At 49.2% G+C, this 72089-nt stretch overlaps 2 protein-coding genes across 2 annotated transcripts in view; one reads left to right on the top strand and one right to left on the bottom strand.

The window, feature by feature from the left end:
* Positions 1-38367, top strand: part of enpp6 (ectonucleotide pyrophosphatase/phosphodiesterase 6) — a gene marked incomplete at its 5' end in the record, with an annotated part of 98753 nt that extends 60386 nt beyond the window's left edge. Inside the window, 3 exons of the mRNA XM_079249702.1 lie at positions 37009-37146; positions 37221-37344; positions 38116-38367. Of these exons, the coding sequence (XP_079105828.1) occupies positions 37009-37146; positions 37221-37344; positions 38116-38333 (480 nt within the window). The 3' untranslated portion in view covers positions 38334-38367. The remainder of the gene's footprint in view (positions 1-37008; positions 37147-37220; positions 37345-38115) is intronic.
* A 7691-nt stretch (positions 38368-46058) lies between these two features.
* On the bottom strand, positions 46059-69379 carry ccdc142 (coiled-coil domain containing 142; the record flags this gene model as incomplete). The annotated part of the gene is made up of 8 exons (XM_079249701.1): positions 46059-46188; positions 50595-50763; positions 57066-57166; positions 59107-59217; positions 66158-66335; positions 66477-66591; positions 68748-68900; positions 69050-69379. The coding sequence occupies 8 exons, from the start codon at positions 69377-69379 to the stop codon at positions 46080-46082; spliced, it is 1266 nt and encodes a 421-aa protein (XP_079105827.1). The 3' UTR covers positions 46059-46079.
* Positions 69380-72089: the final 2710 nt, after the last annotated feature.

The raw sequence follows: 72089 nt of genomic DNA, 5'->3' as shown, positions 1-72089 counted from the left end.
GACTGTACCGACATCTTTTAGGCATGCAGCAGTGGGACTGTACCGACATCTTTTAGGCATGAAGCAATGGGACTGTACCGACATCGTTTCGGCATGAAGCGGTGGGACTGTACCGACATCTTTTAGGCATGAAGCGGTGGGGCTGTACCGACATCTTTTAGGCATGAAGCAGTGGGACTGTACCGACATCTTTTAGGCATGAAGCGGTGGGACTGTACCGACATCTTTTAGGCATGAAGCGGTTGGACTGTACCGACATCTTTTAGGCATGAAGCGGTTGGACTGTACCGACATCTTTTAGGCATGAAGCGGTGGGACTGTACCGACATCTTTTAGGCATGAAGCGGTGGGACTGTACCGACATCTTTTAGGCATGAAGCGGTTGGACTGTACCGACATCTTTTAGGCATGAAGCGGTGGGACCGTACCGACATCTTTTAGGCATGAAGCGGTTGGACTGTACCGACATCTTTTAGGCATGAAGCGGTTGGACTGTACCGACATCTTTTAGGCATGCAGTTGTGGGACTGTACCGACATCTTTTAGGCATGCAGCGGTGGGACTGTACCGACATCTTTTAGGCATGAAGCGGTTGGACTGTACCGACATCTTTTAGGCATGAAGCGGTTGGACTGTACCGACATCTTTTAGGCATGCAGTTGTGGGACTGTACCGACATCTTTTAGGCATGCAGCGGTGGGACTGTACCGACATCTTTTAGGCATGCAGCAGTGGGACTGTACCGACATCTTTTAGGCATGAAGCGGTTGGACTGTACCGACATCTTTTAGGCATGAAGCGGTTGGACTGTACCGACATCTTTTAGGCATGCAGTTGTGGGACTGTACCGACATCTTTTAGGCATGCAGCGGTGGGACTGTACCGACATCTTTTAGGCATGAAGCAATGGGACTGTACCGACATCGTTTCGGCATGAAGCGGTGGGACTGTACCGACATCTTTTAGGCATGCAGCAGTGGGACTGTACCGACATCTTTTAGGCATGAAGCAATGGGACTGTACCGACATCGTTTCGGCATGAAGCGGTGGGACTGTACCGACATCTTTTAGGCATGCAGCAGTGGGACTGTACCGACATCTTTTAGGCATGAAGCGGTGGGACTGTACCGACATCGTTTCGGCATGAAGCCGTGGGACTGTACCGACATCTTTTAGGCATGAAGCGGTGGGGCTGTACCGACATCTTTTAGGCATGAAGCAGTGGGACTGTACCGACATCTTTTAGGCATGAAGCGGTGGGACTGTACCGACATCTTTTAGGCATGAAGCGGTTGGACTGTACCGACATCTTTTAGGCATGAAGCGGTTGGACTGTACCGACATCTTTTAGGCATGAAGCGGTGGGACTGTACCGACATCTTTTAGGCATGAAGCGGTGGGACTGTACCGACATCTTTTAGGCATGAAGCAGTGGGACTGTATCGACATCTTTTAGGCATGAAGCGGTGGGACTGTACCGACATCTTTTAGGCATGAAGCGGTGGGACTGTACCGACATCTTTTAGGCATGAAGCGGTTGGACTGTACCGACATCTTTTAGGCATGCAGTTGTGGGACTGTACCGACATCTTTTAGGCATGCAGCGGTGGGACTGTACCGACATCTTTTAGGCATGAAGCGGTGGGACTGTACCGACATCTTTTAGGCATGAAGCAGTGGGACTGTACCGACATCTTTTAGGCACAAAGCAATGGGACTGTACCGACATCGTTTCGGCATGCAGCGGTGGGACTGTACCGACATCTTTTAGGCATGAAGCGGTGGGACTGTACCGACATCTTTTAGGCATGAAGCGGTGGGACTGTACCGACATCTTTTAGGCATGAAGCAGTGGGACTGTACCGACATCTTTTAGGCATGCAGCGGTTGGACTGTACCGACATCTTTTAGGCATGAAGCTATTGGACTGTACCGACATCTTTTAGGCATGAAGCGGTGGGACTGTACCAACATCTTTTAGGCATGAAGCGGTGGGACTGTACCGACATCTTTTAGGCATGAAGCAGTGGGACTGTACCGACATCTTTTGGGCATGAAGCGGTGGGACTGTACCGACATCTTTTAGGCATGCAGCGGTGGGACTGTACCGACATCTTTTAGGCATGCAGCGGTGGGACTGTACCGACATCTTTTAGGCATGAAGCGGTGGGACCGTACCGACATCTTTTAGGCATGAAGCGGTTGGACTGTACCGACATCTTTTAGGCATGAAGCGGTGGGACTGTACCGACATCTTTTAGGCATGAAGCGGTGGGACTGTACCGACATCTTTTAGGCATGCAGCGGTGGGACTGTACCGACATCTTTTAGGCATGAAGCAGTGGGACTGTACCGACATCTTCTAGGCATGAAGCGGTGGGACTGTACCGACATTTTTTAGGCATGCAGCGGTGGGACTGTACCGACATCTTTTAGGCATGCAGCGGTGGGACTGTACCGACATCTTTTAGGCATGCAGCGGTGGGACTGTACCGACATCTTTTAGGCATGAAGCCGTGGGACTGTACCGACATCTTTTAGGCATGCAGCGGTGGGACTGTACCGACATCTTTTAGGCATGCAGCGGTGAGGCACTGTACCGACATCTTTTAGGCATGAAGTGGTGGGACTGTACCGACATCTTTTAGGCATGAAGCGGTGGGACTGTACCGACATTTTTTAGGCATGAAGCGGTGGGACTGTACCGACATCTTTTAGGCATGCAGCGGTGGGACTGTACCGACATCTTTTAGGCATGAAGCGGTTGGACTGTACCGACATCTTTTAGGCATGCAGTTGTGGGACTGTACCGACATCTTTTAGGCATGCAGCGGTGGGACTGTACCGACATCTTTTAGGCATGAAGCGGTGGGACTGTACCGACATCTTTTAGGCATGAAGCGGTGAGGCACTGTACCGACATCTTTTAGGCATGAAGTGGTGGGACTGTACCGACATCTTTTAGGCATGAAGCGGTGGGACTGTACCGACATTTTTTAGGCATGAAGCGGTGGGACTGTACCGACATCTTTTAGGCATGCAGCGGTGGGACTGTACCGACATCTTTTAGGCATGAAGCGGTTGGACTGTACCGACATCTTTTAGGCATGCAGTTGTGGGACTGTACCGACATCTTTTAGGCATGCAGCGGTGGGACTGTACCGACATCTTTTAGGCATGCAGCAGTGGGACTGTACCGACATCTTTTAGGCATGAAGCAATGGGACTGTACCGACATCGTTTCGGCATGAAGCGGTGGGACTGTACCGACATCTTTTAGGCATGAAGCGGTGGGACTGTACCGACATCTTTTAGGCATGAAGCAGTGGGACTGTACCGACATCTTTTAGGCATGAAGCAATGGGACTGTACCGACATCGTTTCGGCATGAAGCGGTGGGACTGTACCGACATCTTTTAGGCATGAAGCGGTGGGACTGTACCGACATCTTTTAGGCATGAAGCAGTGGGACTGTACCGACATCTTTTAGGCATGAAGCAATGGGACTGTACCGACATCGTTTCGGCATGAAGCGGTGGGACTGTACCGACATCTTTTAGGCATGAAGCGGTGGGACTGTACCGACATCTTTTAGGCATGAAGCAGTGGGACTGTACCGACATCTTTTAGGCATGCAGCGGTTGGACTGTACCGACATCTTTTAGGCATGAAGCTATTGGACTGTACCGACATCTTTTGGGCATGAAGCAGTGGCACTGTACCGACATCTTTTAGGCATGAAGCGGTGGGACTGTACCGACATCTTTTAGGCATGCAGCGGTGGGACCGTACCGACATCTTTTAGGCATGCAGCGGTGGGACCGTACCGACATCTTTTAGGCATGAAGCGGTGGGACCGTACCGACATCTTTTAGGCATGAAGCGGTTGGACTGTACCGACATCTTTTAGGCATGAAGCGGTGGGACTGTACCGACATCTTTTAGGCATGAAGCGGTGGGACTGTACCGACATCTTTTAGGCATGCAGCGGTGGGACTGTACCGACATCTTTTAGGCATGAAGCGGTGGGACTGTACCGACATCTTCTAGGCATGAAGCGGTGGGACTGTACCGACATTTTTTAGGCATGCAGCGGTGGGACTGTACCGACATCTTTTAGGCATGCAGCGGTGGGACTGTACCGACATCGTTTCGGCATGCAGCGGTGGGACTGTACCGACATCGTTTCGGCATGCAGCGGTGGGACTGTACCGACATCTTTTAGGCATGCAGCAGTGGGACTGTACCGACATCTTTTAGGCATGAAGCAATGGGACTGTACCGACATCGTTTCGGCATGAAGCGGTGGGACTGTACCGACATCTTTTAGGCATGAAGCGGTGGGGCTGTACCGACATCTTTTAGGCATGAAGCAGTGGGACTGTACCGACATCTTTTAGGCATGAAGCGGTGGGACTGTACCGACATCTTTTAGGCATGAAGCGGTTGGACTGTACCGACATCTTTTAGGCATGAAGCGGTTGGACTGTACCGACATCTTTTAGGCATGAAGCGGTGGGACTGTACCGACATCTTTTAGGCATGAAGCGGTGGGACTGTACCGACATCTTTTAGGCATGAAGCGGTTGGACTGTACCGACATCTTTTAGGCATGAAGCGGTGGGACCGTACCGACATCTTTTAGGCATGAAGCGGTTGGACTGTACCGACATCTTTTAGGCATGAAGCGGTTGGACTGTACCGACATCTTTTAGGCATGCAGTTGTGGGACTGTACCGACATCTTTTAGGCATGCAGCGGTGGGACTGTACCGACATCTTTTAGGCATGAAGCGGTTGGACTGTACCGACATCTTTTAGGCATGAAGCGGTTGGACTGTACCGACATCTTTTAGGCATGCAGTTGTGGGACTGTACCGACATCTTTTAGGCATGCAGCGGTGGGACTGTACCGACATCTTTTAGGCATGCAGCAGTGGGACTGTACCGACATCTTTTAGGCATGAAGCAATGGGACTGTACCGACATCGTTTCGGCATGAAGCGGTGGGACTGTACCGACATCTTTTAGGCATGCAGCAGTGGGACTGTACCGACATCTTTTAGGCATGAAGCAATGGGACTGTACCGACATCGTTTCGGCATGAAGCGGTGGGACTGTACCGACATCTTTTAGGCATGCAGCAGTGGGACTGTACCGACATCTTTTAGGCATGAAGCGGTGGGACTGTACCGACATCGTTTCGGCATGAAGCCGTGGGACTGTACCGACATCTTTTAGGCATGAAGCGGTGGGGCTGTACCGACATCTTTTAGGCATGAAGCAGTGGGACTGTACCGACATCTTTTAGGCATGAAGCGGTGGGACTGTACCGACATCTTTTAGGCATGAAGCGGTTGGACTGTACCGACATCTTTTAGGCATGAAGCGGTTGGACTGTACCGACATCTTTTAGGCATGAAGCGGTGGGACTGTACCGACATCTTTTAGGCATGAAGCGGTGGGACTGTACCGACATCTTTTAGGCATGAAGCAGTGGGACTGTATCGACATCTTTTAGGCATGAAGCGGTGGGACTGTACCGACATCTTTTAGGCATGAAGCGGTGGGACTGTACCGACATCTTTTAGGCATGAAGCGGTTGGACTGTACCGACATCTTTTAGGCATGCAGTTGTGGGACTGTACCGACATCTTTTAGGCATGCAGCGGTGGGACTGTACCGACATCTTTTAGGCATGAAGCGGTGGGACTGTACCGACATCTTTTAGGCATGAAGCAGTGGGACTGTACCGACATCTTTTAGGCACAAAGCAATGGGACTGTACCGACATCGTTTCGGCATGAAGCGGTGGGACTGTACCGACATCTTTTAGGCATGAAGCGGTGGGACTGTACCGACATCTTTTAGGCATGAAGCAGTGGGACTGTACCGACATCTTTTAGGCATGCAGCGGTTGGACTGTACCGACATCTTTTAGGCATGAAGCTATTGGACTGTACCGACATCTTTTAGGCATGAAGCGGTGGGACTGTACCAACATCTTTTAGGCATGAAGCGGTGGGACTGTACAGACATCTTTTAGGCATGAAGCAGTGGGACTGTACCGACATCTTTTGGGCATGAAGCGGTGGGACTGTACCGACATCTTTTAGGCATGCAGCGGTGGGACTGTACCGACATCTTTTAGGCATGCAGCGGTGGGACTGTACCGACATCTTTTAGGCATGAAGCGGTGGGACCGTACCGACATCTTTTAGGCATGAAGCGGTTGGACTGTACCGACATCTTTTAGGCATGAAGCGGTGGGACTGTACCGACATCTTTTAGGCATGAAGCGGTGGGACTGTACCGACATCTTTTAGGCATGCAGCGGTGGGACTGTACCGACATCTTTTAGGCATGAAGCAGTGGGACTGTACCGACATCTTCTAGGCATGAAGCGGTTGGACTGTACCGACATTTTTTAGGCATGCAGCGGTGGGACTGTACCGACATCTTTTAGGCATGCAGCGGTGGGACTGTACCGACATCGTTTCGGCATGCAGCGGTGGGACTGTACCGACATCGTTTCGGCATGCAGCGGTGGGACTGTACCGACATCTTTTAGGCATGCAGCAGTGGGACTGTACCGACATCTTTTAGGCATGAAGCAATGGGACTGTACCGACATCGTTTCGGCATGAAGCGGTGGGACTGTACCGACATCTTTTAGGCATGAAGCGGTGGGGCTGTACCGACATCTTTTAGGCATGAAGCAGTGGGACTGTACCGACATCTTTTAGGCATGAAGCGGTGGGACTGTACCGACATCTTTTAGGCATGAAGCGGTTGGACTGTACCGACATCTTTTAGGCATGAAGCGGTTGGACTGTACCGACATCTTTTAGGCATGAAGCGGTGGGACTGTACCGACATCTTTTAGGCATGAAGCGGTGGGACTGTACCGACATCTTTTAGGCATGAAGCGGTGGGACTGTACCGACATCTTTTAGGCATGAAGCGGTGGGACCGTACCGACATCTTTTAGGCATGAAGCGGTTGGACTGTACCGACATCTTTTAGGCATGAAGCGGTTGGACTGTACCGACATCTTTTAGGCATGCAGTTGTGGGACTGTACCGACATCTTTTAGGCATGCAGCGGTGGGACTGTACCGACATCTTTTAGGCATGAAGCGGTTGGACTGTACCGACATCTTTTAGGCATGAAGCGGTTGGACTGTACCGACATCTTTTAGGCATGCAGTTGTGGGACTGTACCGACATCTTTTAGGCATGCAGCGGTGGGACTGTACCGACATCTTTTAGGCATGCAGCAGTGGGACTGTACCGACATCTTTTAGGCATGAAGCAATGGGACTGTACCGACATCGTTTCGGCATGAAGCGGTGGGACTGTACCGACATCTTTTAGGCATGCAGCAGTGGGACTGTACCGACATCTTTTAGGCATGAAGCAATGGGACTGTACCGACATCGTTTCGGCATGAAGCGGTGGGACTGTACCGACATCTTTTAGGCATGCAGCAGTGGGACTGTACCGACATCTTTTAGGCATGCAGCAGTGGGACTGTACCGACATCTTTTAGGCATGAAGCGGTGGGACTGTACCGACATCGTTTCGGCATGAAGCCGTGGGACTGTACCGACATCTTTTAGGCATGAAGCGGTGGGACTGTACCGACATCTTTTAGGCATGAAGCGGTGGGACTGTACCGACATCTTTTAGGCATGAAGCGGTGGGACCGTACCGACATCTTTTAGGCATGAAGCGGTTGGACTGTACCGACATCTTTTAGGCATGAAGCGGTTGGACTGTACCGACATCTTTTAGGCATGCAGTTGTGGGACTGTACCGACATCTTTTAGGCATGCAGCGGTGGGACTGTACCGACATCTTTTAGGCATGAAGCGGTTGGACTGTACCGACATCTTTTAGGCATGAAGCGGTTGGACTGTACCGACATCTTTTAGGCATGCAGTTGTGGGACTGTACCGACATCTTTTAGGCATGCAGCGGTGGGACTGTACCGACATCTTTTAGGCATGCAGCAGTGGGACTGTACCGACATCTTTTTGGCATGAAGCAATGGGACTGTACCGACATCGTTTCGGCATGAAGCGGTGGGACTGTACCGACATCTTTTAGGCATGCAGCAGTGGGACTGTACCGACATCTTTTAGGCATGAAGCAATGGGACTGTACCGACATCGTTTCGGCATGAAGCGGTGGGACTGTACCGACATCTTTTAGGCATGCAGCAGTGGGACTGTACCGACATCTTTTAGGCATGCAGCAGTGGGACTGTACCGACATCTTTTAGGCATGAAGCGGTGGGACTGTACCGACATCGTTTCGGCATGAAGCCGTGGGACTGTACCGACATCTTTTAGGCATGAAGCGGTGGGGCTGTACCGACATCTTTTAGGCATGAAGCAGTGGGACTGTACCGACATCTTTTAGGCATGAAGCGGTGGGACTGTACCGACATCTTTTAGGCATGAAGCGGTGGGACTGTACCGACATCTTTTAGGCATGAAGCAGTGGGACTGTACCGACATCTTTTAGGCATGAAGCGGTGGGACTGTACCGACATCTTTTAGGCATGAAGCGGTGGGACTGTACCGACATCTTTTAGGCATGAAGCGGTTGGACTGTACCGACATCTTTTAGGCATGCAGTTGTGGGACTGTACCGACATCTTTTAGGCATGCAGCGGTGGGACTGTACCGACATCTTTTAGGCATGCAGCAGTGGGACTGTACCGACATCTTTTAGGCATGAAGCAATGGGACTGTACCGACATCGTTTCGGCATGAAGCGGTGGGACTGTACCGACATCTTTTAGGCATGAAGCGGTGGGACTGTACCGACATCTTTTAGGCATGAAGCAGTGGGACTGTACCGACATCTTTTAGGCATGAAGCAATGGGACTGTACCGACATCGTTTCGGCATGAAGCGGTGGGACTGTACCGACATCTTTTAGGCATGAAGCGGTGGGACTGTACCGACATCTTTTAGGCATGAAGCAGTGGGACTGTACCGACATCTTTTAGGCATGCAGCGGTTGGACTGTACCGACATCTTTTAGGCATGAAGCTATTGGACTGTACCGACATCTTTTAGGCATGAAGCGGTGGGACTGTTCCAACATCTTTTAGGCATGAAGCGGTGGGACTGTACCGACATCTTTTAGGCATGAAGCAGTGGGACTGTACCGACATCTTTTGGGCATGAAGCAGTGGGACTGTACCGACATCTTTTAGGCATGAAGCGGTGGGACTGTACCGACATCTTTTAGGCATGCAGCGGTGGGACTGTACCTACATCTTTTAGGCATGAAGCAGTGGGACTGTACCGACATCTTTTAGGCATGAAGCTATTGGACTGTACCGACATCTTTTAGGCATGAAGCGGTGGGACTGTACCAACATCTTTTAGGCATGAAGCGGTGGGACTGTACCGACATCTTTTAGGCATGAAGCAGTGGGACTGTACTGACATCTTTTGGGCATGAAGCAGTGGGACTGTACCGACATCTTTTAGGCATGAAGCGGTGGGACTGTACCGACATCTTTTAGGCATGAAGCGGTTGGACTGTACCGACATCTTTTAGGCATGAAGCGGTTGGACTGTACCGACATCTTTTAGGCATGAAGCGGTGGGACTGTACCGACATCTTTTAGGCATGAAGCGGTGGGACTGTACCGACATCTTTTAGGCATGAAGCAGTGGGACTGTACCGACATCTTTTAGGCATGAAGCGGTGGGACTGTACCGACATCTTTTAGGCATGAAGCGGTGGGACTGTACCGACATCTTTTAGGCATGAAGCGGTTGGACTGTACCGACATCTTTTAGGCATGAAGCGGTTGGACTGTACCGACATCTTTTAGGCATGCAGTTTTGGGACTGTACCGACATCTTTTAGGCATGCAGCGGTGGGACTGTACCGACATCTTTTAGGCATGCAGCAGTGGGACTGTACCGACATCTTTTAGGCATGCAGCAATGGGACTGTACCGACATCTTTTAGGCATGAAGCGGTTGGACTGTACCGACATCTTTTAGGCATGCAGCGGTGGGACTGTACCGACATCTTTTAGGCATGAAGCAGTGGGACTGTACCGACATCTTTTAGGCATGAAGCGGTGGGACTGTACCGACATCTTTTAGGCATGCAGCAGTGGGACTGTACCGACATCTTTTAGGCATGAAGCGGTGGGACTGTACCAACATCTTTTAGGCATGAAGCGGTTGGACTGTACCGACATCTTTTAGGCATGCAGCGGTGGGACTGTACCGACATCTTTTAGGCATGCAGCAATGGGACTGTACCGACATCTTTTAAGCATGCAGCGGTTGGACTGTACCGACATCTTTTAGGCATGCAGCGGTGGGACTGTACCGACATCTTTTAGGCATGAAGCGGTGGGACTGTACTGACATCTTTTAGGCATGAAGCGGTGGGACTGTACCGACATCTTTTAGGCATGCAGCGGTGGGACTGTACCGACATCTTTTAGGCATGAAGCGGTGGGACTGTACTGACATCTTTTAGGCATGCAGCGGTGGGACTGTACCGACATCTTTTAGGCATGAAGCGGTGGGACTGTACCGATATCTTTTAGGCATGAAGCGGTTGGACTGTACCAACATCTTTTAGGCATGAAGCGGTGGGACTGTACCGACATCTTTTAGGCATGAAGCGGTTGGACTGTACCGACATCTTTTAGGCATGAAGCGTTGGGACTGTACCGACATCTTTTAGGCATGAAGCGGTGGGACTGTACCGACATCTTTTAGGCATGCAGCGGTGGGACTGTACCGACATCTTTTAGGCATGAAGCCGTGGGACTGTACCGACATCTTCTAAGCATGCAGCGGTGTGACTGTACCGACATCTTTTAGGCATGCAGCGGTGGGACTGTACCGACATCTTTTAGGCATGCAGCGGTGGGACTGTACCGACATCTTTTAGGCATGAAGCGGTGGGACTGTACCGACATCTTTTAGGCATGCCGCGGTGGGACTGTACCGACATCTTTTAGGCATGAAGCGGTGGGACTGTACCGACATCTTTTAGGCATGAAGCGGTTGGACTGTACCGACATCTTTTAGGCATGCAGCGGTGGGACTGTACCGACATCTTTTAGGCATGCAGCGGTGGGACTGTACCGACATCTTTTAGGCATGCAGCGGTGGGACTGTACCGACGTCTTTTAGGCATGCAGCGGTGGGACTGTACCGACATCTTTTAGGCATGAAGCGGTTGGACTGTACCGACATCTTTTAGGCATGAAGCCGTGGGACTGTACCGACATCTTTTAGGCATGAAGCGGTGGGACTGTACCGACATCTTTTAGGCATGAAGCAGTGGGACTGTACCGACATCTTTTAGGCATGAAGCGGTGGGACTGTACCGACATCTTTTAGGCATGAAGCAGTGGGACTGTACCGACATCTTTTAGGCATGAAGCAATGGGACTGTACCGACATCTTTTAGGCATGCAGCGGTGGGACTGTACCGACATCTTTTAGGCATGAAGCCGTGGGACTGTACCGACATCCTCTAAGCATGCAGCGGTGGGACTGTACCGACATCTTTTAGGCATGAAGCGGTGGGACTGTACCGACATCTTTTAGGCATGAAGCAGTGGGACTGTACCGACATCTTTTAGGCATGAAGCGGTGGGACTGTACCGACATCTTTTAGGCATGAAGCGGTGGGACTGTACCGACATCTTTTAGGCATGAAGCGGTTGGACTGTACCGACATCTTTTAGGCATGCAGTTGTGGGACTGTACCGACATCTTTTAGGCATGCAGCGGTGGGACTGTACCGACATCTTTTAGGCATGCAGCAGTGGGACTGTACCGACATCTTTTAGGCATGAAGCAATGGGACTGTACCGACATCGTTTCGGCATGAAGCGGTGGGACTGTACCGACATCTTTTAGGCATGAAGCGGTGGGACTGTACCGACATCTTTTAGGCATGAAGCAGTGGGACTGTACCGACATCTTTTAGGCATGAAGCAATGGGACTGTACCGACATCGTTTCGGCATGAAGCGGTGGGACTGTACCGACATCTTTTAGGCATGAAGCGGTGGGACTGTACCGACATCTTTTAGGCATGAAGCAGTGGGACTGTACCGACATCTTTTAGGCATGCAGCGGTTGGACTGTACCGACATCTTTTAGGCATGAAGCTATTGGACTGTACCGACATCTTTTAGGCATGAAGCGGTGGGACTGTACCAACATCTTTTAGGCATGAAGCGGTGGGACTGTACCGACATCTTTTAGGCATGAAGCAGTGGGACTGTACCGACATCTTTTGGGCATGAAGCAGTGGGACTGTACCGACATCTTTTAGGCATGAAGCGGTGGGACTGTACCGACATCTTTTAGGCATGCAGCGGTGGGACTGTACCTACATCTTTTAGGCATGAAGCAGTGGGACTGTACCGACATCTTTTAGGCATGAAGCTATTGGACTGTACCGACATCTTTTAGGCATGAAGCGGTGGGACTGTACCAACATCTTTTAGGCATGCAGTTTTGGGACTGTACCGACATCTTTTAGGCATGCAGCGGTGGGACTGTACCGACATCTTTTAGGCATGCAGCAGTGGGACTGTACCGACATCTTTTAGGCATGCAGCAATGGGACTGTACCGACATCTTTTAGGCATGAAGCGGTTGGACTGTACCGACATCTTTTAGGCATGCAGCGGTGGGACTGTACCGACATCTTTTAGGCATGAAGCAGTGGGACTGTACCGACATCTTTTAGGCATGAAGCGGTGGGACTGTACCGACATCTTTTAGGCATGCAGCAGTGGGACTGTACCGACATCTTTTAGGCATGAAGCGGTGGGACTGTACCAACATCTTTTAGGCATGAAGCGGTTGGACTGTACCGACATCTTTTAGGCATGCAGCGGTGGGACTGTACCGACATCTTTTAGGCATGCAGCAATGGGACTGTACCGACATCTTTTAAGCATGCAGCGGTTGGACTGTACCGACATCTTTTAGGCATGCAGCGGTGGGACTGTACCGACATCTTTTAGGCATGAAGCGGTGGGACTGTACCGACATCTTTTAGGCATGCAGCGGTGGGACTGTACCGACATCTTTTAGGCATGAAGCGGTGGGACTGTACTGACATCTTTTAGGCATGCAGCGGTGGGACTGTACCGACATCTTTTAGGCATGAAGCGGTGGGACTGTACCGATATCTTTTAGGCATGAAGCGGTTGGACTGTACCAACATCTTTTAGGCATGAAGCGGTGGGACTGTACCGACATCTTTTAGGCATGAAGCGGTTGGACTGTACCGACATCTTTTAGGCATGAAGCGTTGGGACTGTACCGACATCTTTTGGGCATGAAGCGGTGGGACTGTACCGACATCTTTTAGGCATGCAGCGGTGGGACTGTACCGACATCTTTTAGGCATGAAGCCGTGGGACTGTACCGACATCTTCTAAGCATGCAGCGGTGGGACTGTACCGACATCTTTTAGGCATGCAGCGGTGGGACTGTACCGACATCTTTTAGGCATGCAGCGGTGGGACTGTACCGACATCTTTTAGGCATGAAGCGGTGGGACTGTACCGACATCTTTTAGGCATGCAGCGGTGGGACTGTACCGACATCTTTTAGGCATGAAGCGGTGGGACTGTACCGACATCTTTTAGGCATGAAGCGGTTGGACTGTACCGACATCTTTTAGGCATGCAGCGGTGGGACTGTACCGACATCTTTTAGGCATGCAGCGGTGGGACTGTACCGACGTCTTTTAGGCATGAAGCCGTGGGACTGTACCGACATCTTTTAGGCATGAAGCGGTGGGACTGTACCGACATCTTTTAGGCATGAAGCAGTGGGACTGTACCGACATCTTTTAGGCATGAAGCGGTGGGACTGTACCGACATCTTTTAGGCATGAAGCAGTGGGACTGTACCGACATCTTTTAGGCATGAAGCAATGGGACTGTACCGACATCTTTTAGGCATGCAGCGGTGGGACTGTACCGACATCTTTTAGGCATGAAGCCGTGGGACTGTACCGACATCCTCTAAGCATGCAGCGGTGGGACTGTACCGACATCTTTTAGGCATGAAGCAGTGGGACTGTACAGACATCTTTTAGGCATGAAGCGGTGGGACTGTACCGACATCTTTTAGGCATGAAGCGGTGGGACTGTACCGACATCTTTTAGGCATGAAGCGGTGGGACTGTACCGACATCTTTTAGGCATGAAGCGGTGGGACTGTACCGACATCTTTTAGGCATGAAGCGGTGGGACTGTACCGACATCTTTTAGGCATGCAGCGGTGGGACTGTACCGACATCTTCTAAGCATGCAGTGGTGGGACTGTACCGATATCTTCTAAGCATGAAGCGGTGGGACTGTACCGACATCTTTTAGGCATGCAGCAGTGGGACTGTACCGACATCTTTTAGGCATGAAGCGGTGGGACTGTACCGACATCTTTTAGGCATGAAGCGGTGGGACTGTACCGACATCTTTTAGGCATGAAGCGGTGGGACTGTACCGACATCTTTTAGGCATGAAGCGGTGGGACTGTACCGACATCTTTTAGGCATGAAGCAGTGGGACTGTACCGACATCTTCTAAGCATGAAGCGGTGGGACTGTACCGACATCTTTTAGGAATGAAGCGGTTGGACTGTACCGACATCTTTTAGGCATGCAGCGGTGGGACTGTACCGACATCTTTTAGGCATGAAGCGGTGGGACCGTACCGACATCTTTTAGGCATGAAGCAGTGGGACTGTACCGACATCTTTTAGGCATGAAGCGGTGGGACTGTACCGACATCTTTTAGGCATGAAGCGGTGGGACTGTACCGACATCTTTTAGGCATGAAGCGGTTGGACTGTACCGACATCTTTTAGGCATGCAGTTGTGGGACTGTACCGACATCTTTTAGGCATGCAGCGGTGGGACTGTACCGACATCTTTTAGGCATGCAGCAGTGGGACTGTACCGACATCTTTTAGGCATGAAGCAATGGGACTGTACCGACATCGTTTCGGCATGAAGCGGTGGGACTGTACCGACATCTTTTAGGCATGAAGCGGTGGGACTGTACCGACATCTTTTAGGCATGAAGCAGTGGGACTGTACCGACATCTTTTAGGCATGAAGCAATGGGACTGTACCGACATCGTTTCGGCATGAAGCGGTGGGACTGTACCGACATCTTTTAGGCATGAAGCGGTGGGACTGTACCGACATCTTTTAGGCATGAAGCAGTGGGACTGTACCGACATCTTTTAGGCATGCAGCGGTTGGACTGTACCGACATCTTTTAGGCATGAAGCTATTGGACTGTACCGACATCTTTTAGGCATGAAGCGGTGGGACTGTACCAACATCTTTTAGGCATGAAGCGGTGGGACTGTACCGACATCTTTTAGGCATGAAGCAGTGGGACTGTACCGACATCTTTTGGGCATGAAGCAGTGGGACTGTACCGACATCTTTTAGGCATGAAGCGGTGGGACTGTACCGACATCTTTTAGGCATGCAGCGGTGGGACTGTACCGACATCTTTTAGGCATGAAGCAGTGGGACTGTACCGACATCTTTTAGGCATGAAGCTATTGGACTGTACCGACATCTTTTAGGCATGAAGCGGTGGGACTGTACCAACATCTTTTAGGCATGAAGCGGTGGGACTGTACCGACATCTTTTAGGCATGAAGCAGTGGGACTGTACTGACATCTTTTGGGCATGAAGCAGTGGGACTGTACCGACATCTTTTAGGCATGAAGCGGTGGGACTGTACCGACATCTTTTAGGCATGAAGCGGTTGGACTGTACCGACATCTTTTAGGCATGAAGCGGTTGGACTGTACCGACATCTTTTAGGCATGAAGCGGTGGGACTGTACCGACATCTTTTAGGCATGAAGCGGTGGGACTGTACCGACATCTTTTAGGCATGAAGCAGTGGGACTGTACCGACATCTTTTAGGCATGCAGCGGTGGGACTGTACCGACATCTTTTAGGCATGCAGCGGTGGGACTGTACCGACATCTTTTAGGCATGCAGCGGTGGGACTGTACCGACATCTTTTAGGCATGAAGCGGTGGGACTGTACCGACATCTTTTAGGCATGAAGCGGTGGGACTGTACCGACATCTTTTAGGCATGCAGCGGTGGGACTGTACCGACATCTTTTAGGCATGAAGCGGTGGGACTGTACCGACATCTTTTAGGCATGAAGCGGTGGGACTGTACCGACATCTTTTAGGCATGAAGCAGTGGGACTGTACCGACATCTTTTAGGCATGAAGCGGTGGGACTGTACCGACATCTTTTAGGCATGAAGCGGTGGGACTGTACCAACATCTTTTAGGCATGAAGCGGTTGGACTGTACCGACATCTTTTAGGCATGCAGCGGTGGGACTGTACCGACATCTTTTAGGCATGCAGCAATGGGACTGTACCGACATCTTTTAAGCATGCAGCGGTTGGACTGTACCGACATCTTTTAGGCATGCAGCGGTGGGACTGTACCGACATCTTTTAGGCATGAAGCGGTGGGACTGTACTGACATCTTTTAGGCATGCAGCGGTGGGACTGTACCGACATCTTTTAGGCATGAAGCGGTGGGACTGTACTGACATCTTTTAGGCATGAAGCGGTGGGACTGTACCGACATCTTTTAGGCATGCAGCGGTGGGACTGTACCGACATCTTTTAGGCATGAAGCGGTGGGACTGTACTGACATCTTTTAGGCATGCAGCGGTGGGACTGTACCGACATCTTTTAGGCATGAAGCGGTGGGACTGTACCGATATCTTTTAGGCATGAAGCGGTTGGACTGTACCAACATCTTTTAGGCATGAAGCGGTGGGACTGTACCGACAACTTTTAGGCATGAAGCGGTTGGACTGTACCGACATCTTTTAGGCATGAAGCGTTGGGACTGTACCGACAACTTTTAGGCATGAAGCGGTGGGACTGTACCGACATCTTTTAGGCATGCAGCGGTGGGACTGTACCGACATCTTTTAGGCATGAAGCCGTGGGACTGTACCGACATCTTCTAAGCATGCAGCGGTGGGACTGTACCGACATCTTTTAGGCATGCAGCGGTGGGACTGTACCGACATCTTTTAGGCATGCAGCGGTGGGACTGTACCGACATCTTTTAGGCATGAAGCGGTGGGACTGTACCGACATCTTTTAGGCATGAAGCGGTTGGACTGTACCGACATCTTTTAGGCATGCAGCGGTGGGACTGTACCGACATCTTTTAGGCATGCAGCGGTGGGACTGTACCGACGTCTTTTAGGCATGCAGCGGTGGGACTGTACCGACATCTTTTAGGCATGAAGCGGTTGGACTGTACCGACATCTTTTAGGCATGAAGCCGTGGGACTGTACCGACATCTTTTAGGCATGAAGCGGTGGGACTGTACCGACATCTTTTAGGCATGAAGCAGTGGGACTGTACCGACATCTTTTAGGCATGAAGCAATGGGACTGTACCGACATCTTTTAGGCATGCAGCGGTGGGACTGTACCGACATCTTTTAGGCATGAAGCCGTGGGACTGTACCGACATCCTCTAAGCATGCAGCGGTGGGACTGTACCGACATCTTTTAGGCATGAAGCAGTGGGACTGTACCGACATCTTTTAGGCATGAAGCAGTGGGACTGTACCGACATCTTTTAGGCATGAAGCGGTGGGACTGTACCGACATCTTTTAGGCATGAAGCGGTGGGACCGTACCGACATCTTTTAGGCATGAAGCGGTGGGACTGTACCGACATCTTTTAGGCATGAAGCGGTGGGACTGTACCGACATCTTTTAGGCATGCAGCGGTGGGACTGTACCGACATCTTTTAGGCATGAAGCGGTGGGACTGTACCGACATCTTTTAGGCATGAAGCGGTGGGACTGTACCGACATCTTTTAGGCATGAAGCGGTGGGACTGTACCGACATCTTTTAGGCATGAAGCGGTGGGACTGTACCGACATCTTTTAGGCATGCAGCGGTGGGACTGTACCGACATCTTCTAAGCATGCAGTGGTGGGACTGTACCGATATCTTCTAAGCATGAAGCGGTGGGACTGTACCGACATCTTTTAGGCATGCAGCAGTGGGACTGTACCGACATCTTTTAGGCATGAAGCGGTGGGACTGTACCGACATCTTTTAGGCATGAAGCGGTGGGACTGTACCGACATCTTTTAGGCATGAAGCGGTGGGACTGTACCGACATCTTTTAGGCATGAAGCGGTGGGACTGTACCGACATCTTTTAGGCATGAAGCAGTGGGACTGTACCGACATCTTCTAAGCATGAAGCGGTGGGACTGTACCGACATCTTTTAGGAATGAAGCGGTTGGACTGTACCGACATCTTTTAGGCATGCAGCGGTGGGACTGTACCGACATCTTTTAGGCATGAAGCGGTGGGACTGTACCGACATCTTTTAGGCATGAAGCCGTGGGACTGTACCGACATCTTCTAAGCATGCAGCGGTGGGACTGTACCGACATCTTTTAGGCATGCAGCGGTGGGACTGTACCGACATCTTTTAGGCATGAAGCGGTGGGACTGTACCGACATCCTCTAAGCATGCAGCGGTGGGACTGTACCGACATCTTTTAGGCATGCAGCGGTGGGACTGTACCGACATCTTCTAAGCATGCAGTGGTGGGACTGTACCGATATCTTCTAAGCATGAAGCGGTGGGACTGTACCGACATCTTTTAGGCATGCAGCAGTGGGACTGTACCGACATCTTTTAGGCATGAAGCAGTGGGACTGTACCGACATCTTTTAGGCATGCAGCGGTGGGACTGTACCGACATCTTTTAGGCATGCAGCGGTGGGACTGTACCGACATCTTTTAGGCATGCAGCGGTGGGACTGTACCGACATCTTTTAGGCATGCAGCGGTGGGACTGTACCGACGTCTTTTAGGCATGCAGCGGTGGGACTGTACCGACATCTTTTAGGCATGAAGCAGTGGGACTGTACCGACATCTTTTAGGCATGAAGCCGTGGGACTGTACCGACATCTTTTAGGCATGAAGCGGTGGGACTGTACCGACATCTTTTAGGCATGAAGCAGTGGGACTGTACCGACATCTTTTAGGCATGAAGCAATGGGACTGTACCGACATCTTTTAGGCATGCAGCGGTGGGACTGTACCGACATCTTTTAGGCATGAAGCCGTGGGACTGTACCGACATCCTCTAAGCATGCAGCGGTGGGACTGTACCGACATCTTTTAGGCATGAAGCAGTGGGACTGTACCGACATCTTTTAGGCATGAAGCGGTGGGACTGTACCGACATCTTTTAGGCATGAAGCAGTGGGACTGTACCGACATCTTTTAGGCATGAAGCAATGGGACTGTACCGACATCTTTTAGGCATGAAGCGGTGGGACTGTACCGACATCTTTTAGGCATGAAGCGGTGGGACTGTACCGACATCTTTTAGGCATGCAGCTGTGGGACTGTACCGACATCTTTTAGGCATGAAGCGGTGGGACTCTACCGACATCTTTTAGGCATGAAGCGGTGGGACTGTACCGACATCTTTTAGGCATGAAGCGGTGGGACTCTACCGACATCTTTTAGGCATGCAGCGGTGGGACTGTACCGACATCTTTTAGGCATGAAGCGGTGGGACTGTACCGATATCTTTTAGGCATGAAGCGGTGGGACTGTACCGACATCTTTTAGGCATGCAGCGGTGGGACTGTACCGACATCTTTTAGGCATGAAGCGGTGGGACTGTACCGACATCGTTTCGGCATGAAGCGGTGGGACTGTACCGACATCTTTTAGGCATGAAGCGGTGGGACTCTACCGACATCTTTTAGGCATGCAGCGGTGGGACTGTACCGACATCTTTTAGGCATGAAGCGGTGGGACTGTACCGACATCTTTTAGGCATGAAGCGGTGGGACTGTACCGACATCTTTTAGGCATGAAGCGGTGGGACTGTACCGACATCTTTTAGGCATGAAGCGGTGGGACTGTACCGACATCTTTTAGGCATGAAGCGGTGGGACTGTACCGACATCTTTTAGGCATGAAGCGGTGGGACTGTACCGACATCTTTTAGGCATGAAGCGGTGGGACTGTACCGACATCTTTTAGGCATGCAGCGGTGGGACTGTACCGACATCTTCTAAGCATGCAGTGGTGGGACTGTACCGACATCTTCTAAGCATGCAGCGGTGGGACTGTACCGACATCTTTTAGGCATGAAGCGGTGGGACTGTACCGACATCTTTTAGGCATGCAGCGGTGGGACTGTACCGACATCTTTTAGGCATGAAGCGGTGGGACTGTACCGACATCTTTTAGGCATGAAGCGGTGGGACTGTACCGACATCTTTTAGGCATGAAGCGGTGGGACTGTACCGACATCTTTTAGGCATGAAGCGGTGGGACTGTACCGACATCTTTTAGGCATGAAGCGGTGGGACTGTACCGACATCTTTTAGGCATGAAGCGGTGGGACTGTACCGACATCTTTTAGGCATGAAGCGGTGGGACTGTACCGACATCTTTTAGGCATGCAGCGGTGGGACTGTACCGACATCTTCTCAGCATGCAGTGGTGGGACTGTACCGACATCTTCTAAGCATGCAGTGGTGGGACAGTACCGACATCTTTTAGGCATGAAGCGGTGGGACTGTACCGACATCTTTTAGGCATGCAGCAGTGGGACTGTACCGACATCTTTTAGGCATGAAGCAGTGGGACTGTACCAACATCTTCTAAGCATGCAGTGGTGGGACTGTACCGACATCTTCTAAGCATGCAGTGGTGGGACAGTACCGACATCTTTTAGGCATGAAGCGGTGGGACTGTACCGACATCTTTTAGGCATGCAGCAGTGGGACTGTACCGACATCTTTTAGGCATGAAGCGGTTGGACTGTACCGACATCTTTTAGGCATGCAGCGGTGGGACTGTACCGACATCTTTTAGGCATGAAGCGGTGGGACTGTACCGACATCTTTTAGGCATGAAGCCGTGGGACTGTACCGACATCTTCTAAGCATGCAGCGGTGGGACTGTACTGACATCTTTTAGGCATGCAGCGGTGGGACTGTACCGACATCTTTTAGGCATGAAGCCGTGGGACTGTACCGACTTCTTTTAGGCATGCAGCGGTGGGACTGTACCGACATCTTTTAGGCATGAAGCGGTGGGACTGTACCGACATCTTTTAGGCATGAAGCGGTGGGACTGTACCGACATCTTTTAGGCATGCAGCGGTGGGACTGTACCGACATCTTTTAGGCATGAAGCGGTTGGACTGTACCGACATCTTTTAGGCATGAAGCCGTGGGACTGTACCGACATCTTTTAGGCATGAAGCGGTGGGACTGTACCGACATCTTTTAGGCATGAAGCAGTGGGACTGTACCGACATCTTTTAGGCATGAAGCAATGGGACTGTACCGACATCTTTTAGGCATGCAGCGGTGGGACTGTACCGACATCTTTTAGGCATGAAGCCGTGGGACTGTACCGACATCCTCTAAGCATGCAGCGGTGGGACTGTACCGACATCTTTTAGGCATGAAGCAGTGGGACTGTACCGACATCTTTTAGGCATGAAGCGGTGGGACTGTACCGACATCTTTTAGGCATGAAGCAGTGGGACTGTACCGACATCTTTTAGGCATGAAGCAATGGGACTGTACCGACATCTTTTAGGCATGAAGCGGTGGGACTGTACCGACATCTTTTAGGCATGAAGCGTTGGGACTGTACCGACATCTTTTAGGCATGCAGCTGTGGGACTGTACCGACATCTTTTAGGCATGAAGCGGTGGGACTCTACCGACATCTTTTAGGCATGAAGCGGTGGGACTGTACCGACATCTTTTAGGCATGAAGCGGTGGGACTCTACCGACATCTTTTAGGCATGCAGCGGTGGGACTGTACCGACATCTTTTAGGCATGAAGCGGTGGGACTGTACCGACATCTTTTAGGCATGCAGCGGTGGGACTGTACCGACATCTTTTAGGCATGAAGCGGTGGGACTGTACCGACATCGTTTCGGCATGAAGCGGTGGGACTGTACCGACATCTTTTAGGCATGAAGCGGTGGGACTCTACCGACATCTTTTAGGCATGAAGCGGTGGGACTGTACCGACATCTTTTAGGCATGAAGCGGTGGGACTGTACCGACATCTTTTAGGCATGAAGCGGTGGGACTGTACCGACATCTTTTAGGCATGAAGCGGTGGGACTGTACCGACATCTTTTAGGCATGAAGCGGTGGGACTGTACCGACATCTTTTAGGCATGAAGCGGTGGGACTGTACCGACATCTTTTAGGCATGAAGCGGTGGGACTGTACCGACATCTTTTAGGCATGAAGCGGTGGGACTGTACCGACATCTTTTAGGCATGCAGCGGTGGGACTGTACCGACATCTTCTAAGCATGCAGTGGTGGGACTGTACCGACATCTTCTAAGCATGCAGTGGTGGGACAGTACCGACATCTTTTAGGCATGAAGCGGTTGGACTGTACCGACATCTTTTAGGCATGCAGCAGTGGGACTGTACCGACATCTTTTAGGCATGAAGCAGTGGGACTGTACCAACATCTTCTAAGCATGCAGTGGTGGGACTGTACCGACATCTTCTAAGCATGCAGTGGTGGGACAGTACCGACATCTTTTAGGCATGAAGCGGTGGGACTGTACCGACATCTTTTAGGCATGAAGCCGTGGGACTGTACCGACATCTTTTAGGCATGAAGCGGTGGGACTGTACCGACATCTTTTAGGCATGCAGCAGTGGGACTGTACCGACATCTTTTAGGCATGAAGCGGTTGGACTGTACCGACATCTTTTAGGCATGCAGCGGTGGGACTGTACCGACATCTTTTAGGCATGAAGCGGTGGGACTGTACCGACATCTTTTAGGCATGAAGCCGTGGGACTGTACCGACATCTTCTAAGCATGCAGCGGTGGGACTGTACTGACATCTTTTAGGCATGCAGCGGTGGGACTGTACCGACATCTTTTAGGCATGAAGCCGTGGGACTGTACCGACTTGTTTTAGGCATGCAGCGGTGGGACTGTACCGACATCTTTTAGGCATGAAGCGGTGGGACTGTACCGACATCTTTTAGGCATGAAGCGGTGGGACTGTACCGACATCTTTTAGGCATGCAGCGGTGGGACTGTACCGACATCTTTTAGGCATGCAGCGGTGGGACTGTACCGACATCTTTTAGGCATGCAGCGGTGGGACTGTACCGACATCTTTTAGGCATGCAGCGGTGGGACTGTACCGACATCTTTTAGGCATGAAGCCGTGGGACTGTACCGACATCTTTTAGGCATCAAGCGGTGGGACTGTACCGACATCTTTTAGGCATGCAGCGGTTGGACTGTACCGACATCTTTTAGGCATGAAGCAGTGGGACTGTACCGACATCTTTTAGGCATGCAGCGGTTGGACTGTACCGATATCTTTTAGGCATGAAGCGGTTGGACTGTACCGACATCTTTTAGGCATGAAGCGGTGGGACTGTATCGACATCTTTTAGGCATGAAGCGGTGGGACTGTACCGACATCTTTTAGGCATGAAGCGGTGGGACTGTACCGACATCTTTTAGGCATGCAGCGGTGGGACTGTACCGACATCTTCTAAGCATGCAGTGGTGGGACTGTACCGACATCTTTTAGGCATGAAGCAGTGGGACTGTACCGACATCTTCTAAGCATGCAGTGGTGGGACTGTACCGACATCTTCTAAGCATGCAGTGGTGGGACAGTACCGACATCTTTTAGGCATGCAGCAGTGGGACTGTACCGACATCTTTTAGGCATGCAGCAGTGGGACTGTACCGACATCTTTTAGGCATGAAACGGTTGGACTGTACCGACATCTTTTAGGCATGCAGCGGACGGACTGTACCGACATCTTTTAGGCATGAAGCCGTGGGACTGTACCGACATCTTCTAAGCATGCAGCGGTGGGACTGTACCGACATCTTTTAGGCATGCAGCGGTGGGACTGTACCGACATCTTTTAGGCATGAAGCTGTGGGACTGTACCGACATCCTCTAAGCATGCAGCGGTGGGACTGTACCGACATCTTTTAGGCATGCAGCGGTGGGACTGTACCGACATCTTTTAGGCATGCAGCAGTGGGACTGTACCGACATCTTTTAGGCATGAAGCAGTGGGACTGTACCGACATCTTTTAGGCATGCAGCGGTGGGACTGTACCGACATCTTTTAGGCATGCAGCGGTGGGACTGTACCGACATCTTTTAGGCATGAAGCGGTTGGACTGTACCGACATCTTTTAGGCATGAAGCAGTGGGACTGTACCGACATCTTTTAGGCATGAAGCAATGGGACTGTACCGACATCTTTTAGGCATGCAGCGGTGGGACTGTACCGACATCTTTTAGGCATGAAGCGGTGGGACTGTACCGACATCTTTTAGGCATGAAGCCGTGGGAGTGTACCGACATCTTTTAGGCATGAAGCGGTGGGACTGTACCGACTTCTTTTAGGCATGAAGCCGTGGGACTGTACCGACATCTTTTAGGCATGAAGCGGTGGGACTGTACCGACATCTTTTAGGCATGCAGCGGTGGGACTGTACCGACATCTTTTAGGCATGAAGCGGTGGGACTGTACCGACATCTTTTAGGCATGAAGCGGTGGGACTGTACCGACATCTTTTAGGCATGAAGCGGTGGGACTGTACCGACATCTTTTAGGCATGAAGCGTTGGGACTGTACCGACATCTTTTAGGCATGCAGCTGTGGGACTGTACCGACATCTTTTAGGCATGAAGCGGTGGGACTCTACCGACATCTTTTAGGCATGAAGCGGTGGGACTGTACCGACATCTTTTAGGCATGAAGCGGTGGGACTCTACCGACATCTTTTAGGCATGCAGCGGTGGGACTGTACCGACATCTTTTAGGCATGAAGCGGTGGGACTGTACCGACATCTTTTAGGCATGCAGCGGTGGGACTGTACCGACATCTTTTAGGCATGAAGCGGTGGGACTGTACCGACATCGTTTCGGCATGAAGCGGTGGGACTGTACCGACATCTTTTAGGCATGAAGCGGTGGGACTCTACCGACATCTTTTAGGCATGAAGCGGTGGGACTGTACCGACATCTTTTAGGCATGAAGCGGTGGGACTGTACCGACATCTTTTAGGCATGAAGCGGTGGGACTGTACCGACATCTTTTAGGCATGAAGCGGTGGGACTGTACCGACATCTTTTAGGCATGAAGCGGTGGGACTGTACCGACATCTTTTAGGCATGAAGCGGTGGGACTGTACCGACATCTTTTAGGCATGAAGCGGTGGGACTGTACCGACATCTTTTAGGCATGAAGCGGTGGGACTGTACCGACATCTTTTAGGCATGCAGCGGTGGGACTGTACCGACATCTTCTAAGCATGCAGTGGTGGGACTGTACCGACATCTTCTAAGCATGCAGTGGTGGGACAGTACCGACATCTTTTAGGCATGAAGCGGTTGGACTGTACCGACATCTTTTAGGAATGCAGCAGTGGGACTGTACCGACATCTTTTAGGCATGAAGCAGTGGGACTGTACCAACATCTTCTAAGCATGCAGTGGTGGGACTGTACCGACATCTTCTAAGCATGCAGTGGTGGGACAGTACCGACATCTTTTAGGCATGAAGCGGTGGGACTGTACCGACATCTTTTAGGCATGAAGCCGTGGGACTGTACCGACATCTTTTAGGCATGAAGCGGTGGGACTGTACCGACATCTTTTAGGCATGCAGCAGTGGGACTGTACCGACATCTTTTAGGCATGAAGCGGTTGGACTGTACCGACATCTTTTAGGCATGCAGCGGTGGGACTGTACCGACATCTTTTAGGCATGAAGCGGTGGGACTGTACCGACATCTTTTAGGCATGAAGCCGTGGGACTGTACCGACATCTTCTAAGCATGCAGCGGTGGGACTGTACTGACATCTTTTAGGCATGCAGCGGTGGGACTGTACCGACATCTTTTAGGCATGAAGCCGTGGGACTGTACCGACTTGTTTTAGGCATGCAGCGGTGGGACTGTACCGACATCTTTTAGGCATGAAGCGGTGGGACTGTACCGACATCTTTTAGGCATGAAGCGGTGGGACTGTACCGACATCTTTTAGGCATGCAGCGGTGGGACTGTACCGACATCTTTTAGGCATGCAGCGGTGGGACTGTACCGACATCTTTTAGGCATGCAGCGGTGGGACTGTACCGACATCTTTTAGGCATGCAGCGGTGGGACTGTACCGACATCTTTTAGGCATGAAGCCGTGGGACTGTACCGACATCTTTTAGGCATCAAGCGGTGGGACTGTACCGACATCTTTTAGGCATGCAGCGGTTGGACTGTACCGACATCTTTTAGGCATGAAGCAGTGGGACTGTACCGACATCTTTTAGGCATGCAGCGGTTGGACTGTACCGATATCTTTTAGGCATGAAGCGGTTGGACTGTACCGACATCTTTTAGGCATGAAGCGGTGGGACTGTATCGACATCTTTTAGGCATGAAGCGGTGGGACTGTACCGACATCTTTTAGGCATGAAGCGGTGGGACTGTACCGACATCTTTTAGGCATGCAGCGGTGGGACTGTACCGACATCTTCTAAGCATGCAGTGGTGGGACTGTACCGACATCTTTTAGGCATGAAGCAGTGGGACTGTACCGACATCTTCTAAGCATGCAGTGGTGGGACTGTACCGACATCTTCTAAGCATGCAGTGGTGGGACAGTACCGACATCTTTTAGGCATGCAGCAGTGGGACTGTACCGACATCTTTTAGGCATGCAGCAGTGGGACTGTACCGACATCTTTTAGGCATGAAACGGTTGGACTGTACCGACATCTTTTAGGCATGCAGCGGACGGACTGTACCGACATCTTTTAGGCATGAAGCCGTGGGACTGTACCGACATCTTCTAAGCATGCAGCGGTGGGACTGTACCGACATCTTTTAGGCATGCAGCGGTGGGACTGTACCGACATCTTTTAGGCATGAAGCTGTGGGACTGTACCGACATCCTCTAAGCATGCAGCGGTGGGACTGTACCGACATCTTTTAGGCATGCAGCGGTGGGACTGTACCGACATCTTTTAGGCATGCAGCAGTGGGACTGTACCGACATCTTTTAGGCATGAAGCAGTGGGACTGTACCGACATCTTTTAGGCATGCAGCGGTGGGACTGTACCGACATCTTTTAGGCATGCAGCGGTGGGACTGTACCGACATCTTTTAGGCATGAAGCGGTTGGACTGTACCGACATCTTTTAGGCATGAAGCAGTGGGACTGTACCGACATCTTTTAGGCATGAAGCAATGGGACTGTACCGACATCTTTTAGGCATGCAGCGGTGGGACTGTACCGACATCTTTTAGGCATGAAGCGGTGGGACTGTACCGACATCTTTTAGGCATGAAGCCGTGGGAGTGTACCGACATCTTTTAGGCATGAAGCGGTGGGACTGTACCGACTTCTTTTAGGCATGAAGCCGTGGGACTGTACCGACATCTTTTAGGCATGAAGCGGTGGGACTGTACCGACATCTTTTAGGCATGCAGCGGTGGGACTGTACCGACATCTTTTAGGCATGAAGCGGTGGGACTGTACCGACATCTTTTAGGCATGAAGCGGTGGGACTGTACCGACATCTTTTAGGCATGCAGCGGTGGGACTGTACCGACATCTTTTAGGCATGAAGCGGTGGGACTGTACCGACATCTTTTAGGCTTGCAGCGGTGGGACTGTACCGACATCTTTTAGGCATGAAGCCGTGGGACTGTACCGACATCTTTTAGGCATGAAGCGGTGGGACTGTACCGACATCTTTTAGGCATGAAGCGGTGGGACTGTACCGACATCTTTTAGGCATGAAGCGGTGGGACTGTACCGACATCTTTTAGGCATGAAGCGGTGGGACTGTACCGACATCTTTTAGGCATGAAGCGGTGGGACTGTACCGACATCTTTTAGGCTTGCAGCGGTGGGACTGTACCGACATCTTTTAGGCATGAAGCCGTGGGACTGTACCGACATCTTTTAGGCATGAAGCGGTGGGACTGTACCGACATCTTTTAGGCATGAAGCGGTGGGACTGTACCGACATCTTTTAGGCATGAAGCTGTGGGACTGTACCGACATCTTTTAGGCATGAAGCGGTGGGACTGTACCTACATCTTTTAGGCATGAAGCGGTGGGACTGTACCGACATCTTTTAGGCATGAAGCGGTGGGACTGTACCGACATCTTTTAGGCATGAAGCGGTGGGACTGTACCGACATCTTTTAGGCATGCAGCGGTGGGACTGTACCGACATCTTTTAGGCATGAAGCGGTGGGACTGTACCGACATCTTTTAGGCATGAAGCGGTGGGACTGTACCGACATCTTTTAGGCATGAAGCGGTGGGACTGTACCGACATCTTTTAGGCATGAAGCGGTGGGACTGTACCGACATCTTTTAGGCATGAAGCGGTGGGACTGTACCGACATCTTTTAGGCATGAAGCGGTGGGACTGTACCGACATCTTTTAGGCATGAAGCGGTTGGACTGTACCGACATCTTTTAGGCATGCAGCGGTGGGACTGTACCGACATCTTTTAGGCATGCAGCGGTGGGACTGTACCGACATCTTCTAAGCATGCAGTGGTGGGACTGTACCGATATCTTCTAAGCATGCAGTGGTGGGACTGTACCGACATCTTCTAAGCATGAAGCGGTGGGACTGTACCGACATCTTTTAGGCATGAAGCGGTGGGACTGTACCGACATCTTTTAGGCATGAAGCGGTGGGACTGTACCGACATCTTTTAGGCATGAAGCGGTGGGACTGTACCGACATCTTTTAGGCATGCAGCGGTGGGACTGTACCGACATCTTTTAGGCATGAAGCGGTGGGACTGTACCGACATCTTTTAGGCATGAAGCGGTGGGACTGTACCGACATCTTTTAGGCATGCAGCGGTGGGACTGTACCGACATCTTTTAGGCATGCAGCGGTGGGACTGTACCGACATCTTTTAGGCATGAAGCTGTGGGACTGTACCGACATCTTTTAGGCATGAAGCGGTGGGACTGTACCGACATCTTTTAGGCATGAAGCGGTGGGACTGTACCGACATCTTTTAGGCATGCAGCGGTGGGACTGTACCGACATCTTCTAAGCATGCAGTGGTGGGACTGTACCGACATCTTTTAGGCATGAAGCAGTGGGACTGTACCGACATCTTCTAAGCATGCAGTGGTGGGACTGTACCGACATCTTTTAGGCATGAAGCGGTGGGACTGTACCGACATCTTTTAGGCATGAAGCGGTGGGACTGTACCGACATCTTTTAGGCATGAAGCGGTTGGACTGTACCGACATCTTTTAGGCATGCAGCGGTGGGACTGTACCGACATCTTTTAGGCATGCAGCGGTGGGACTGTACCGACATCTTTTAGGCATGCAGCGGTGGGACTGTACCGACATCTTTTAGGCATGAAGCGGTGGGACTGTACCGACATCTTTTAGGCATGCAGCGGTAAGACTGTACCGACATCTTTTAGGCATGAAGCGGTGGGACTGTACCGACATCTTTTAGGCATGAAGCGGTGGGACTGTACCGACATCTTTTAGGCATGAAGCGGTGGGACTGTACCGACATCTTTTAGGCATGAAGCCGTGGGACTGTACCGACATCTTTTAGGCATGAAGCCGTGGGACTGTACCGACATCTTTTAGGCATGAAGCGGTGGGACTGTACCGACATCTTTTAGGCATGCAGCTGTGGGACTGTACCGACATCTTTTAGGCATGAAGCGGTGGGACTGTACCGACATCTTTTAGGCATGAAGCGGTGGGACTGTGCCGACATCTTTTAGGCATGAAGCGGTGGGACTGTACCGACATCTTTTAGGCATGAAGCGGTGGGACTGTACCGACATCTTTTAGGCATGAAGCGGTGGGACTGTGCCGACATCTTTTAGGCATGAAGCGGTGGGACTGTACCGACATCTTTTAGGCATGAAGCGGTTGGACTGTACCGACATCTTTTAGGCATGCAGCGGTGGGTCTGTACCGACATCTTTTAGGCATGAAGCGGTGGGACTGTACCGACATCTTTTAGGCATGAAGCAATGGGACTGTACCGACATCTTTTAGGCATGCAGCGGTGGGACTGTACCGACATCTTTTAGGCATGAAGCGGTGGGACTGTACCGACATCTTTTAGGCATGAAGCCGTGGGAGTGTACCGACATCTTTTAGGCATGAAGCGGTGGGACTGTACCGACTTCTTTTAGGCATGAAGCCGTGGGACTGTACCGACATCTTTTAGGCATGAAGCGGTGGGACTGTACCGACATCTTTTAGGCATGCAGCGGTGGGACTGTACCGACATCTTTTAGGCATGAAGCGGTGGGACTGTACCGACATCTTTTAGGCATGAAGCGGTGGGACTGTACCGACCTCTTTTAGGCATGCAGCGGTGGGACTGTACCGACATCTTTTAGGCATGAAGCGGTGGGACTGTACCGACATCTTTTAGGCATGAAGCGGTGGGACTGTACCGACATCTTTTAGGCTTGCAGCGGTGGGACTGTACCGACATCTTTTAGGCATGAAGCCGTGGGACTGTACCGACATCTTTTAGGCATGAAGCGGTGGGACTGTACCGACATCTTTTAGGCATGAAGCGGTGGGACTGTACCGACATCTTTTAGGCATGAAGCCGTGGGACTGTACCGACATCTTTTAGGCATGAAGCGGTGGGACTGTACCAACATCTTTTAGGCATGAAGCGGTGGGACTGTACCGACATCTTTTAGGCATGAAGCGGTGGGACTGTACCGACATCTTTTAGGCATGAAGCGGTGGGACTGTACCGACATCTTTTAGGCATGCAGCGGTGGGACTGTACCGACATCTTTTAGGCATGAAGCGGTGGGACTGTACCGACATCTTTTAGGCATGAAGCGGTGGGACTGTACCGACATCTTTTAGGCATGAAGCGGTGGGACTGTACCGACATCTTTTAGGCATGAAGCGGTGGGACTGTACCGACATCTTTTAGGCATGAAGCGGTGGGACTGTACCGACATCTTTTAGGCATGAAGCGGTGGGACTGTACCGACATCTTTTAGGCATGAAGCGGTGGGACTGTACCGACATCTTTTAGGCATGAAGCGGTGGGACTGTACCGACATCTTTTAGGCATGAAGCGGTGGGACTGTACCGACATCTTTTAGGCATGCAGCGGTGGGACTGTACCGACATCTTTTAGGCATGAAGCGGTGGGACTGTACCGACATCTTTTAGGCATGAAGCGGTGGGACTGTACAGACATCTTTTAGGCATGAAGCGGTGGGACTGTACAGACATCTTTTAGGCATGAAGCGGTGGGACTGTACCGACATCTTTTAGGCATGAAGCGGTGGGACTGTACCGACATCTTTTAGGCATGCAGCGGTGGGACTGTACCGACATCTTTTAGGCATGAAGCGGTGGGACTGTGCCGACATCTTTTAGGCATGCAGCGGTGGGACTGTACCGACATCTTTTAGGCATGCAGCGGTGGGACTGTACCGACATCTTTTAGGCATGAAGCGGTGGGACTGTACCGACATCTTTTAGGCATGAAGCGGTGGGACTGTACCGACATCTTTTAGGCATGAAGCGGTGGGACTGTACCGACATCTTTTAGGCATGAAGCGGTGGGACTGTACCGACATTTTTTAGGCATGAAGCGGTGGGACTGTACCGACATCTTTTAGGCATGAAGCGGTGGGACTGTACCGACATCTTTTAGGCATGAAGCGGTGGGACTGTACCGACATCTTTTAGGCATGAAGCGGTGGGACTGTACCGACATCTTTTAGGCATGAAGCGGTGGGACTGTACCGACATCTTTTAGGCATGAAGCGGTGGGACTGTACCGACATCTTTTAGGCATGAAGCGGTGGGACTGTACCGACATCTTTTAGGCATGAAGCGGTTGGACTGTACCGACATCTTTTAGGCATGCAGCGGTGGGTCTGTACCGACATCTTTTAGGCATGAAGCGGTGGGACTGTACCGACATCTTTTAGGCATGAAGCGGTGGGACTGTACCGACATCTTTTAGGCATGAAGCGGTGGGACTGTACCGACATCTTTTAGGCATGAAGCGGTTGGACTGTACCAACATCTTTTAGGCATGCAGCGGTGGGACTGTACCGACATCTTTTAGGCATGAAGCGGTGGGACTGTACCGACATCTTTTAGGCATGCAGCGGTGGGACTGTACCGACATCTTTTAGGCATGAAGCGGTGGGACTGTACCGACATCTTTTAGGCATGAAGCGGTGGGACTGTACCGACATCTTTTAGGCATGAAGCGGTGGGACTGTACCGACATCTTTTAGGCATGAAGCGGTGGGACTGTACCGACATCTTTTAGGCATGAAGCGGTGGGACTGTACCGACATCTTTTAGGCATGAAGCGGTGGGACTGTACCGACATCTTTTAGGCATGAAGCGGTGGGACTGTACCGACATCTTTTAGGCATGAAGCGGTTGGACTGTACCGACATCTTTTAGGCATGCAGCGGTGGGTCTGTACCGACATCTTTTAGGCATGAAGCGGTGGGACTGTACCGACATCTTTTAGGCATGAAGCGGTGGGACTGTACCGACATCTTTTAGGCATGAAGCGGTTGGACTGTACCAACATCTTTTAGGCATGCAGCGGTGGGACTGTACCGACATCTTTTAGGCATGAAGCGGTGGGACTGTACCGACATCTTTTAGGCATGCAGCGGTGGGACTGTACCGACATCTTTTAGGCATGAAGCGGTGGGACTGTACCGACATCTTTTAGGCATGCAGCGGTGGGACTGTACCGACATCTTTTAGGCATGAAGCGGTGGGACTGTACCGACATCTTTTAGGCATGAAGCGGTGGGACTGTACCGACATCTTTTAGGCATGCAGCGGTGGGAGTGTACCGACATCTTTTAGGCATGAAGCGGTGGAACTGTACCGACATCTTTTAGGCATGAAGCGGTGGGACTGTACCGACATCTTTTAGGCATGAAGCAGTGGAACTGTACCGACATCTTTTAGGCATGAAGCCGTGGGACTGTACCGACATCTTTTAGGCATGAAGCGGTGGGACTGTACCGACATCTTTTAGGCATGAAGCGGTTGGACTGTACCAACATCTTTTAGGCATGCAGCGGTGGGACTGTACCGACATCTTTTAGGCATGAAGCGGTGGGACTGTACCGACATCTTTTAGGCATGCAGCGGTGGGACTGTACCGACATCTTTTAGGCATGAAGCGGTGGGACTGTACCGACATCTTTTAGGCATGAAGCGGTGGGACTGTACCGACATCTTTTAGGCATGAAGCGGTGGGACTGTACCGACATCTTTTAGGCATGAAGCGGTGGGACTGTACCGACATCTTTTAGGCATGAAGCGGTGGGACTGTACCGACATCTTTTAGGCATGAAGCGGTGGGACTGTACCGACATCTTTTAGGCATGAAGCGGTGGGACTGTACCGACATCTTTTAGGCATGAAGCGGTTGGACTGTACCGACATCTTTTAGGCATGCAGCGGTGGGTCTGTACCGACATCTTTTAGGCATGAAGCGGTGGGACTGTACCGACATCTTTTAGGCATGAAGCGGTGGGACTGTACCGACATCTTTTAGGCATGAAGCGGTTGGACTGTACCAACATCTTTTAGGCATGCAGCGGTGGGACTGTACCGACATCTTTTAGGCATGAAGCGGTGGGACTGTACCGACATCTTTTAGGCATGCAGCGGTGGGACTGTACCGACATCTTTTAGGCATGAAGCGGTGGGACTGTACCGACATCTTTTAGGCATGCAGCGGTGGGACTGTACCGACATCTTTTAGGCATGAAGCGGTGGGACTGTACCGACATCTTTTAGGCATGAAGCGGTGGGACTGTACCGACATCTTTTAGGCATGCAGCGGTGGGAGTGTACCGACATCTTTTAGGCATGAAGCGGTGGAACTGTACCGACATCTTTTAGGCATGAAGCGGTGGGACTGTACCGACATCTTTTAGGCATGAAGCAGTGGAACTGTACCGACATCTTTTAGGCATGAAGCGGTGGGACTGTACCGACATCTTTTAGGCATGAAGCGGTGGAACTGTACCGACATCTTTTAGGCATGAAGCGGTGGGAGTGTACCGACATCTTTTAGGCATGAAGCGGTGGAACTGTACCGACATCTTTTAGGCATGCAGCGGTGGGACTGTACCGACATCTTTTAGGCATGCAGCAGTGGGACTGTACCGACATCTTTTAGGCATGAAGCGGTGGGACTGTACCGACATCTTTTAGGCATGAAGCGGTGGGACTGTACCGACATCTTTTAGGCATGAAGCGGTGGGACTGTACCGACATCTTTTAGGCATGAAGCGGTGGGACTGTACCGACATCTTTTAGGCATGAAGCGGTGGGACTGTACCGACATCTTTTAGGCATGAAGCGGTGGGACTGTACCGACATCTTTTAGGCATGAAGCGGTGGGACTGTACCGACATCTTTTAGGCATGAAGCGGTTGGACTGTACCGACATCTTTTAGGCATGCAGCGGTGGGTCTGTACCGACATCTTTTAGGCATGAAGCGGTGGGACTGTACCGACATCTTTTAGGCATGAAGCGGTGGGACTGTACCGACATCTTTTAGGCATGAAGCGGTTGGACTGTACCAACATCTTTTAGGCATGCAGCGGTGGGACTGTACCGACATCTTTTAGGCATGAAGCGGTGGGACTGTACCGACATCTTTTAGGCATGCAGCGGTGGGACTGTACCGACATCTTTTAGGCATGAAGCGGTGGGACTGTACCGACATCTTTTAGGCATGCAGCGGTGGGACTGTACCGACATCTTTTAGGCATGAAGCGGTGGGACTGTACCGACATCTTTTAGGCATGAAGCGGTGGGACTGTACCGACATCTTTTAGGCATGCAGCGGTGGGAGTGTACCGACATCTTTTAGGCATGAAGCGGTGGAACTGTACCGACATCTTTTAGGCATGAAGCGGTGGGACTGTACCGACATCTTTTAGGCATGAAGCAGTGGAACTGTACCGACATCTTTTAGGCATGAAGCGGTGGGACTGTACCGACATCTTTTAGGCATGAAGCGGTGGAACTGTACCGACATCTTTTAGGCATGAAGCGGTGGGAGTGTACCGACATCTTTTAGGCATGAAGCGGTGGAACTGTACCGACATCTTTTAGGCATGCAGCGGTGGGACTGTACCGACATCTTTTAGGCATGCAGCAGTGGGACTGTACCGACATCTTTTAGGCATGAAGCGGTGGGACTGTACCGACATCTTTTAGGCATGAAGCGGTGGGACTGTACCGACATCTTTTAGGCATGAAGCGGTGGGACTGTACCGACATCTTTTAGGCATGAAGCGGTGGGACTGTACCGACATCTTTTAGGCATGAAGCGGTGGGACTGTACCGACATCTTTTAGGCATGAAGCGGTGGGACTGTACCGACATCTTTTAGGCATGAAGCGGTGGGACTGTACCGACATCTTTTAGGCATGAAGCGGTGGGACTGTACCGACATCTTTTAGGCATGAAGCGGTTGGACTGTACCGACATCTTTTAGGCATGAAGCGGTGGGACTGTACCGACATCTTCTAAGCATGCAGCGGTGATTCCTTTGATTAAAAAGCGTGGCTTGGACTTTTCTGTACCTTTCAAAATTTAGGCTGATATCTAAACTTACTTTTCTTTTCAAGATTCCATAGAAAACATTGAAAAACTTCATTGGCAGCTTAAGTCATTCCTGGATAAGCTCAATATTTTGGAGATGTTTCAGTCTTTGTTTAAAACCCCCACAGTACTGAGTCGGCCATGTTGAAGGTTTGTAATGATATTTATTTAGCTACAGACTCGGGTCACTCTGTTGTCTTGGTTCGGTTAGACCTAGGAGCTGCCTTCGATATAGTGGCCCATCAAATCCTCCTGTCTCGCCTGGAGACTTGGGTCGGTATTGGTTCAGGTCCGACCTATCAGAGAGAAGTTTCAGTGTTTCAGTTGGAGCCGCTGAGTCTTGTGCAGCACCTCTTACATGTGGAGTACCTCAAGGCTCTATACTCGGTCCTCTTCTTTTCTCACTGTATCTACTTCCTCTCGGCTCTATTCTCCAAAAACATGGCATCTCATTTATATGCTATTAGAGAAGAAGAGTAATGCTTACTCTGCAAACCAGATTCTACTGTGCATTCCTGAAATCAAGACTTGGATATCTTTAAAATTAAACCTCCTCTGTCTTTGCACCGCTTAGAGATGTTAATCCATGCTTTAATCACAAATTGTTTAGACTGTTGCAACGCACTTTATGTTGGTCTCAGCAAGTCGTTGCTTACTCGACTTCAACTGGTTCGCTGCTGGTCGACTCCTAGCTATTACTATAAATTTACACGTATTTTCTCTTTGGCTTTTAAATCAGTTTGAGTGGCTGGTTATTTTATTGCTTTCTACTCTTATTGTTTTATATTTAATTTTTAATTCACTTGTTCTACGTATTCTAAATTGCTCTTTAACTATGTGCACTTTGGCCAATCTGGATTGTTTGTAAAGTGTTCTATAAATAAAGTTGAGTTGAGGATAAATTGGAATGTTATTGTGCACCACGTTCCTTGTTTACCCTCCTCACGCCTGTACTCACGTTGCTACGCACAGTTTTAGAAATGAAGCCCCTGGTGTTCCTTAGTGATGAAGACGACGATAAAAGGACTGGCTTATCCTTTTTTCTCTGCATTATGTGTTCTCTGTTCTATGCTCTGTGCTCTCTGTTCTATGTTCTGTTTTTTGTGTTCTGTGTTTTTTGTGTTCTTGTTCCGTGTTCTCTGCTCCGTGCTCTCTGACACATTCTTGGTGTTTCAGGTGTACTCGGCGCTGTCCCGGGTTCCCAACATGCAGGTCTATGGCAAACAGGACATTCCCGAACGCTTCCACTATAAAAGAGGGAAGTTTGTCTCCCCGCTGACTCTGGTGGCCGATCCGGGCTGGTTCATCGCTGAGGTAACCTGCTACTGCTTCCACACATCATGTTAAAGAGCTACTCAGGCCTTCATGAAAGGTTCTCTTGTGTGCAGAACAAATCTAGACTGCCGTACTGGAAGAACGACTCCGGAGAGCCCTGGGCATGGCAGAATGGATGGCACGGTTATGACAACGAGTTCATTGACATGAGAGGATTTTTCTTGGCAACAGGACCTGGTGAGAAGTTCCTCTGAGTGTTTGAGAGGAGCAAAGAGATTTCAGAGTAAAAGTGCAGATATTTGTTGCTCCATGTTGTTCAGATCATCAGTCTGAAGCTGGTGGTCCTATTCATTCCTGACCTGTTGGAGCTGCTCTTTAACTTTCTTCTGACATCCTCCTTTCACATCATCTTCTTTTAACTTGTTTTTGTGTTCTCTTGGTCTGGAACACATAATATATACAAAATACTTTGTTAGCACCTGCAGCTAGCGACTTCAAGTCAGCAGCCATCAGAACGATTGGAAGAAACCCCTATTTTTCTGTCTTCTGCCTCCCTGGATTTTCTCCTCTTCCTTTCCAACTTGTTTGGTATTTGATGGTATTTAGCTGATTATCTTGGATGGAAGAGTTTTATCAGCTGATCCTTCTGGTAAACAACTCATCCATCGCCATGAAAACGGGAGCAGTACACTCTCCGAACCAGTATGAAAACATCTTCATCTGTTCAGCAGGAAACACAGCTGATGGATGGAAACCCATCAGATATTCTGTCAATGTTTTAGTTGGAATTTCCAGTAAACATGAAGAGATAACTGCTGTTAAAAATTGTTTTAAAGCAAAACTTAACTAAACAACTTAATTTTGTTTCATGTGACAGAATTGTTAAAGAGGAAAAAACAACTTGTAATTTTTATTTAATTTTACACCAAACAATGATCTTAATAAGGATTAAAATGAAAGCATTTCCCAGTACATGTACTAAAAAGATTTTTCCTTCATTTCATTCAGACTTCAAGAAGAACACTCGGGCCGGTCCAATTCGAGCCGTGGATGTCTACAACTTGATGTGCTGGACACTCAATGTGGACCCGTTACCCAACAACGGATCCTGGTCCCGGGTAGAGTATCTGCTGAGTGGTTGTGATTGTCCAGTCCAGCCAGTAACCTGCTGGACCTGCTGCTTTGGTGCATTGTTGGGACTACAGTTGACTTTACACACTCTGTGAAACTGAAGTTGAATGTTTTCACACGGCCTTGTGAGTCTGAGCCTGGATCCCAGCAGCTGATTTTAAAAAAATCCTTCACCAATGTTTTCTTCATTAAAAGTGAAATTTTCTTTTTTGGTCATTTTTTGGTTATTTGTGACCATAAATGTGTTAAAAGTTTGCTTTCTCTTTGCTTTACCACGTGGAGGAAATGTTTTACACATAGGCTTCATTCAGAAAGTTTTTTGTACAACAAATTAACGTTTTAACCTCATATTTCTATGGTTCTTTCTAACATAAAACTCTTTGATTCATTTGTCAGCTGGAGAAACATTGCATAGAAACACAGTCTGATTAATGAAAATCTTTAATTCTGATGTAAAAACTGATCTTCAAATAAATTTATCATGATTTGCAAAAAGCTTCCAGTTTAATTTTCTAGCAGCATGAAATCAGTTTACCAAGCAAGACATAACTCGTGTCCGTCTGTTCATCCATCTTCGATCCTAAGCCTTCTGTGTCTCGGATTAAAAGTGTAAATCTTGAGCCGTGTGGAACATGGAAGAGAATGTGTGGAAATCAACTGATGATGTCGGAAAGTGGGTGAGAAAGTTGCAGCTTTTTAAAAATGTCTTCCATTCAGCAGTTTGACTTTAATTCCAGTCTGGAAGCTACTCTTCTGTTTTCCATGCTGGCAGCTGTGGTGTGTCCAGATGTTCACCCTCACTTCATCCCCAGCCTCAGCTAACCGAGCTTCTGATGATGTGTGATTTCAGCAACATGGTTCAGCTTTAACACTTTGTGCCGATGCCGACTGATTCTGTCTGTCTGCCTAAAACATAAAATACTCCTCATTTCATGATCAGATTTAAGTACTAAAATGTTGAAGCATTTTTGTCAGCAGGTTCATAAAAAGTCATTGTCAGTGCTGCAAAAAGTATTTGACAAATGTGTCAGATCATCACACACATTAACTGGGAACAAACCTTCTTAGGAGTGGTCGACCTTGCAACGTTACTCCAAGAGAACGACAACGCCTCAACCAGGAGTCGCAGAAGAAGCCAGAACAACGTTAAAAGAGCGAGCGGCCTGAGTTTATCTCAGTCTTCGTAATTCAGCAATGAGAAAGAGACGGTCCGCCCCATCATGGGTGAGTACCAAGGTCAAAACCACTACTGACCAAATTGAACACAAAAACTCATCTTACATCTGCTAAGAAACGTCTGGATGATCCCCAAAATTTCTGCAAAAAGATTCTTCGGTCTGACGAGACAGGCTACATTTTCTGGAAGGTGTGCATCTAATTACATCTGGATCCAGTGTAATGGTCTGGGGCTGCTGCCAACATGGTGGTAGTGTGATGGTCTGGGGCTAGTGCCAACATGGTGGTAGTGTGATGGTCTGGGGCTGCTGCCAACATGGTGGTAGTGTGATGGTCTGGGGCTGCTGCCAACATGGTGGTAGTGTGATGGTCTGGGGCTAGTACCAACATGGTGGTGGTAATGTGATGGTCTGGGGCTGCTGCCAACATGGTGGTAATGTGATGGTCTGGGGCTAGTGCCAACATGGTGGTAGTGTGATGGTCTGGGGCTAGTACCAACATGGTGGTGGTAGTGTGATGGTCTGGGGCTAGTGCCAACATGGTGGTGGTAGTGTGATGGTCTGGGGCTAGTGCCAACATGGTGGTAGTGTGATGGTCTGGGGCTAGTACCAACATGGTGGTGGTAGTGTGATGGTCTGGGGCTAGTGCCAACATGGTGGTGGTAGTGTGATGGTCTGGGGCTAGTGCCAACATGGTGGTGGTAGTGTGATGGTCTGGGGCTAGTGCCAACATGGTGGTGGTAGTGTGATGGTCTGGGGCTAGTGCCAACATGGTGGTAGTGTGATGGTCTGGGGCTAGTGCCAACATGGTGGTGGTAGTGTGATGGTCTGGGGCTAGTGCCAACATGGTGGTGGTAGTGTGATGGTCTGGGGCTAGTGCCAACATGGTGGTGGTAATGTGATGGTCTGGGGCTAGTGCCAACATGGTGGTGGTAATGTGATGGTCTGGGGCTAGTGCCAACATGGTGGTGGTAGTGTGATGGTCTGGGGCTAGTGCCAACATGGTGGTGGTAATGTGATGGTCTGGGGCTAGTGCCAACATGGTGGTGGTAATGTGATGGTCTGGGGCTAGTGCCAACATGGTGGTGGTAGTGTGATGGTCTGGGGCTAGTGCCAACATGGTGGTGGTAATGTGATGGTCTGGGGCTAGTGCCAACATGGTGGTGGTAATGTGATGGTCTGGGGCTAGTGCCAACATGGTGGTGGTAGTGTGATGGTCTGGGGCTAGTGCCAACATGGTGGTGGTAGTGTGATGGTCTGGGGCTAGTGCCAACATGGTGGTGGTAATGTGATGGTCTGGGGCTAGTGCCAACATGGTGGTGGTAGTGTGATGGTCTGGGGCTAGTGCCAACATGGTGGTGGTAGTGTGATGGTCTGGGGCTAGTGCCAACATGGTGGTGGTAGTGTGATGGTCTGGGGCTAGTGCCAACATGGTGGTGGTAGTGTGATGGTCTGGGGCTAGTGCCAACATGGTGGTGGTAGTGTGATGGTCTGGGGCTAGTGCCAACATGGTGGTGGTAGTGTGATGGTCTGGGGCTAGTGCCAACATGGTGGTGGTAGTGTGATGGTCTGGGGCTAGTGCCAACATGGTGGTGGTAGTGTGATGGTCTGGGGCTAGTGCCAACATGGTGGTGGTAGTGTGATGGTCTGGGGCTAGTGCCAACATGGTGGTGGTAGTGTGATGGTCTGGGGCTAGTGCCAACATGGTGGTGGTAGTGTGATGGTCTGGGGCTAGTGCCAACATGGTGGTGGTAGTGTGATGGTCTGGGGCTAGTGCCAACATGGTGGTGGTAGTGTGATGGTCTGGGGCTAGTGCCAACATGGTGGTGGTAGTGTGATGGTCTGGGGCTAGTGCCAACATGGTGGTGGTAGTGTGATGGTCTGGGGCTAGTGCCAACATGGTGGTGGTGAGCCACTGTTGCCAACTTGGCGACTTTCTCGCTAAGTCTGGTGACTTTTTTTGTGAAAAGCGACACATCTAGCGACTTTTACAGGAGTTATTGGAGACTTTCCTGGTGTTTTGGCGACTGACTTTAAAGCGCATATTGTAAAGTTATTGTCAGAACGAGAGTCTCTCCACGTCCTAAAGCACTCAGTCGGCTCTGGCCATCAGAGGAGGTATCACCAGCTCTGGTTGCAGTTATTGCTGCTGTAGGTGGAACAACCAGGTATTGGGTTCAATTGGTCATGAAGGCATGGAGAGCTTTTTTTCCTTCATAAAAAAAATCACTATTTAAAAACTGCATTTTGGAATAACTCAGGTTGTTCGTCTCATGTTACAATCTGTGTGATGATCTGAAACATTTAGATCACAAATATCCCAAATTGTAAGAAATTGGTTTGGGCAAAAGAATTTTTCACAGCACAGTAATTAAATTTTTACAAATAATTGTTCCGTTTTTGTCTAAATAAATGGGATAATGCTGATACTATCAGCTAAGATTGCATGTTAGTCCAAGTGACTCTTCCCAAATTACCACTTTTCAAACAGATTAAATGTTAAGTCATTTTAAAATGCCTTTTTTTTTTTTTTTTTTTTAAATTCCACCTGAACCTAAGTTAACCAACTAACTTAATTTCATGCCACAATTCTGTGCACATAAAGTGACTTTGATCAGGTCTGAGGTGGAGATTGGTCAGGGGTGGTAAACTGCTGAACCAGTAAGGAAAGATTCAGGATGGGTGAGCTGTCCCTGGCCCGGCATGTAAAAACCCCAAAGTTTTGTTTTTTTTTATTTACCCTGTCCTCTCCGGCAACTCAGCATACAGAACAGCAATCTGTGTGCCATATTTTTGCCAGACAGATGTGTTCTGTCAAGGGAGACATGTCACATATGTTGCTGCCCTTGATGTTCTGAATATTTTCATTATTATTTTTATTGTAATAATCATCAGTCTTGAAATAGCAGTGCTGGTCCTGGCAGGGGAAGAGGAAAAAAAAGTTGAAGGGAAGGAAAAAGAGAGACAGACAGAGAGAGAGAGAAAAGAAAAGTGTGCCGAAGCTGCTAAAATCCCAGTATTAACAAACCAATATACACTCCTACAGTACTGTAGTACAACACGATATAAAGTGGAATAATGATATGCAAAAAAAAAAAAAAGGATAAAATAACAATGACAATACCAATCGTTATTAAACATACCTACAGAGAATCATCAGCAACATTTAGTAGGAAGCAGATGGGAAGATGAGCGCATGTGGGCGTGCACGTGTGAGTGTTCAACCTGTGATCATGCAATCAGAGATCAGCTGAGTGCTTGTAGGGGAGCACGACCACGACCCGAGGTGTAGGGGAGGAAGCCAAGGCCCCCAGGGCCCGGCAAGCCCACCGCGCACAGAGCCCGGGCAGGCAAAGCAGAGAGAGCTGCCTTGCCCCGAGTCCAGAGCGGTGGGATTGGGCTTGGGCAGGCACCCCCAGGCAGGCGCGAAGAGGTAGGGGTGCCAAGTAGCACAGGGTAACAGCAAGCAGGACCGACGGGCCACCACGACACCAGGGGCGGGAACCCCAAGGACAAAGACATATCCATAGCCCACCCTCCCACTTTCCCCCCACCAACCCCTCCCCACGACCCTCCCTATCCCACACAAGCCCGACCTACCCAACCCTTCCATACCACCCCCGACTCTCCCTCTCCCTCCCAAGCTCCACCCCCCAGCCCCCCCTCCTTTCCCCCACTCACAAACAATACTCCCCCCTCCAACTCTCCCACTCCCTCCCAAGCTTCACCATCTCAACCCTCCCTCTTCCTCCCATGAACGACAGCGGGCACCAACCCCGCTCATCCCCCAGCGACAGCCCAGTCGAGCTGGGAGGTTTTAGGCCCCAGACCAAGTCTCTCCACATTCACACACTCACATGCATCCAACCAGAGACCCTGCCAGCCCCCACATGCGGCCCCAAGCATCACCCAGGGCATACGGCTCCCAGTAGCGCCCCATCCCCGACTCCTGGGAAAGCACCAAGCCCGCCCTCCCCACCCCGAGTGCACCCAAGGAGGCAGGGGCGTAGGAAGACCCCCGCCCCCCTACCCGTCCGCCTGTGTGGTGTGAGCATAAGAAGTGCAACTTAAAAAAAAAAAGGGCGATCATGAGATGGTGGGACCAGCTGCTGCCAGACAACTGGACCCTCCTCAGAAATGTGTGGGGTCGTGTTTGTAAGGGGTTAGCATTTTGTGTGTGTGTGTGTTTGAGTGTGTGCAGTGGAAAGGGTGGGACCTTGTTCCCAGGGTGCACGGCTGGTACACTGGGGTGTGGGCTGGCCTCCTGCCGGGTCTGGGAATCCTGGTCACCTGTGGGCATCGTGCGAGCCCTCTGCCTTTTGGTATGGGATGGTGGGGTCACTTTCGGGCTCTTGGAGCCTTGGGGACTGGATCCTGTCTGCCCCAGAATTTTTGTGTGGTCTTTTTGTTCTGTTCCCTCCCTGCAATAGTCCCTTTGTTAAAATGAGAAAAAACTGATCCTACTCAACCAGAGGTTCAAAAGGACAGAGATAGGAGTCTGATTTAAAAAGATAAATTGGAGATGTAATGCTGAGTTGATCAGTTTTGCTTTTCCTAAGAGTGAATATGAGGTAGTCAGAAAAATGAATGATCAGGTCATATAAGCATGGTTGTGGATTTATGTTGAGGTTGTAGGAGCAAATTCTGAAGAGCATAGGAAACCAAAGAAAGCTAATAAGAACATGGATTCCAGGGTTACGTTGATTACAAGGCAAAAGTAGTTGGAATGCAGAGTCCAGATGCATAGATAGTGGAGGTCAGAAGTTACAGGAAGGCAGGTAGTGAGAAAGATGGTTTTTGTTTGCGTAGGCCTTTAAGGAGTAAGGTAACATGGCAATGATTAATTCAAGGGCATTGGTTGCTGGAGGCGAGTTTATAAAATAAATTTATACCTGAAAGGTAAGCAAAAGATATTTTGAAATGAATGAGCATAGGTGATAAAGTTTCATATTCCTTATTGCGCTGTGGGAACAAGAGATAAGCTTTGAAGTTGTTCTCGCTGTTTAAATAAGCAGAGTGAGCTGAGAGCAAGGCTGTTAAGGATGGCTTTGAAAGGAAGCCATGGATAATACAACCAGTTGAGGAATTGAATGTGGCTGCTGAAAGTGGTGGGACCTGTGTTGGGTGTTAGGCTGATTCTGGGGCCAAGAGCCTGAATTTCTGAAACCAGAAAAGTGGCAAAGACTGAGCAATAGGGTTGTAATGCCATGGTACGTGAGCGGCAGGCAGAAGGCTCATGCTGGGCTGACATTGGAGTGGGTCTGTGCATGAATTGCATGATAGGACATTGGGGTCAGCCTTTATTGATAACAATGACAGCAGTATTGTTAGAATGTGTCAAAATTTATCTCCAGGACCACTTTTGCAGCAGAAGTATGCTTGTGAACAGGAGAAGAAAGGGAAACAGGCTGAATCGAGAAAGAGGAACTCATGGGGGCACTCCAAGGCCAGCCATCAGTCGCTGCAGCGTCTTCTTACCAGAATACTTTCAGATACCCCAATAGGGTTGGTATGGACAACAGCAAATGGAGGTTTGCAGTGGTCAGAATAGGCAGAGCAGATGACATCCCTAAAATGAGAGAACGCCAAACAAATTCCACCTCTGCCTCTACTAGACTGCCGTGACGCCCCATCCAGGCACAGTGGTCCACTAGAGGAGGAAAGCAAAAGGAATAAGCAGGACTTGACAGGCACATTAGAAACAAGCCAGCATCCATTCCCAGATGGAATCAAGGCCACTGCGAGTCAGAGGAAGCTGGTCAGTGTGCGACTCGTCAGAGGAAGCAGCACGGGGGCTGCTGAGAGGCGACTGGGTGGAGCGTTGAGGCCGGCGACCTTGGGTCCTGGGTGGAGTAGAAGGAGGAGAGATGGCACAAGATCTAGAGGACATCATAAGGATGACAGTAGAAAACCTGTGGTGGCCACGCCCACAGAGACAAACAAGCTGCACAGCTAAGCGCATGCAGTTGCAGGCAGTGCCAGGCCACCCACAGACCCGGTCAGGCGGTGCCGGATTAAGCTGTCTGCTCGGATCTGTGATCTGTCATAATGTTCAATGTTTGTAAAAAATCTTGGACGAGTCGTAGTTGAATCTTAAATTTCCCCTCGGGGATGAATAAAGTATTCTTGATTGATTGACTGTCAGGTGATTAGAGGAGTGGTTGAGGTGTGGTCCCGCTTCTGAACCTAAGTTAACCAATTAACTTGTGAAACTTTGTGAAGCCAGCAGGTTACATTCCATATGGACAGCTTGTATTTGGCAGATTCTGTTGATCCTGACAGTCCACACACAAACAATCACTCACTTGTTTTTTCCCTTCCAATCTGTCCCTCTAAAGGGGTCGCCAAAGCAAATTATCATACTGGTGAATTGGGATGTTTGATGCCGGATGCCCGGCACAACCCTCTGCATTTATTTGAACTTAGGACTGGCACTCAGAGAACAATCATGTCCCCCCTCAGGGCTGCAGGATTGTAGGGGAGCAGGACTGAAACCACTGACCTTCAGGTCACAAGCAGCTCTACCACCTGAGCCACTCCCACCCCAATAATCAGTCAAGGTTATTTCTAGAAATAAAACAGATTTAATTCAGGAATAAAAATACATTCTTGTGAGAAACAACAGCTTCTGAACAATAGAAATGTGTTTCATGAACCGAGCGTCCTTCAGGGTTCGGCTTTGGAGAGACACTGCAGAGACAGCAGCCTCCAGCGACGGGGACCGGTTTGGATCCTCAGGTCCAACCATTCCTGTTGAGCTGCACCCAATGCTACACTAGAAGAAGAAAACAAGAAAACATCTTACACTGCTGGAAGGGGGTTTAAAATAAAGTATTCCCTCTTCCTAGGTTGTTGTCTTTTCAGCTCGTCCCTCTAAAAGGGTTGCTGCAGCAAATCACTGCACTGGTGAACTGGTACATGTTTCATGCTGGATGCCCTTCCTGACCCTGCAGCCCTCTGCATTTATCCGAGCTCGGGACCAGCCCTCAGAGCAATCATGTCCCCCATGGGGTTGCAGCTGTGCCCGGTCACAAGACAGGCATTTCTATCACCTGAGCCACTACCATCTTGAGTATTCTCCTCCTATGATTTAAAACAAAAAACAATTAGACACCAGCAGCTAATTTAAAACTCTGCTGCTTGAGTCTTCACAAAAAATCCACAAAAGTGCACCACATCAGTCCAGTTCTGAGGTCTTTACACTGACTGCCTGTCTGTCAGAGGATAGACTTCAAAGATCTGGTCTTTAAAGTTCTGAATGGTTTAGGACCAAAATACACCAGAGAGCTCTGAATGAACCTAACTGACCCCTCAGGTCATCTAGATCTGGTCTTTTATCAGTTCCCAGAGCCTGAAACAAACCTAGAGAAGCTGGATTCAGCTTCTATGCTCCACATGTCTGGAACAAATTCCCAGAAAGCCTCAGATCAGCTGAAACATCCCAGTTTAAGACCCTCCTTTTCTAAGCTGCAGTCTTTGTAGTGCACTTGTTGTTTTTATTCAAAGCTATTTTAAGTTTAGGTTCAAATCTGCATGTTTGTTTTAAGCTAGCTGATCATGAATTTAATAGCTTTTATCTCTTTTACCTTGCTTTATTGTTTTAATTTTAAATTATGCTTCTTATTTTCTAGCGTTCCTCTAAAGCACTTTGAATAATTGTTGTTTAATTGTTCAGTTCAACTTTATTTATATAGCGTCAAATCACGGCAATGCCATCTCAAGACGCTTTACAGACAGAGAAGAAAACATAATGAAAGCCAATTCATAACAGCCTATATAAGGAAACCAACAGATTGAGTTGAGTCCAACTCAATCTCCCATCCTGAGCAAGCACACTGGCGACAGTGGGAAGGAAAAAACTCCCTTTTAACAGGAAGGAAACCTCCGGCAGAACCCGGCTCAAGGACAGGCAGCCATCTGCCTCTGCTGTGTGGGGGGAAAGCAGCATAATTAAGGGATGCTAACCATCCCTAGCTATAGCACTTATCAAAAAGATAAGTCTTCAGCCTAGTCTTAAAGGTGGGGAGGGTGTCTGCTTCCCTAACACTAACTGGGAGCTTATTCCATAAGAGAGGGGCCTGATAACCAAAGGCTCTGCCTCCTGCTCGGCTCTTTGAGACTCTAGGAACCACAAGTAAGCCTGCAGTCTGCGAACGAAGTACTCTGCTTGGTATATAAGGAACTATGAGGTCTTTGATATATAGTGGTGCCTGGTTGTGGAGGGCTTTATATGTAAGGAGAAGGATTTTAAATTCTATTCTAGATTCAACAGGCAGCCAATGAAGAGAGGCTAAAACTGGAGAAATATGATCTCTCCTGCTGGTTCTGGTCAGGACTCTGGCTGCAGAATTCTGGATCAGCTGAAGGCTTTTCAGGGCATATTTAGGACAGCCCAGTAATAGAGAGTTACAGTAATCTAGTCTCGAAGTAACAAAAGCGTGAACCAGTTTTTCTGCATCACTCTGAGACAGAATGTCCCTAATTTTGGCTATATTACGTAAATGAAAGAAGGCTGTTTTAGTAACCTGCTTAATATGTGGGCCAAAGGACAGGTCAGGGTCAAATATTACTCCAAGGTTTCTCACTGTAGCACTGGAAGCTAAAGTAATGCCATCCAGGTTCATTACAAAACCGGAAAAGTTTTTCAGATCCAACGAGAATTACTTCAGTCTTATCTGAGTTTAAGAGGAGAAAATTTCTAGACATCCAAGTCTTTATGTCTATGAGACAATTTTGTAGCCTGTCGGGCTGATTTGTTTCATCTGGTTTAAAGGATAAGTATATCTGAGTATCATCTGCATTACAATGAAAGTTTATTCCATGCTGTCTAATAATTTTGCCTAAAGGGAGCATATATAGCGTGAAGAGTATTGGTCCAAGTACAGAACCTTGAGGAACTCCATGACTTACTGTAGTTTGGGAGGAGGACTTGTCATTTACATGAACAAACTGAAGTCTATCAGATAAATATGATTTAAACCAGCTTAACGCTGTACCTGTAATTCCAATCACCTGTTCTAGTCTTTGTAACAGAATGTTATGATCGACTGTATCAAATGCAGCGCTAAGATCAAGCAAGATAAGTACGGACACAAGTCCTTTGTCTGAGGCCATAAGAAGGCCATTAGTAATTGTGCTTTACAAATACACAGGTCATGCTTTTTTATTTTTTATCCATTTATATCAAACATCCTGTGGCTGGATGTGTTCAGTAAATACATAATTCTGTATTTCCAGGTACTCTACACATGCTCTACAGTAGGGCTGCACAATTAATCGGATTTTGATCATGATCACAATTTTGGTGTCCACAATTAAATAAACCTGGTCGTCAACAATATTTACATTCAAAACGCAGCTCTGCTGCATCTCTGATCACTCAGGTTCTCAACCAGTAGTCTGCCAACCACCAGGGGGGAACACGTGGTTAAGGCTTCATTAAGCTGCCGTAATACCAAGTGTGAAGCAGTAAGACGCCACTTCCACATTTTTTCTGCTGCAGGTAAAATGGACTGTTTTAATTAAACAGCTGATTGAGATGGCAAAAAATATGAACATTTTTACAACATGTGGCATTGAAATACACAAACCCTGTCGCATGCGCAACCCGCCCTGTCCCAGATGAAGTTGCTTGTTAAATATGAAATAAGCAGCTTCATTGCACAATGAGCAGACATGGCCGCCCGCTTCAGACGAAGCTTCTGGTGGAGGATGTAACAAACTTTAGACTGATGGGAACAAATCATGTCGAGAATGGAAAATACAGCTGCATCAAAACACTGGATAAGAAATATGACATTATTTCTCCAAAGTGGCATTGCCTGTGCTGTTTGAAAAATGTTGAGGGAATAATGAGGAAGTGCTATATTATATTATATTGTGAGTTGCCAGGTAGGTTGTTTACAAGTGGTGCATTAAAAATACATGTTTTTCCAGACACAATGAATGATCGTGATCAATAATCGTGATTATGATGATAATCGTGCAGCCCTACTCTAAAGCATTCGAATATTAAGTATCCTGGGATGTAATGATGTGGATCATTCCGAGCTACAATCAGAGCTATAGATTCAGTCAAGTTATATTTCAGACCAGTTGTCAATGCAGCCATACTGTTCTCTAGTAGCAGATAATGCTGCAACAGAAACCCTCCTTCTACATGTCTTTGCTCTAAATAAAAACCTGTTTTAGGGGAAAACTGCAGGAACTGTCCTGTCCAGCATCATGGCAGCAGAATGATGGTCTAGCATGCCCAAAATCAGCTTCTCTTGCAGAGAGACTGACAAATTTTGATTTTTAAAACAGCATTCGTATTAACTTTGTTTCGGCAACACCAAAAGCAGAAAATAAAACAAAAGAAATGGTGTGAATTGATTTGAGACATTGATTTGAGACATTTACTCCAAATCAACCCGGGTGGGTCTCATCCACCCCTCGGGCCTCGCCACCGAGGAGCCTTTTTACCACCTCAGTGACCTCAGATATAGAAGAACCCACCCCTGAGTACCCCAGCTCTGCTTCCTTACTTGTTGAAGGGATTGAGTAGGCCTTGGAATTATTCCTTTCAACAAACCCATAACGTCCCGAGTCTAGATCAGCAGCCCAGAAGGAGTGCTCTCCAACCGTAGCAACCAACCAGTACGCCCAGACCAACGTGCATTAAGGTGATTCTATCTATATCTAGCCGGAACTGCTGCACCACACACACCAGGTCAGGCTCCTTCTTCACCGAGAGTCACGTTCCAAGCCAGTGGCACTAGATAGTGCAGCCGAATATTGAACCACCACTGCGTAATTGACATTGCAGCTGACCTACTGTCCCCTTCTAATGTGGGTCCATAGGAGGGAAGGGGCATATTATCATTTTCAGACTGGGAGAGACCGTCACCAGGTGTTTGTCAGAACCAAACCACAACAAAATCAGAACAAAACCAGAGCCAGACAAGAACCAAACAAAAACCAAACCAAAGTCAAACCAGAGCCTAACTGGAACCCAACCACACCAAGCCAAACCATAACTGACACAACTAGTTTAACGTTAGGATTGTGATAAGTAGTAAATCAGCTGTGTGGTTTAAAAAAAAAAAACTACAAAAAACCCAGATCCCAAAAATGGGTCGACTCAAAACCCAGAAAATGTCAAGTCCTGTTCCTCACCACAGGACGTATGAAGAAATGTACCTTGGAGCCAGGTAAGGTTCTGCAGGGGTGGATGGGTCCACTGCAGGGAGGTCTGTGGTCAGAACTGAAGGGTCAGACTGACTTGGTTCTTCCCCCTCCATACAGCCCAGGTTGCTGATGTTACCCACTCCTACAGTCTCCATGCTGCTCCTGGTCCTGTTGGTTGGACCTGCAGAGGTCCACGGAGACACTCGGTAAAACCAGGATTTCACGCTGAGGTTTACCTTTTAAATTTTTTAGCAAAAAAACATGCAATATCATCATATTATGACATCATCATGATGATGTCATAAAGTCATTTTACATTCACTTCAAATGAATTCTCCTTCCTTTAGTTTCCATTGTTTACAAACAACTGCTGAAATGTCCAATTCATTACAAACACTGTTTCCCTGAACTACAAACTTCTGATGACGCATTCCCTGACTGGTCCTCTGACTGGTTCTCTGATTGGTTCCCTGTCTGGTTCTGTTTGGTTCCTTGACTGGTTCCCTGACTGGTCCTCTGACTGGTCCTCTGACTGGCTCTCTGACTGGTCCTCAGACTGGTCCTCAGACTGGTCCTCAGACTGGTTCTCTGACTGGTCCTCTGACTGGTCCTCTGACTGGTCCTCTGACTGGCTCTCTGACTGGTCCTCAGACTGGTCCTCAGACTGGTCCTCTGACTGGCTCTCTGACTGGCTCTCAGACTGGTTCTCAGACTGGTTCTCTGACTGGTTCTCTGACTGGTCCTCAGACTGGTCCTCAGACTGGTCCTCAGACTGGCTCTCTGACTGGCTCTCTGACTGGCTCTCTGACTGGTCCTCAGACTGGTCCTCAGACTGGTCCTCAGACTGGTCCTCTGACTGGTCCTCTGACTGGCTCTCTGACTGGTCCTCAGACTGGTCCTCAGACTGGTCCTCTGACTGGTCCTCTGACTGGCTCTCTGACTGGCTCTCTGACTGGTCCTCAGACTGGTCCTCTGACTGGTCCTCTGACTGGCTCTCTGACTGGTCCTCTGACTGGTCCTCTGACTGGCTCTCTGACTGGCTCTCTGACTGGTCCTCTGACTGGTCCTCTGACTGGCTCTCTGACTGGTCCTCAGACTGGTCCTCAGACTGGTTCTCTGACTAGCTCTCTGACTGGTCCTCAGACTGGTCCTCAGACTGGTTCTCTGACTGGTTCTCTGACTGGTCCTCTGACTGGTCCTCTGACTGGTCCTCAGACTGGTTCCCTGACTGGTCCTCTGACTGGTCCTCTGACTGGCTCTCTGACTGGTCCTCTGACTGGCTCTCTGACTGGTCCTCTGACTGGTCCTCTGACTGGCTCTCTGACTGGTCCTCAGACTGGTTCCCTGACTGGTCCTCTGACTGGTCCTCAGACTGGCTCTCTGACTGGTCCTCAGACTGGTTCCCTGACTGGTCCTCTGACTGGTCCTCAGACTGGTTCTCTGACTGGTCCTCTGACTGGCTCTCTGACTGGTCCTCAGACTGGTTCTCTGACTGGTCCTCAGACTGGTTCTCTGACTGGTCCTCAGACTTTTTCCGTGACTGGTCCTCTGACTGGTTTTCTGACTGATGCTCTGATTGGTTTTCTGACTGGTTTTCTGACTGGTTCTTTGACTGGTTCCCTGACTGGTTCTCTGACTGGTTTTCTTACTGGTTCTCCGACTTGTTTTCTGACTCGTCCTCAGACTGATCCTCAGACTGGTTTTCTCACTGATTTTCTGACTGGTCCTCAGACTGGTTCTTTGACTGGTTCTCTGTCTGGTTCTCTGACTGGTCCCCTGACTGGTTCTCTTACTGGTTCTCTGATTGGTTTTCTGACTGGTCCTCAGACTTTTTCTGTGACTGGTTTTCTTACTGGTCCTCTGACTTGTTCCCTGACTGGTTCCCTGACTGGTTCTCTTACTGGTCCTCTTACTGGTTCTCTGATTGGTTTTCTGACTGGTCCTCAGACTTTTTCCGTGACTGGTTTTCTTACTGGTCCTCTTACTGGTTCTCTGACTTGTTCCCTGACTGGTTCTCAGACTAGTTCTCAAACTGGTTTTCTGACTTGTTCCCTGACTGGTTCTCAGACTAGTTCTCAAACTGGTTCTCTGTCTGGTTCTCTGACTGGTCCTCAGACTGTTTCCCTGACTGGTTCTCTCACTGGTCCTCTTACTGGTCCTCTGACTGTTTCCGTCACTGGTTCTCTGACTGGTCCTCAGACTGGTCCTCAGACTGGTCCTCAGACTGGTCCTCTGACTGGCTCTCTGACTGGCTCTCTGACTGGCTCTCTGACTGGCTCTCTGACTGGTCCTCTGACTGGCTCTCTGACTGGTCCTCTGACTGGCTCTCTGACTGGCTCTCTGACTGGTCCTCTGACTGGTCCTCTGACTGGCTCTCTGACTGGTCCTCAGACTGGTCCTCAGACTGGTTCTCTGACTGGCTCTCTGACTGGCTCTCTGACTGGTCCTCAGACTGGTCCTCAGACTGGTTCTCTGACTGGTTCTCTGACTGGTCCTCTGACTGGTCCTCTGACTGGCTCTCTGACTGGTCCTCAGACTGGTTCCCTGACTGGTCCTCTGACTGGTCCTCTGACTGGCTCTCTGACTGGTCCTCTGACTGGCTCTCTGACTGGTCCTCTGACTGGTCCTCTGACTGGCTCTCTGACTGGTCCTCAGACTGGTTCCCTGACTGGTCCTCTGACTGGTCCTCAGACTGGCTCTCTGACTGGTCCTCAGACTGGTTCCCTGACTGGTCCTCTGACTGGTTCCCTGACTGGTTCTCTGACTGGTCCTCAGACTGGTTCTCTGACTGGTCCTCTGACTGGCTCTCTGACTGGTCCTCAGACTGGTTCTCTGACTGGTCCTCAGACTGGTTCTCTGACTGGTCCTCAGACTTTTTCCGTGACTGGTCCTCTGACTGGTTTTCTGACTGATGCTCTGATTGGTTTTCTGACTGGTTTTCTGACTGGTTCTTTGACTGGTTCCCTGACTGGTTCTCTGACTGGTTTTCTTACTGGTTCTCCGACTTGTTTTCTGACTCGTCCTCAGACTGATCCTCAGACTGGTTTTCTCACTGATTTTCTGACTGGTCCTCAGACTGGTTCTTTGACTGGTTCTCTGTCTGGTTCTCTGACTGGTCCCCTGACTGGTTCTCTTACTGGTTCTCTGATTGGTTTTCTGACTGGTCCTCAGACTTTTTCTGTGACTGGTTTTCTTACTGGTCCTCTGACTTGTTCCCTGACTGGTTCCCTGACTGGTTCTCTTACTGGTCCTCTTACTGGTTCTCTGATTGGTTTTCTGACTGGTCCTCAGACTTTTTCCGTGACTGGTTTTCTTACTGGTCCTCTTACTGGTTCTCTGACTTGTTCCCTGACTGGTTCTCAGACTAGTTCTCAAACTGGTTTTCTGACTTGTTCCCTGACTGGTTCTCAGACTAGTTCTCAAACTGGTTCTCTGTCTGGTTCTCTGACTGGTCCTCAGACTGTTTCCCTGACTGGTTCTCTCACTGGTCCTCTTACTGGTCCTCTGACTGTTTCCGTCACTGGTTCTCTGACTGGTCCTCAGACTTGTACCCTGACTGGTTCTCAGACTAGTTCTCAAACTGGTTCTCTGTCTGGTTCTCTGACTGGTCCTCAGACTGGTTCTCTGACTGGTCCTCAGACTTTTTCCGTGACTGGTCCTCTGACTGGTTTTCTGACTGATGCTCTGATTGGTTTTCTGACTGGTTTTCTGACTGGTTCTTTGACTGGTTCCCTGACTGGTTTTCTGACTGGTTTTCTGACTCGTCCTCAGACTGATCCTCAGACTGGTTTTCTCACTGATTTTCTGACTGGTCCTCAGACTGGTTTTCTCACTGATTTTCTGACTGGTCCTCAGACTGGTTCTTTGACTGGTCCTCTGACTGGTTCTCTGACTGGTTCTCTGACTGGTCCCCTGACTGGTTCTCTTACTGGTTCTCTGATTGGTTTTCTGACTGGTCCTCAGACTTTTTCCGTGACTGGTTTTCTTACTGGTCCTCTGACTTGTTCCCTGACTGGTTCCCTGACTGGTTCTCTTACTGGTCCTCTTACTGGTTCTCTGATTGGTTTTCTGACTGGTCCTCAGACTTTTTCCGTGACTGGTTTTCTTACTGGTCCTCTTACTGGTTCTCTGACTGGTTTTCTGACTTGTTCCCTGACTGGTTCTCAGACTAGTTCTCAAACTGGTTTTCTGACTTGTTCCCTGACTGGTTCTCAGACTAGTTCTCAAACTGGTTCTCTGTCTGGTTCTCTGACTGGTCCTCAGACTGTTTCCCTGACTGGTTCTCTTACTGGTCCTCTTACTGGTCCTGTTACTGGTCCTCTGACTGTTTCCGTCACTGGTTCTCTGACTGGTCCTCAGACTTGTACCCTGACTGGTTCTCAGACTAGTTCTCAAACTGGTTCTCTGTCTGGTTCTCTGACTGGTCCTCAGACTGTTTCCCTGACTGGTTCTCTCACTGGTCCTCTTACTGGTCCTCTGACTGTTTCCGTCACTGGTTCTCTGACTGGTCCTCTGACTTGTTCCCTGACTGGTTCTCAGACTAGTTCTCAAACTGGTTCTCTGACTGGTCCTCTGATTGGTTTTCTGACTGGTTTTCTGACTGGTTCTTTGACTGGTCGTCAGACTGTTTCCCTGACTGGTTCTCTGACTGGTCCTCTGACTTTTTCTGTCACTGGTTCTCTGACTGGTTTTCTGACTGATGCTCTGACTGGTTTTCTGACTGGTTCTTTGACTGGTTCTCTGACTGGTTTTCTTACTGGTTCTCCGACTTGTTTTCTGACTGGTTTTCTGACTGGTCCTCAGGCTTTTTCCGTGACTGGTTTTCTTACTGGTCCTCTGACTTGTTCCCTGACTGGTTCTCAGACTAGTTCTCTGACTGGTCCTCTTACTGTTTCCCTGACTGGTTCTCTTACTGGTTCTCTGATTGGTTCTCTAACTGGTCCTCTTACTGGCTTTATGACTGGTCGTCAGACTGGTCCTCTAACTGGCTTTCTGACCGGTCCTCAGACTGGTTTTCTGACTGGTCCTCTTACTGGTTCTCTGAGTGGTCCTCAGACTTTTTCCGTGACTGGTTCTCGGGCTGGTCTTCTCACTGGTCCTCTGACTGGTTTTCTGACTGGTTCTTTGACTGGTTCCCTGACTGGTTCTCTGATTGGTTTTCTTACTGGTCCTCTGACTTGTTTTCTGACTGGTTTTCTGACTCGTCCTCTAACTGGTCCTCAGACTGGTTCTCATACTGGTTCTCTGTCTGGTTCTCTGACTGGTCCCCTGACTGGTCCTCTTACCGGTCCTCTGACTTGTTTTCTGACTGGTTTTCTGACTCGTCCTCTAACTGGTCCCCTGACTGGTTCTCTTACAGGTCCTCTTACCGGTTCTCTTGCTGTTCCTCAGACTGTTTCCGTTACTGGTTCTCTGAATGGTCCTCTGACTGGTTCTCAGACTGGTCCTCTGACTGGTTCTCTTACTGGTTTTCTGACTGGTTTTCTCACTGGTTCTCTTACTGGTTTTCTGACTGGTTTTCTCACTGGTCCTATTACTGGTCTTCAGACTGGTCCTCACAGTGGTCCTCTTAATGGTTTTCTGACTGGTCCTCAGACTGTTTCCGTTACTGGTCCTCTGACTGGTCCTCAGACTGGTTCCCTGACTGGTTCTTTGACTGGTTCTCTTACTGGTCCTCAGACTGTTTCTGTGACTGGTTCTCCGACTGGCTTTCTGATCGGTTCTCTGACTGGTCCTCAGACTGGTTTTCTTACTGGTCCTCTTACTGGTCCTCAGACTGTTTCCATGACTGGTTTTCTGACGGGTCCTCTTACTGGTTTTCTGACTGGTCCTCTCACTGTTTCCCTGACTGGTCCTCTGAATGGTTTTCTTTCTGGTCCTCCGACTGGTCCTCTGACTGGTTCTCTGACTGGTCCTCTGACTGGTCCTCTGACTGGTCCTCTCACTGTTTCCCTGACTGGTCCTCTGAATGGTTTTCTTTCTGGTCCTCCGACTGGTCCTCTGACTGGTTCCCTGACTGGTTCTTTGACTGGTTCTCTTACTGGTCCTCTGACTGTTTCTGTGACTCGTTTTCTAACTGGTCCTCTGACTGGTCCTCTTACTGGTCCTCAGACTGTTTCTGTGACTGGTTCTCCGACTGGCTTTCTGATCGGTTCTCTGACTGGTCCTCAGACTGGTTTTCTTACTGGTCCTCTTACTGGTCCTCAGACTGTTTCCATGACTGGTTTTCTGACGGGTCCTCTTACTGGTTTTCTGACTGGTCCTCTCACTGTTTCCCTGACTGGTCCTCTGAATGGTTTTCTTTCTGGTCCTCCGACTGGTCCTCTGACTGGTCCTCTGAATGGTTTTCTTTCTGGTTCTCTGACTGGTCCTCTGACTGGTCCCCTGACTGGTCCCCTGACTGGTCCTCTGACTGGTTTTCTTTCTGGTCCTCCGACTGGTCCTCTGACTGGTCCCCTGACTGGTCCCCTGACTGGTACTTACAGCAGTATGTGAAAGGTTCCCAGGTAGGACTCTGCAGGTAAGGTTTGGCAGGTGGCTGCTGCAACAGACACATCACTGCAGAGTCCATCTGCTGAAAAACTCTGCGAACACACAGAAATGACAGATCGGATCAGAACCAGTTCCAGTTGTAGAGCTCAGGGGCCTCATTTATCAAACTGTGCATAGCAACGCTGACTACAGGCGGCGCATGTACGAAAAACAGGAAATGTGGCGCAAACAAACTTCCCGATTTACAAAGCAGTTCGCACGCATGTCCCACGCCTGTTTCCTTCATAAATCAGGATCAACACTAAATGTTGCGCACATGAGGAAACGTCTTGCCATGCCCACATATTGGCTATATAAGGTCAGGTGAACACCCTGATTAGTATTAATCCATCTCATTTCAGTGATGGTTCTGCAGGAAAAAAGTCAAAAAGAGGAATTTTTGGAAAATGAGGAAGAAATTCTAACAGATAAAGCTGTAAAATGTAAAAGTATTTTATCTGGTGGAGACGGGATGGACATCAGCACCACCAGAAAGACAGAGGAGGTCAGCAGGGGACAGATGCTGTCAGCGTCTCATCAGACCACTGGACTTATCCAGAAAGGACAAATAAAAGTGGTCAGACAATAAAATGTAGGGAGAAAGTGCATCTTGGTCCACCATGTCCCCCCAGCAGGCGTGTCCTGGCAGAGGAGGAGGTGCAGGAGACGGAGACATGAAGACAGAAATGAGACTAAACCTGTGAATAAATGAGAATTGTCCACCTCTGATGTGTTGCATCACTTCTAGACGTTTGGCAGCAGTTTGGTTCCAACATGATGGTTGGAGGTCGGGGACAACAGCGCTGGTCGCAGCTGAACGGGACACGTTACCATTTAGTAGCATGTTATGTAGCGTCTCCACTATCTGCAGACATCTGCAGCTGTACAACAGGTTTCCTCCTGGGCATGGAGGCACCTCCACCCGCCTCCATCTGCCCGATGACCGCTACACCACGTCTGGCTGTGGAGAACATCGTTCTGTTCCTCTGCTCTGGGTTGGGAAAAGGAGCGGACCCGACCTGTCAGTCCCTTCCCTTTGGAAGGTGCCGGGTTCGACTCCAGAGTCTCCATGTTCCATGTCCACCAGCAGGGACAGATAAGCCACATTGGGGAGCATTTTATCTCCAACCATCACTTCATGTTCTGTATCTGCAGGTGGAGGAAACACCTGAGCAGCCTGATGATGGGCTGTTGTCATGGCGACCGCCTCCTTTTACCTGCAGGTCTTCATGTAGAGCTTTATTAGTACGGCAGCTTCTGTACGACTTATTAACTGTGTGATGTGGCTTTTCTAACATGTAGAACTGCTTGGTTTCAGAACATTTTACTGCTGGATGTTTTACGTGCTGGAGGAACTTTTTCTCTTCTTCTGCAGATGCTGTTAATGTCCAACATTCTGGAGGAAAGTTTACATTTCATTTGGAACAAATGGCTCAAATTTCACACCACTTCTTTGGTTTTATTTTCTGCCTTTGGCAGTTTCCCGTTTCTCCAGATGCTGTCGTACGCCGGGGTCAGAGGTTGTGTGGAGGTCGGGACGTTTTACCGCCAAGTGCTGCTTTTAGAAACCCCAGAAGGGGACTATAATTGGCGAACGCCGGGTTTTGTGCGACAGCTTCGTAAATGAGGCCCCAGAACCAGATCCAGAAGCATGAATCAGAACCGGATCCAGAAGCATGAATCAGAACCAGATCCAGAAGCATGAATCAGAACCGGATCCAGAAGCATGAATCAGAACCGGATCCAGAAGCATGAATCAGAACCGGATCCAGAAGCATGAATCAGAACCAGATCCAGAAGTAAGGTTAGGAACCACCTCTATTGTTTAGGTAGGGATTCATATTGAATAAACTGTGTACAGACTGATCTGTATCAACTCGAGCAACTGTGGAGAAGGAATGAACATCCGTCAGTCTGTAGGTCAGTGGTTTGATCCCTGCACATTATGCAGAGTGACAGGATACATTCCCCTGACGACCAGGACATATGGTACCTGAGGCTGAGGAGGTGCTGATGAAGCTCGGCTGGAAGTCCGTATCGGTCTGATCGGATCATCTCTCTGATAGAATCAAAGTCCTGTTTCAGCTGCAGAGCTCCGTGCAAGCTGAAAAAACAAAAAAACATTAAAACTTGGTTTCTCATTCAGATTCTAACCCATGATTTAGATTTACCCACACCTGGAAAATACAAACAAACTCAAACTTTTCCAGTTTTCTCTCTAACTTGTCCTGTCCAGCATGGAGGCAGCAGTATCATGGTTGGCTGGCGTACCCGCACAGAACCGGCTGGCGTACCCGCACAGAACCGGCTGCCGTACCCGCACAGAACCGGCTGGCGTACCCGCACAGAACCGGCTGCCGTACCCGCACAGAACCGGCTGGCGTACCCGCACAGAACCGGCTGCCGTACCCGCACAGAACCGGCTGCCGTACCCGCACAGAACCGGCTGGCGTACCCGCACAGAACCGGCTGCCGTACCCGCACAGAACCGGCTGCCGTACCCGCACAGAACCGGCTGTTCCAAATGTACATCCCAAGACCTTTACAGCAAAACAAAACGTGTGATTATCAGTAGAAAAAGAACAATCAGCAGCCACCCTGCAGAGTGAATCCCAGCCACCACATCATGATGATGACCAAGTGTCTACCAAGAAGGTGATAAAGGCCGCCAGCCGCCGACCTGCTCGGGCTCCAACAGCCTGGCATCTCTCTCAGCACTTCCCCCACCAAACACGTCCATTTTCCTCCTCTTCCCTCTTTCACTATGCGGCCCCCTATAAAATTCTTCGTCATTTTAAATGTGTTGAAACACATTTGTGACCATTAATTTCAAATGAAGTTACTGCTTTCCATCTAAAGTTGGAAGAGAGACAGAATCTTTTAGTTTTCATAAAAAATCTGTGCATTTTCTTATAACAGCTTTGAAGCATGGTGATTCAAGAATTCTGCTACTTGTTTATGCACCTCAGCTTTTAATTAGAGCCACTCTAAGTTAATGCTCAGGATTTTGAGTATGAGTCTGTGAGAAATCACCGGAAGGTCTGAAGCCCTCAGACTGTGTCACATTGAACTGATATCATGACTTAGGAATGTCAGGCTCATTAAGAGGGAACAGTTTTGATGCATGCTTTATGGGTGAAAGGAAGATAGTACTGAGTGGACTTTATCTGGCTGGCACCAGGTACAGGAGGGTTCCCGCCTAATTAGTGGAGACAGAAACTAAAAAGTGAATTACATCCATGAAGAATTCTGCAGCCAGAGTCCTGACCAGAACCAGCAGGAGAGATCATATTTCTCCAGTTTTAGCCTCTCTTCATTGGCTGCCTGTTGAATCTAGAATAGAATTTAAAATCCTTCTCCTTACATATAAAGCCCTCCACAGCCAGGCACCACTATATATCAAAGACCTCATAGTTCCTTATATACCAGGCAGAGTACTTCGTTCGCAGACTGCAGGCTTACTTGTGGTTCCTAGAGTCTCAAAGAGCCGAGCAGGAGGCAGAGCCTTTGGTTATCAGGCCCCTCTCTTATGGAATAAGCTCCCAGTTAGTGTTAGGGAAGCAGACACCCTCCCCACCTTTAAGGGTGATTCTCAATTCTCCCCCTTCCACTTAGCCCTATCCCTCCATATTGCGCAATCATGTGGGGGGAAGGGGTATCCCAATTCTCCTTTGGACAAAGGCTAAGGGGGAAGGGTGAGGGCTACACACCCCTTAAAGTGAAGCTTTTCCAGGACCACACTTCATTGAAGAAATTCCTGTCCAGCGCGTTCACCGGCAACATGTCTACCAACGCTGAAAAAGAGGTTTACAAATTTAAGTATTTTTAGCAATAAATACGATTCAATAACAAGACTGAAATTACGGCGTTTTATTTTACGATGGTATGTTCTGCTCTGTGAAAGTTTGCTACAGTTAGCATTCGCTGAACTGCTGGTTTGATATATGAACACATAAAACCACTGTGGCTGTTTTCTTTCAGGGACAATCATCTATATGTTGCAGCATTTCCTTTACTTTTGTGCTCACTGCTAAATTGTATCATATGTTTTAACCAGAGACACCAGAACACACGAGGGCACTTATCCACCACAGAGCAGAAAAAGAGGAGTTTATAGTTTACGTTCCTGTTCTTGTACTAATTTCTGTTAAAAAGCCTCTATTAAGTTATAATTACATAAAGAAGTTACACGTGCAATTCCCATGTTGTGAATACAATGTCTGCAAAACAACGTTCAATGGACAGTAGTTCCCGTTTATGCAGTTTACACAGCATTAACATTTTTATACAATTACTACTACAGTCTGTAGTTATATCTACATTTAAAAAAACAAAACAAAACAAAAGTCAAGCTATGCATATGTATCTCAGACAACTTATATCTGACCCTTGTAATGGAACGCATTGGGCTGATGAAAACAAACAAAACATTTCTACTTTCGAAACAGAACATTCATAAAAGCGGTGTGGTTGGAAGGAAAGGTGACTGGCCAACAAGCAGACAAGAAATGGGAGATATACCGATTGGCCAGACAACAGAAAGTTGCACGGCTGACGACAACGGCATCTTGGAAAACAATCACTCGTCGCCTCTGTTTGCGTAGCAGCTAGACTGCCGCAGCTTGATGACGTCGTCACGGTGGAGTGGTGTCCCACTTCTTAGGGGAACATTTTCACCACTTGACACTTACCCCTCCACTGGCGGGCCGAGGGCTAGGGATAGGGGAAGGGGTAAAAGATAGAATTGAGACTTAGCCTAAGACTAGGCTTAAGACTTATCTTTCTGATAAGTCCTATAGCTAGGGATGGTTAGCATCCCTAAGTTATGCTGCTATAGCTATAGACATTTCCTGATACACTGAGCTTCTTTCTCTCTCTCTCTCTCTTCGCTGCCCTCTGGACCAACGGCAGCAGCACACATCACCACCCGACTATAAGAAGAGCAGCAAGTCTTCATTCCAGGGAAGCTGAGCTGTAGGGACAGCCAGAGACTGGCTGGTGTTGTGTAGAGCCTTTTAGACTGTGTTTTTGTGTAGGAGACTTGTTGAACGTTTAGATCTGGTCTTTGTTTTGTTTGTTCCTGTTGTCAGTGGTGCTGCCTCAGTTTGTTTGTGCTTGGTTCCTTTGTTTTGAGCTGCAGCACCCTGTCCAGTCATTTTGTTTGTGAGACAATAAATTCCCTAAAAACATTATTATATGTTGCATCCTTTATTCCCCTTGTAAGTTGGTCGTACCAAAGGGATACCAGAGAAGACTCACTGGTCCTAAGAGAGGAAAAGATTTCTACACAGAGGAAGGCATGAAAACCCTATGAGAGCAAGCATAGATTCAGAAAGGGGCAAATCAAAAGGAGGGTCCTAGAGGTCCCATGACGGAGGGCTGTACCAAACATAAGGGGTCCTTGTACAAGTTTGTTGTTGAAAGAAATTAATCCAGCCTGTTTTTGCAACAGAAGGATAACTACCCTGACAGGTAGCTGCATGTCTAATAAGTTTATGGTGTGTTTCTTACCTTACAGATTTAGGTCGGAGGTATTCTAAAAGTACCTCCCGTGGGCTCACCATCTGTGGGAGGAGCCGTAGGGGTCGGGTGCAGTATGAGCTGGGCGGCAGCAAGGGGCGGGGACCCTGGCGGTCTGATCCCCGGCTGCAGAAGCTGGCTCTAGGGACGTGGTACGCCACCTCTCTGGTGGGGAAGGAGCCTGAGCTTGTGCGCGACGTTGAGCGGTTCCGACTAGATATAGTTGGACTCACCTCGACGCATGGCTTGTGCTCTGGGACCAGAACCCTCGAGAGGGGCTGGACCTTCTTCCACTCTGGAGTTGCTCATGGTGGGAGGCGCCGAGCAGGTGTGGGCATTCTCATCAGCCCCCAGCTTGGTGCCTGCACGTTGGGGTTTACCCCGGTGGATGAAAGGGTAGTTTCCCTCCGCCTCTGGGTGGGGGGATGGGTCCTGACTGTTGTCTGTGCTTATGCGCCGAACAGCAGTTCAGAGTACCCACCCTTTCTGGGGTCCTTGGAGGGAGTGCTGGAGGGTGCTCCTTCTGGGGACTCCATAGTTCTCCTGGGGGACTTCAATGCTCACGTAGGCAATGACAGTGAGACCTGGAGGGGAGTGATTGGGAGGCATGGTCCCCCCCCTCTGAACCCAAATGGTGTTTTGTTATTGGACTTCTGTGCTCGTCATGGATTGTCCATAACGAACACCATGTTCCAACATAAGAGTGTCCATATGTACACCTGGCATCAGGACTCCCTGGGCCGCAGTTCAATGATCGATTTTGTAGTCGTATTGTCGGACCTGCGACCACATGCCTTGCACACTCGGGTGAAGAGGGGGGCCGAGCTTCAACTGATCACCACCTGGTGGTGAGTTGGCTCAGATGGTGGGGGAGGAAGCCGGTCAGATCTGGCAGACCCAAACGTGTTGTGAGGGTCTACTGGGAACGTCTGGCTGAGTCCCCCGTCAGAGCGAGCTTCAACTCCCACCTTCAGCAGAGCTTCAAACATGTCCTGAGTGAGGCGGGGGACATTGAGTCCGAATGGGCTGCCTCTATTGCTGAGGCGGCCAGCCGGAGCTGTGGCTGTAAGGTCGTTGGTGCCTGTCGTGGCGGTAATCCCAGGACTCGTTGGTGGACACCAGCAGTGAGGGATGCCGTCAAGCTGAAGAAGGAGTCCTATCGGGCCTTCTTGGCCTGTGGGACTCTGGAGGCAGCTGATGGGTACCGGCGGGCTAAGCGGCATGCGGCTTCGACTGTTGCCGAGGCAAAAACTCGGGCATGGGAGGAGTTCGGCGAGGCCATGGAGAAAGACGTCCGGACGGCTTTGAGGAGATTCTGGTCCACCATCCGGCGGCTCAGGAGAGGGAAGCAGTGCTCCATCAACACTGTGTACAGTGGAGATGGGGAGCTGCTGACCTCAACTCGGGACGTTGTGGGTCGGTGGAAGGAATACTCCGAAGACCTCCTCAATCCTACCAACACGTCTTCCCATGAGGAAGCAGAGCTGGGGGACTCAGGGGTGGACTCTCCTATCTCTGGGGCTGAAGTCGCTGAGGTGGTCAAAAAGCTCCTTGGCGGCAAGGCCCCGGGGGTGGATGAGATCCGCCCGGAGTTCCTTAAGGCTCTGGATGCTATGGGGCTGTCCTGGCTGACACGCCTCTGCAGCATCGCGTGGACATCGAGGGCAGTACCGCTGGATTGCCAGACTGGGGTGGTGGTCCCCCTTTTTAAGAAGGGGGGCCGGAGGATGTGTTCCAATTACAGGGGAATCACACTCCTCAGCCTCCCTGGTAAGGTCTATTCAAGGGTCCTGGAGAGGAGGGTCCGCCGGATAGTCAAATCTCGGATTGAAGAGGAGCAGTGTGGTTTTCGTCCTGGCCGCGGAACAGTGGACCAGCTCTATACCCTCTTTGGGGTCTTGGAGGGGGCATGGGAGTTTGCCCAACCAGTCTACATGTGTTTTGTGGACCTGGAGAAGGCATTCGACCGTGTCCCCCGGGGGCTCCTGTGGGGGGTACTCCGGGAGTATGAGGTACCGGACCCCCTTGTGCAAGCTGTCCGGTCCCTGTACGACAGGTGTCAGAGCTTGGTCCGCATTGCCGGTAGTAAGTTGGATTCGTTTCCGGTGAGGGTTGGACTCCGCCAAGGCTGCCTTTATCACCGATTCTGTTCATAACTTATATGGACAGAATTTCTAGGTGCAGCCGAGGTGTTGAGGGGATCCGACTTGGTGGCCTCAGGATTGGGTCTCTGCTTTTTGCAGATGACGTGGTCCTGTTGGCTTCATCTGGTCGTGATCTCCAGCTCTCGCTTGAGCGATTCGCGGCCGAATGTGAAGCGGCTGGGATGAGAATCAGCACCTCCAAATCTGAGACCATGGTCCTCAGCCGGAATAGGGTGGATTGCCCTCTCCGGGTCAGGAGTCAGGTCCTGCCTCAAGTGGAGGAGTTTAAATATCTCGGGGTCTTGTTCACGAGTGAGGGAAGGATGGAGCGCGACATCGACAGACGGATCGGTGCGGCGTCTGCAGTAATGCGGACTCTGCGCCGGTCGGTCGTGGTGAAGAAGGAGCTGAGCCGGAAGGCGAAGCTCTCCATTTACCAGTCGATCTACGTTCCTACCCTCACCTATGGTCATGAGCTGTGGGTCGTGATCGAAAGAACGAGATCTCGTATACAGGCGGCTGAAATGAGTTTCCTCCGCAGGGTGGCCGGGCTCTCCCTTAGAGATAGGGTGAGGAGCTCGGTCATCCGGGAGGAGATCAGAGTAGAGCCGCTGCTCTTCTGCATCGAGAGGAACCAGTTGAGGTGGCTCGGGCATCTGGTCAGGATGCCTCCTGGACCTCCCTGGTGAGGTGTTCCAGGCACGTCCCTCTGGGAGGAGCTGGAGGGATTATATCTCTCAGCTGGCCTGGGAATGCCTCGGGATCCCCCCCGCAGAGTTGGCAAATGTGGCTGTGGAGAGGGAAGTCTGGGCTTCCCTGCTTATGCTGCTGTCCCCGCGACCCGACCCCGAATAAGCGGCATGAAGACGAGACATATTCTAAAAGTTTAGTGATGGTGTTTCTATATTGTGAAGTGAGTAAATCAAAGTTTTCATTTTCTATTATATGTACTAACTTATCTTATTCCTTTATTTTTCAATTTATAGACATTGATCATCTTTTTGGTGAAGAGTTAAAGAGGGAAGAGTTAAAAGAGTGACAGTGCTGAAGAGGACAGCTGGCCTTTAAGTAGTGTGGTTAACATGGGCAATGAATTCCAAATGTTGGGTAATTTCTCTTCCAGCAGAAAAACTGTGGTGATGAAGCAAGAAAAGCATCAATGCAAACATCATGTCTTCCCAGAAGGCCTGGATCTCATTGTCTTCTTTCAAAGAAAAGAAGTAGAGCAGATTTCATGCAAGTGGACTGACTCGAACAACATTGCTCCAGGAAATGGTTCACAGGAATGCTATCCATCCCATAATAACCATTCTGTTTTGTTTCTACCAGCAAAAGAACCAAGCGTTTTAGATTAACTCGTCTTTTCCTCCACAAACTCACCTGAATTTGATCTTTTGTTTCAGGATGTGCTCCATCCAGGCCTCCATGAACGCTGTCATCGTAACACTTAGCGCTTGGATTCGAGCCCCATCTGATAACGGAACTACGCCTTCTAAAACCTGGCCAATCACAGTCTGAGCTGCCTGACATGCATAGGTGCTGGGACTGCTGGGAGAACCTGCATATCAACAAAAACCTGCACAGTTACCACACATTCCTGAAGATGTTTTAACCCACGGATGTGGAGTCAGTGAACACATGGTAACTGCTGGATAATTAGTCACATTATCACACTGCTCCAACAGATAAAACCACTTACTTGTTATGTGGTTGGGTCTCCAGTGTACTGCTGAGGGCATTGTGCGCTCAAAGATTTCTCCAGAAATCCGCTTACAGTCCACAGAGAAGGTCTTCAGGACCAGAGAAGAGAAGTTCTGAAGGAAAAAGGAGTAATGACAACATATAAGTCATTTAAAGAATGGTGCTGTGCTGCCATAGTTAATAATCATAAGTTTACCCTTCTCTGGACAGAGCATCTGAAACCTGGTGCCACAAAAGATCTCCTTTTTACAAGACTGTTATGTCAATTATGTGTGTATATGGAGCACTTAAAAAAAGGGAGGAAGGTTCAAACCAAGGCTGCAACAATTTGTCGACAATGAAGATTTATCGACGCAAAATTTCCTTGTAAACGCGTTGCGTTATAAACGCCATAACGGCTTTGCTAATAAAACGCTGCACCAGGCAACTTAACGGCGTTTACCAACCGCGGCTTTTCAGACAGTAGAAGAACTTTAAACACCGAGCAAACGATGCAAAGCACCACAGGAAATGCCGGGGGCAGTGTCGTCCGGCAGCGTCTTTGTTTAACCAACAAAGAAGATGACGGCGGCACAACCTGTTTCCAAAGTTTGGGGATATTTCATGCTAAACAAAGTGTCAAACAGGTGAAATGTGTCGTCTGCCACGCAGAGTCGGCGTACCACGGCAGCACGATTGTCATGATGAGCATCTGGAAGGAAAACACCGCGGAGTCATGGTTTCCAGCATTCCGGATGGCAAAGTTAGCATTAGCGAGTAGCGATGTGCTTTTGTTACCTCTGCCAAAGAGCTTCTGGTTTTACCGACGATTATCTGTTTGTGTTCAAGATAACTCAGAAAGTTATGGAGACATTTTCATGAGACGTTCAGGAGTCATTGGAAATGTGAAAAGGAATATGTGAGTTAATTTTGGTGGTGATCCGGATCACCGTTTGGATTCAGGAATGTTTTAAAGGATTCTCTTGTTTACCTACAAAACCGGCTTTTTAGGATGTAAATAATAATAATTTCAATGCAATTCTAAGAATATTAATATGTTAAAATATTTTATTTAATGGGTTTTCCTTTTGAGGTAAATCCTGTCCAGCTTGGATATGACACTATAGCTACGCTTGAATGTTTCAGAATAAATTAGTAGGAAGCTGTTAAGCTTAAATTTAATATTCAGCTGGTTCAGGAGTCGTTCTTTTAACTTCCTAAAGGACATGATGTTGGGACTGACTGGGAATCAGGGGGACATTCATATGATGCAGATGCAGTAGGGTAAAACATACTGGAACCAGTAAAAAGAGCTACGTCAACTGGAAGCACAGATGGTGAGTGGGACAGAAATAATCGGGACTAATTGAAAAAATTACTTACAGATTAGTTGACTATTAAAATAATCTTTAGTTACAGTCCTAGTTTGAACATTCTTATCCCAGATGTAGACCGGCTCAAAAAATGTATTTATCATCGGTATGTCAAACGTGATCTTTCTCAGTTTAAAACAGTATAACAGCATCACTGGACTTCGTATATCCCAATGGGCTGCTGTATGTCGGCAGCAATTTGGAAGTTAGGGACCTTGAACAGTGGTTCACCGTTTGCCTTCCTCTTGACCAGTCTGGTGGGTTGATTAGAACAGCTGTTGTTAATGTAGTAATATTACACTTCTCATGACTTCCATGCATTATTCTGGTTCTCCTTATAGCTGAAGTACATATTCTGGATCTGTACATGCACGTTGCTGGTTTGCATGCATGTTTAATTTCAATGGGTGTATACAGATGTATTTACTTTCCAACACAAAACAATAAAAAGATACTCTTGAGAAAAAGACAAAAATAAGAAGTGCCAACAATGAACTGAATGGCAGTCGGACGCAGAAAGCGGATCTGAGATCAGACCCTTTTCATAATTTCATTATTTTAACATCTTTGTCTTTCTGCTTATCCCTTGAATTGTAAAGGGAAGAATTACTGGTGTAAACAAGCCATTATCTTCCACACATCAGTTCATTACATTGCTGATTTTTAAAAATCCACAGCAGCAGAAGATGGGATTTTCTTCCTCCTGACAACCCAATTACTTCAGATAACCCTTCAGTGTGCGTTCCTTCTTTAAACTAACTTTCATTTTCTTTAAATCAGATCCCTCAATGATGGTGATTATCTAAAATGCTAAAAATGCACTAAATATAAATTTATTACAATAATCTTTTAAAAAACACCAGCACCAATCTTTCAATGTAATGTATGAAGAAGTAAAGTGCAGTGAGTTTTCTGACCTGCAGCTCAGATACAGAACAGTCCAGAACTTCTAGCTGCCGCCTCAGGAGATGCTGGTTGTGAATTCGGACGCTGGAATGATGGTCAGAGTCTGAATCCATCAGCAGAGCTTTGATTTGAAGCATCACCAGGTCTAATGATTCCTTCAGCTTCTGCAGACAGAAAAACAATTGGTCCATGTTGGACCCAACTCCTATGTGTCTCAGCCTCAGAATTCCAGTACATAAAGGAAAGAAAGTTTGTAAATTTAATTAATTTACAAAAAAAATTAGGTCTCATCCTCCCAACTACCTTGAAATACTTGATGTGCAGCCTGTTCTGGGATGTATCCACAAGCCCTTATAATGATGATATTGAGAGCCTTGATACAAAGATTGGGGGTAGTGATGGTGGTTATGATCATAATGAAGATTATGATGGTCATGATCTTTATATTGATGATAGTGGTGATGGTGACAGCAATAATGGTGATTATTGTGGTGATGATATTGATAACGATGAAGGCGGCAGAGAAGAGGATGTCAATGGTGATAATGGGGATAATGATAATGATGAAGGTGGAGATGGCTGACCATTGACCATGACCAATCAGGGTGATAAGGGTGATGATATGAGACATATAATCGGGCATCTTTGGCCAATCACTGTTTCCAGGTGTGGGAAAGACACCATGTCCTGAACTGCAGATCAGGACATGGTGATGATAATGAGGCAGGATGTGTTTCAGGTTTCTTTTTCTCTTTTAGTGATATATCACTATACTGAACCAAACTTTCTGTCCACTGCTTTATCATTCAGCTCTCAGTTTATAGACCACAAAGGAGAATGTCTACTGTATGAAATGTAATCTAAATATTCTTTTTCATCCTCCTATGCTAATAAAACTTTAGAACTGAAAGAGGACAGACGTTTTACGATGACTGCAAAAAAGACAAAAAATAACGTACTTGGAGGTCTCCCTGTGTGATGAGCAGGAATTTACTGAGACTCCATGAAGAGAGAAACTGATATGATTTGGACATGATCCAGACCGTTGACACCTGCATTGAAGCCAACACCAAGCTGACGGTCAGTCTTTTGAGAGCAGACCTTGAAGGAATGAGGACAACAGAATCTGGAGAAAGGAAGGCATACAAGGTGAAAAAGACTTAGTCTTTATAACTGGTACACATCATGTTATCACAAAAACAGACATTGTTAAAGTTTTCATCACTTTACATTGACAAGGTCCAACTTCTAGTGCTGGGTACGAGGTTGGACCAGATTTTTAAACATTTGTTGTGATGCTTAGAACAAAGTTAAAAAATTCCTCAGAAATGCTATTCTATGTTGACATGAAACACAATGTTTCCGCACATCATGATCTGAATCTCCAGTTCCACCTCATCACACTGAGAATCTACAGTTCAATGTCATCATGATGAGAATCTCCCACTCCACCACAACACCATGAAAATTTCCCGTTCAAGATGAGAACCTCCTGTATACACATATACATACACACATCCAGAGCCTTAAGGAACTCCGGGTGGATCTCATCCACCCCTGGGGTCTTGCCACCAAGGAGCTTTTTAACCACCTTAGTGTCTTCCTCCTGCCCCCTCCATATACCCCAAAGAGGGTATAGAGCTGGTCCACTGTTCCGCGACCAGGACGGAAACCACACTGCTCTTCCTCAATCCGGGATTCGACTATCCGGCGGACCCTCCTCTCCAGGACCCCTGAATAGACCTTACCAGGGAGGCTGAGGAGTGTGATTCCCCTGTAATTGGAACACACCCTCCGGTCCCCCTTCTTAAAAAGGGGGACCACCAGCCCAGTCTGCCAGTCCAGCGGTACTGTCCCCGATGTCCACGCAATGCTGCAGAGGCGTGTCAGCCAGGACAGCCCCACAGCATCCAGAGCCTTAAGGAACTCCGGGCGGATCTCATCCACCCCCGGGGCCTTGCCACCAAGGAGCTTTTTGACCACCTCAGCGACTTCAGCCCCAGACGTCTTTCTCCATGGCCTCGCCGAACTCCTCCCATGCCCAAGTTTTTGCCTCGGCAACAGCCGAAGCCGCATGCCGCTTAGCCCGCCGGTACCCATCAGCTGCCTCCAGAGTCCCACAGGCCAAGAAGGCCTGATAGGACTCCTTCAGCTTGACGGCATCCCTCACTGCTGGTGTCCACCAACGAGTCCTGGGATTACCGCCACGACAGGCACCAACGACCTTACGGCCACAGCTCCGGCCGGCCGCCTCAGCAATAGAGGCACGAAACACAGCCCATTCAGACTCAATGTCCCCCGCCTCACTCGGGACATGTTCGAAGCTCTGCTGAAGGTGGGAGTTGAAGCTCGCTCTGACAGGGGACTCAGCCGTGGTTCCAGAGCCCAAGCCATGCATCGAGGTGAGTCCAACTATATCTAGTCAGAACCGCTCAACCTCGCGCACAAGCTCAGGCTCCTTCCCCACCAGAGAGGTGACGTTCCACGTCCCTAGAGCCAGCTTCTGCAGCCGAGGATCGGACCGACAGGGTCCCTGCCGCTTGCTGCCGCCCAGCTGCACCCGACCCCTATGGCTCCTTCTGCAGATGGTGAGCCCACGGGAGGGATGAGAATCTCCCGTTCCACCTCATCACCATGAGAATCTCCCGTTCCACCTCATCACCATGAGAATCTCCCGTTCCACCTCATCACCATGAGAATCTCCCGTTCCACCTCATCACCATGAAAATCTCCCGTTCCACCACATCACCATGAGAATCTCCCGTTCCACCTCATCACCATGAGAATCTCCCATTCCACCTCATCACCATGAAAATCTCCCGTTCCACCTCATCACCATGAAAATCTCCCGTTCCACCACATCACCATGAGAATCTCCCGTTCCACCTCATCACCATGAGAATCTCCCGTTCCACCTCATCACCATGAAAATCTCCCGTTCCACCTCATCACCATGAGAATCTCCCGTTCCTCCTCATCATGATGAGAATCTCCCGTTCCACCTCATCACCATGAGAATCTCCCGTTCCACCTCATCACGATGAGAATCTCCCGTTCCACCTCATCACCATGAAAATCTCCCGTTCCACCTCATCACCATGAAAATCTCCCGTTCCACCTCATCACCATGAGAATCTCCCGTTCCACCTCATCACCATGAGAATCTCCCGTTCCCCCTCATCACCATGAGAATCTCCCGTTCCACCTCATCACCATGAAAATCTCCCGTTCCACCACATCACCATGAGAATCTCCCATTCCACCTCATCACCATGAGAATCTCCCGTTCCACCTCATCACCATGAGAATCTCCCGTTCCACCTCATCACCATGAGAATCTCCCGTTCCACCTC

Source organism: Telmatherina bonti (genome assembly GCF_933228915.1).
Source record: "Telmatherina bonti genome assembly, chromosome: 12".
Taxonomy (NCBI): Eukaryota; Metazoa; Chordata; class Actinopteri; order Atheriniformes; family Telmatherinidae; genus Telmatherina; species Telmatherina bonti.
Note: the sequence above shows the minus strand (reverse complement) of the source record. Positions and strands in the feature narration are given on the sequence as shown.